Source organism: Manduca sexta, chromosome 20, assembly GCF_014839805.1.
Source record: "Manduca sexta isolate Smith_Timp_Sample1 chromosome 20, JHU_Msex_v1.0, whole genome shotgun sequence".
NCBI lineage: Eukaryota > Metazoa > Arthropoda > Insecta > Lepidoptera > Sphingidae > Manduca > Manduca sexta.
Genome location: NC_051134.1, coordinates 13,884,606 through 13,945,943, shown reverse-complemented (window position 1 = coordinate 13,945,943; position 61,338 = coordinate 13,884,606). Strand labels below are relative to the sequence as shown.

Sequence of the window (61,338 nt, the reverse complement as noted above, 5' to 3'; positions counted from 1 at the left end):
TAGAACCTACACGCTACAATCGGGCAAGAAATAAGAAAATGTTTCTGATGACTATGAAGCTTTATCATTACAATTTTAATAGAGATATCGATATTATAACATAGATTTTATGAAGTGAAAGCCGCTCGTCCTTTGTAAGAGAGCCTAAAGATTAGCATGTAGGCCCTTTCTCAGATCTTATTTATCGCTTGTTTAATGAATTGTACTGAATAATAAATTTGACAAATAAACGTCCTACTGTTGAATCTTCCAACGCTGTAAACTGTAAACAATTAAAACCTTTTTATAAAGAACCTCTTTATTACAATCGTCCCGTTAGGGTTTTGAAGTGAAACAAATTATAGTTACACTGTCTGTGCAGTTGTAGTTAATAAATTATTTTATTCGTTGACCTTTAGGATAAAATTATTTGTATCGGACATAAGAAAGCAAATTTTTTATTAAAAAAAATATTATACATCTTCTCGGACAGTCGGGTAGAAAAGGTCACAATACGTGAAATAATTGACATCATGAGAATTACAAAATACAACACACAAAATTTATTTCTAATTTATATCACTTAGGTACCTAATAATTAATTTGATTCCAAAATAGAACATAAATAAACATAATGTTAAATAAATTACCCTATTTAGTTACATACCAATAATAAAAATCTTATGATTATCTAAATCATCTTTTAAACTCTTTAACAAGTAAAAAGTTACGAAGAAACTTGTCAAGTAAGTGAAAAATGCTTACAGCGACGCACTCTAGTTCAATCCACCCGTATTATTTGAGAATATGGAGAACGTCGTTTAAAACAGAATAGAATCATTATACAAACTGAGTGCTGCCATCTGTCAGCAAAACACTGTACCATAAAGGTTTCTTCAGTTTGGGAAAACAACGAAAATTTTAGAATAAAGCGACACCTGGTGGTCCTATGTACATTCATTTTCCGACGAGGTAGGTAATTTCTGTTAGTGAATAGAGTTGTTGAAGAGAGTGGTTTTGCTTTGAATATAAAGATAGCGCTGGAGTCGTTCCTTGGCTCTTTAGGCTTACTCTGGCGTGATACGTGGTACTACGGTTCTACTAAATCTATAATAAGGCATTTGTGTGAAGATTACCTATAGCAAAATATTCCATACATTTTATAGAAACATTGAATCAGGATTGAAGCCAGTTGAAATGCTTAGCAGCCTCTGTGTTTGTTTATCAGTTGTAATCGGCTTGAAGGTAATGCCTTCCGTTCCTAGTCAATTATGTTATCTCCCTCTCTGTTGTGGAAAAATTACAACTTATATCTTCTTTTCCCTCCATTTCAATTTGATAAGTGCGGCGCCAGGAAAGAACAGATTTTGATCCCGTTTAAATAACAATCCTTAACAAAATGCGCGTGTACGCACGGGTTCACATGAGAATGCCCCGACCAAAATATTAGTACAAAATAAGTGTATTAAAATAAAAATATTTTTCGTTGTTACTAATATATAATTTCTACCTGGCCAATTTATCAGTTGGCAGAAAATTATAATATAAAAAACCGCAATATAATCGGAAAATTATTGTTTTATTTCAATGTCTAACATTCATTATAAAATATGTTTAGGTAACGCGCGTCCGACGTTTGTCATCTGAACGGGGCCTTAGATTTAAATAGTCTTTAATGATTTAAATATTAACATTATTGTATGCGCGAAGAAGGCTAATGCAGGGTTTTTTCGTTATCCCGATGTAGGGCGTAAATGGTTTTAGGGACTGTGCCCAATTCTCATCCAACCGTCACTATAATCCTGAGCATCCACATTAGATTTTAAGAAATGTCAAAGCAGATGTTTTGAAGTGTAACTGGAGTGATCGCGCAATAAAATTGCTGTATGTTATTAATTGTTATGCTCAGTTTTTATTGATGTTACATAATGTATTTGTATAAGTAGTTATACGGTATAGTTGTATTTCTTATGCTATTGTTTATAATTCCGCCGATTCGAATTGGGTGTACCCTGTAATGGCTGTGTGTGTATTGTTATTTAATAAATAAATAAATAAAGACTGGCAAAACCAAAATAACCGTTCCACTCGTTCCTCCAGTAAGGTACCAAACAGGCGTTTTTTCCTTTTGACAGTGCCGATATATTGGTGGAGTAGCATATTATTTAATATATATAAATAAATAATAATATGTAAAAGTATCTATATATTGTACTACAATGTATTGGATTTATGGTTAGTTTTGCGTCACCTTCAGGTAGATGTCATTGTCCTGCATACTAAGCAATTACTCTAATTCCGTCGGTTGCTATGTATTTTTCTGTCGGTTATTCAGTCTTACTTAAATATTAAATATCTTTCAAGAATGAAGTTTTGTCGCAAATTGACCATGGTTGCAAATTCGTTTATATTGAATATGTCCGCAATTTGTATACGCAAAAAGTAGGCCACGTTGCAACTATTGCATGCACGATTTACTTTTCATGATGATCAAATTATACAAATGATCCAAAATATCTCTTAGTATTGCCCAAGCGACACCTACATGTCTTATGAAAATTTACTCTTTTGATTGATTTTAATGTTTAGTACTACCTATTACCTAATAGATTCTACCAAGTCGTTATTTGTTAACACCATATTACAGGAGAACAAAAACTTATTTGTTTTAAATAATGTTGTAAGTATTTAAGATTTATTTAGAATATCGGCGGCGGTAGCCTAGTTGGGTGTGGAACGGACTGCTAAGACGAATGTCCGCAGGTTCATATCCCAAGGGCACACACCTCTGACTTTTCTAAATCATGTGTGTATTCTTTATGAATTTATCATTCGCTTTAACGGTGAAGGAAAACATCGTGACAAACCTGCACATCTGAGAAGTTCTCTATAGGAATTTCGAAGGTATGTGAAGTCTACCAATCCGCACTAGGCCAGCGTGGTGGACTAAGGCCTAATCCCTCTCAGTAGTAGAGGAGGCCTGTGCTCAGCAGTGGGCAAGTATATAATACAGGGCTGATATTATATTATTAGAATATCTAGTGAGCGAGTATTTCTGAAATCAGCAATAAAATTGGTTAAATATTGAGGTAGGAATTCATATTGCGACGTCCGCGTAGTAGGGATAGCGCGCTAACCCTTTCTTTCGCGCAGACCGCAATTCCTGATGACGTCACTGGACACTATTGCGTCTCTTTTTCGTTTTTAGACATTCAGCTCTTTCATAAAACTTCAAATGAATAAATCTTGACGGTTAGTTACTGAAGTTTAATCGTGCTATCTGTGTTAGATTTTAAATGACATACATTTTTGATAAACTTATTAGAAACATGAGTAAAATAGCCTACTGTCATATCACTGATTCTACTTAATCCTTACCAAGTTTTTCTTTGTTTTTTTATGGCATAATAATCAAAGTAAAGATACTGGTTATATAAATAAACAAAAGGTAGACAGAATAAATTATTATAAAAGAAAACAAATGGGTAAGGACCCGACTAGAGCATCGTATAAAGATTATTTAGTGAAAAAATCTGAAATAAATAAACACAATTAAAAAGCTTCTAAAATATAAACTCAACAACCCAAATACCAAGTAGAGCTACAACTAGACAACTGTTTATAAATATAGTAATATACATGTAAGTAAAGATCCGTAAGAGCTATACTTGCTCAAAAGCAAAACCGCCCAAATTATTAAATCTATAAATATTTCATCGCATTACAATGCATATTTGTACTGTCACCTCATTTTTAACAAGTGAAATATGTTTAAAGACTCTTGATAACCAATGGCACATAAGACTGGGATATGTTGAGCGCATAGTTATACAGTTCTATCAATCAAAATTCATATATCTAACTTTTGTCTAGTGATTGTTGCTGCTCCATGTCTTTGACGCATTCGCAGTGGAAACATCCTTGTGTCGTCAAAAGCGATACAGTTGGCTACTGAAACTCTGGTAACCGTTATCTTTGTCCTAAATGATACTGTGGACTCTCTGAAGGCATTCGGTTCTTAGTAGATGAAAGGTTTTTATTGCCTAAACTATATGCAGTGCCTCTTCGTGTTGCGTCAGTTTACTATCATTATCTTTACTTTTATAGGTAGAATGAAATCTTGTCAGAAACAATGTAATACAAGCATAAAATACATATTATATTGTCTTGAGGATTCAAAACTGAAAGTAATTAATGTGCTCTTTTAAATTAAGACGGGTGAAGAGCTAGATCAAATATATATTTATAAATCTCTAGAATGTTATTTTCGTGAGCCTGTTAGGTTCTAATTTGGGTTTCGTTTAGAATATAATATTTTATGTTATTCTTTGTTACAAACAGGCTTACATTATACTTACAAGTAAATTAAATCGATAATTATTTAATTTATAATCGGAACCTTAAGACGAATACAAACATTTTCATAAAACGTCATATAACATAAAAAAGAGTATATTTGTTTTTCTCACAGTTATTAGGAAACGATTTAAAATATTTCTAGACAAAAGCGAAGGGGTGGTAATTTAAAGCATTAGGATAAAATATTCATAACAACACGCCCTTTGGAAGTGGAATCACTTACAATAAATCACTTAAATCAGCGACATTAATCAAACAATAACAAACGGAAATTGGATCCTGTGCTCATCATAAGCTTTTAGAGATCCTTTGTGAGTTAAAGAGCCCTGACATAACGTATTATCAAATAAAAGAAAGGTGTGAATTTTCGCAGGCGGTCGTGGAAGCCCCACCTACATAAGATGGCGTTATCCCCTCCACTAGATTATTAGCCAGTAGCGTAACAGCATCTCATCTCGACCATACCTACAGCCACCGTAGCCGATCAAGTGGCACCACCTATTTTCGGAAGCAATTATCAGTTTCCGTCATCTCGCGGTTAAGAAATTTTGTCTTCGCACATAGCTTTCTCGTCCAGTGTGGTGCCTCTTTAAAGTTAAAGTGACGTGTTTAATGTGTAATTCCGGGCGTACGTAATATAACCAATAATGGACGCAATAGATGACATATCGAGCACTTGTGAGAATGATGCGATCAATTTAAGAAACAATAGGGTGCTGTGCGGTGATAGAGATTCAACGTATTATGGCTGTGAATCAGAAACGGAACATGATAGCGAAAATGAAACAATTGATATTTGTGAAAATAGTGACCATTATGTTAGTAAAAATTCTATAATAAATTCTTTTGGTAATGCTGAGAAAATACTTTATTTCGAACATAACCGATTGATACTACCAGGAAAAAGTGCAACAAATACAATAAGTGACAAGAGTGAATCATCCCGAAGTGTTAAAGATAAAAGTAAAACTTTCCTTATAGACAATATTTTAGGTAATAATAAATATAGTGAATCCAAAAACTTGAGCAATTTGTGTCAAGATGAACATGACGAAGTTGAAGAAAACACTGATGAGCATAATGGTAATTATAAACTTTGTTTTATTAATATTGTAGATTCAAAAGTTTGTAAAGTAGATGCAAATGTTAGGATGTTTTTAGGAAGTTAATGCAAAAACTGTTAAAAGGATTTGAATGAAATTAGGCACGTATACATATTCTTGATTATGATATTAGTCACTTTTACCCTGGATACTACAAAAAAATCGACACAAGAGACCTTAATTCCGGAAAAGCCTATTCACGCAAGCGAAGCCGCTAACAAGACCTATGTAACTATAAACGAAAGTCTACAAGCAATACAAATTGATGCAGCTCCACCTGATAATAGGTGGAACGATAAAGGATCCTATAGCATCCCTACGTGCAATCGCATAGTATCGAATACCAATGGTGTGCATGTATGACAAAGTATCTCAACAGAGAGTCCAGGCCTATTTTTTGCAGCCGCAAGTCGCAATTTAAAGTAATTTATTATTGTTTTAAATGTGATTTCCTAAAATTACCGAGCCTTCATGTCACTGACCGTCGCGCCGGACAAAGGAGATTAGGTCTACATGACTTAAAAATTTGAAAGTATAATATAATATGCAGAGGCTTGAAGATAAGTGCATCCACTTTTCGCAATTATAAATGGTTATTTATTGCATTTAATGTTGAGCAATTTTTACGAAATGTAATGTCAGATTTCTGTGTGGAACGATCTACCAATACTTAACAGGCCTATTGATATAAAAGTAAAATAAATATTGTAGTTAGAAAAAGCAGCATTAGAACTAATAATTATAATGATTTTTTAATTCAGTAAAGTATTCGAATCGAATCAGTAATTAATGGATTCTGGTTGTCGCCCAGTAATCGAAATTCAACTGCTATTCAATGTTTTTAAAGTTTGAATGTTATTGAGTTTTTTCTGCACTCCGTTTCTATATGTAACTCATACTTCTCCGTACGCACAATTTATTTAAAAAGGGGTACAAAGTTTGAGAGCTGTTTCATGTTCATTGATAACTATGATTATATTGTCTAGAACTCAACAGCGCTAGTACAATCAACCACAAAATTAATTGAACACATTTAAAACTTCATAACGTTTCTACACTAACTTCAACCAAAATATTAATTTCTCTTTATCTAAAATAAAGTACCTAAATTATGAAGTTTATTTTTGTGAAAAAAAAAGACTGTTGATACGGAAACAAAAGTTTAAAGGCGGTTTGATTTTTTCATTGGTTTAGCTGCTGTGGCTGACTGCACCTATGTGCAGTTAGCAGCTATCTGTTTAGCTGTAGAAATACACAGAGCGATATTCTCTAACCAGATAGATTGTACCAAATGGCCTTGTCACTTACGCCTAACAGAAGTAGTAGTAGTACCAAGTTACTCGTTAGATTCGGTCATTCCAGGTCACTTTACTGGTACACTAGATGAGGTCCCATTCCCTCAAAAGGTAAATTACCTTTACCTTTACAATTGTAAGCCCTCTACTGTATATCAAAACCCTACAGGCTTTCATAATTCCTTAAATCGAGCTTAGTTTTATAAGTCAATGTAGATACAACCTTATCTGTATCTTAAAATACTTATTTTATATTCTATACTATCTAAAAGTCATTATAAATCGAAACAAAAAGGAAAAACGAAGTAAGGATAAGTTGATGTTCATTTTTGAGTTCTCAAATCTCTTTGACTAATCATATACAATTATAATAATCGTATAATTAATGCGTTATAATATGTATACTTAAAAATTCATTTAATAGTACAATCAAAAAATTATGGAGGCGTGCACTTGGAACTGATTTTAATCCAGTTATAATTTTCAATCTGGGTAACCTATCACTCTTTTGTCCTTTTTTTAAAAAAGTGTATGTTTGTCATTATAAACTAAATTTAGAAATAATTGAGGCAACAATATTTTTTTTAATATAAAGTGTAAAGTGGAGCAGGCAAATTGGTTTACTTATAAACTGACAGGTAGCATCCAGCCTAAGAGACTAGCACAAGAAGCATACGATTTTGGCTTAAAATTTTGAATATGACTTTTTTGCAAAGCAAATGCACGAAGCAAGTAAGCACTGAGAACGTATGTTTTTTTTTTCTTTTAAAACACACAACATCACGCATTTTATCCCCGAAGGGGTATGCAGAGGCGCAACCATGGCACCCACTTTTCGCCAAGTGTGTTCCGTCCCATGATGTGATAGGGGGCGAGCCTATCGCCATATCGGGCACAAATTCCAGACTCCGGGCTGATACTGAGCAGAAAAACCCAAATATCACTTTTGCTCGACCCGGGATTCGAACCCAGGACCTCAGAGTGCTGCCGTACCGCGCATGCAGTACAACTACGCCCCGAGGCAGCCTTTTTTTTTCTTTTGAGGGGTTAAATTCTGCCAATAACACGGCTAATTAAAATTTTCTTTCTCAATCCTTCCCATCCCATGCCTTTATATCCAACAAAATAAATATACTTATTAGGTAAATTATTCAATAACTTTCTAATCAATCCCTGATAGTATATGTATAATATTAAACAGTAGAAAGTAGATTTTTTTTCGCAAAATTCAATATATTTATATAGATGTTGAATATAAAGTCAATAATATATATAGCTTCATCTTATAAATAAAAAAATCTGTTAAAAATACAATATTATGTTCCGCGTTTTGCTAGTATTTTATTATTTCATTAAATCAATATCCACATCCAATGGCGCCTACAATCGATAATAAATAAATATTTTGACTTGATAATCGTGACCAAGTTTTTACATTCCAATTCACATAAAATATTTTATGATCATTATTTAAAATTTAAACTCTAAAGATTTGCGTCAACAAATAGATTAGAAACATCCGCATTGACACAGATCAGCGCATTGGTTTGCACTTTGTATCACGAAAATTTGAAAAAATAAATATTACATGATAATTATATTATTAAGAGATTATATTAGGTACTACATCTCTCGTACATGACAGTCTAAATAGGTTAGTAACAGCGCAATGCTCATTTCTGCACCGAGCAACGTTGTGCAAGTTTGGTTATTTAAATTTTGTAGAAAAACATAAAAAGACTATGGAGAAAAGAAAAAAATATTTTATGATTGTGAGAGTAATTACTAGACATTATAAAATTAAAGCTGGTGACAGAACAAGAACTTAGCTGGGTTGGTGAGCTAAGGTATTATTCACACTTACAGACTGTAAACTAAGAGCCGTAATAACTGCATCTCAGTTTTGCTCTCAAGTGCGATTTTAGCAGAGCCGCTGTCGAATTAAAAGTATCTTAAAGTCGTCGCTATTTTTAAGAACTTGTCCGCAGTTGAGTCAGCAATGACGACTTAAGCTTTGTTTAATTAATTAATTTTAGAATACATTTATTGCCTACTTGAGATACATTCCAAGGGCGAGATTGATTTATTATTATTAATACGACCCTAAGTTATGTAGGTACTTTGTTAATTTTTTTTACCTGTGCTAGCTAAGCTAAACTATTTTAGCTTAGTTCTTGTTCTGTAACTGGTGATAACATTATATGTCTCACAGTGAGAAACCGTTCACAATTTCATGTAGGACTTTATAATTTAAAGAGGCATGGTATTGTTAAGGGAGTCATGTCGTGGTTTTAAAATATTATAATCGTTTTGGTTGTATAAGGTAGTTTTGATATTACGTTAAGAAATAAAGCCATATATTTGTCTTCTTGAAAACAACACGTTACCACAAGTTATTCTAACCATAGTTGCAAAATAAAAAAGTGTATAGTTTAATGTTCGCATTAAACTATAGAATAACTAAAAAATCTGAAAACTAAAACCGTGTTTTTTGCCTAAATATTTGTTATTCATTGATGGTTTTTTTGCACAATGTTAACAGGGACAGACGTTTATGTTCATTTAGTAACGCAATAGAAAATTATCCTAGTTTATACGTACAAAAAGCAGTCTACGTGCCTGCCTGCGTCAAAAGCATAGGATTGCAATATTCTCGACCTAATAACCATTTGTACAAGTAGGAATTATGATTTAAAATTTGTTTATTTTTGCAGTGTCGTCGACGTCATCAGCATGCCCTGAAGTGGGAGCGCTGAACGAAGCGGGGCTGCTCGCAGGACAAGCGTACGCGCACTGGCTCGCGACACATCAACCCTCCAACACCTTCTACGGTATTTTTACACGATAACATCTAAACATAACATTTTATATTATATGATCGTCTCATACAGGCATCCGAATACGTGAAGTTAACGGTACGCTTCTACTACGGCTCGTGAGTGCGGCTGCGGTGAGATGTTCAGATATATTTAAGTAAAAATATTTAATTGCAGCATCTAGTTATTAAATTTATCTATGCAAGATTGCCAACTAAAACTTATTTCTTAATTAATTTAATTAATTGAATTATTATTTAGTGGCACGATACAAACATTTCAGAGTATTAAATTGTATCATTGCAATTTCTCCCTAGAGGCATATACACACGTAATAATAACATACATTTACATTAATAAAAAAGCAATTAATGATGGAATCATAGCATGAGCGGGACACGAGAATATTGTGTATTGTAGCACGCGTGTTATAATCGCGTGACACCGCCCGGGTGTGACTCTTCACACGCGCGGTTCACACGCGATCCGCCCTTACATATTAAATACTTAACAACCATAACGCACGGGGTTAATCATTTACACATTCGTATCTTATATTTCTCATGCTATTTATCAATTAGTTGATGTTCTTCAAAATAATCCGAGACAAGTATTTTATTTATTTTAACATTGCATATTGCGTAAGTAAATATTTTAGTAATTGCATTAATTATTATGGTCAACTTTCAAGTCATCCTTGCTTTAGAGATCTAACACACTGGCGGATTGAGAACGATTTTATTGCTGAGCGAAGGCGCAGCAGATGCACCGCGGATTCGCTGCGAACACGCTACGGGCTCGCAACACATTTTGGACAGTCAATAATAGAATGTATTTCAACTAGAAAACATTGCTATTAGCTATACATTAGCAAAGCAAAGAATGTAAAGAATTAGAAGACGCAGAAAAATAACCCAAAAGCAGGTACAGAACATGAAGAATTTGGAGAATCCATAACATCTGAATCGAGTGAAGGGAAAACGAATACATTGTGCTGTTTTGCAAAAGAATAAAAAATGACTACTATGTGTTACTTAAAAAATCGTTTCTACCTGCACATATCAAGACCTACACTTAGTTACTAGCTATGATGAAAGTATACAAAATGACGTCGGTGAAACGAAGAGATTCGTCCCCGCTACATGTTCGTTGCGCGTACGCGCCGAGTTCCCGCGCTTCTGCTCCGCTATGAATTCTCTCGCAATTCGCCAGTATGATAAGATCATTAGTACGCAATGTGTTAATGTAGCTCATGCTTTTCACTATTCTATTCCCAGGCATTAAAAGCATTTAGATTAAAACCGGAAAACAGAAATATTTTTTAATTACAAATACGCATACCTACACAATTTTTCAGAGCTTCCGTAATGTACATAAATACAGTGTAGCTATACAACGATAGGTACAAGTTCTTTTATTAAAAAGGCGCTAATTTATAATTCATGGGCTGCAGGATTTTTTAGTGTGACAATATTTTTGTCACATTTGTAGACTCGACGGCAGGAATTTCGGTGGCTATAAAATTAGTGTGAGCGTGCCACGTCCGGGAATAGTCAGGGGGTCTCCAGTTCAAACTTTCTATGTCAACTGCGAGGGACAAGCCGAGTTGACATTTGACATTCTTTCATCGTTGATAGCTGACTGTGATTCCTTATACCTATTCTTTATTAATTTTTTTTTTCCTAGTAGAAGAAATATACGAACTTGTACTAATGTTGCTTTTACTTTGGTTTAATTTGTTAATATCATATCCAGCATAAAATACAATAGAGGCATAAAAAATTAAATCTATTTATCTTAGTGAGATTATTTTATTTTATAACTACTTATCTACTAAAAAAACTACCTTATTTATAAAATTCATATTTTCATTTTTCACCCTAACTCTATGAGTCTTAGGCAATGCAGCTTATTCATTTTACATCACCCATCCAATAAAAATAGTTAAACACGAAAAAAATATTCACAGCCCTAATAAGTAGATCCAATACAGTGCACCAAACGTTCAGTCGCAGTGACAAACAAACGCATTCGACGAAATGTCGACTCAGCCGACGGACGGTGGTCGCGACTTCGCACCGACGTGCGGGCAAACAGCTGCTGCCGCGATAATTACCAACAAAGCACCACTGTTTGTCCACCGCCTTAACGCATACCCTGTACTGATCCGCTCCAGAGACTCAGACAGACCTCTATGAAACGTACCGAGAAATAGTTAAATATTTCGTACCACACCACAACTTTTTAAATAAATAATCTGTACGTAGTTTTTTTTAGAGTGGTAGTGATAAAGAGGAGATACAGTATTGCATGTTTATATTTTAACTTTGTCGAATTATAGAGCAGTGTGTAATACTAAAAAATCTTCTCAGAAATGCCAGCTTAACAAAATTATGATAGCTTAATTTTAGAATATAATTTTCTTTACAACAGCAGCAGAAAAGATGCTCTCTCCTTCTTATTGATCATGAACTCACGTATCAAGCTAATAAATCTAATAAAACAAAAGCCCATTAAAAATAAACACCTATAGGGTACTAATAGCTAAATCTAATCGAGAAGTAAATACTGTTTTGAAATTTCTTTTGAACATAGGCAAATAAAACTGGCATTTTACAGTGGCTATCTCCAAGCCGACGAACTCAAACTGATCAAACTGTACTCTAAGGATAAAATTTTCATAGTCAGTTTATGATGCTGTGCTACTTACTAATAACATAATAAAGCGCCTCGTAAACTGATTAGTACGCAGATGTAGAGTTTTTGCGATAACTCCACATTGTAGTCAGTAAAACCCTTTAATGTATCTATAATACGACAAATGTGGATTTTATTGATTATAATTCTTGTATTTTAGATATCAGGATATCTTATCACGTGACGCGAATCCTCATTCGTGAATACTTATAAAATTTAAGCACAAATAATAAAATATATTAGGATTATCATTGCACGCTATTTTTGCAGATAAATAATGTCTTAGGTAAGATATTATAAAAAAAGAATCCACATTTCTTAGCAAATTTGTTTTAAGATGCAAAAGCTGAAGGGTCTTTGAGCCCTTTAAAGTTTAACACATTATTACACATAAGATTGATCATCATGAAGCGCTTACGTAAACAGTTAGCGGTCGGTTAGCAAGGCGTAGCACACACCGGCCACAATGCCGTATTGACACGAGAGATGTCAAACTGCGCAGGCGCAATGCAAACACACAGATTGTGTTTATTGCCACTTAACGAGACTCTGCGATATTTCCGATTAGTACTGGAAAAAAACTTAACCGTTGTTTATCTTTAGCAAGAACAGCTACTTTGTAGTATTACTTTACATGAAATTCCACGTTATATATCTTAACTATACAAAATTGGAATGTTTAGTTTAAAAAGTTAATAGCATCTGCAGAGTATGTTAATGTTATGTTCTAGTTATAACATTCGCTTTCAATTTTATACAGTTACTCAGATACCTTTTATTCAAAAGATTGATATAAGGTATTGGAAAAAAACATGGAACAAAATCATTTTAAAGTAATTACTTATCATTATTTTTAACCAATATTTGTCCTCAAACAGATGACAAGAACCATCGAAGACCCCGGCGTGCAGGACCCGAACGCAAGCCAAGACAAGCTTACAGCGCAAAACAATTAGAAAGATTAGAAGCTGAATTCAAACTAGATAAATATCTTAGCGTTTCTAAGAGAATGGAGTTATCCAAAGCATTGGGTCTGACTGAAGTACAGATAAAAACATGGTTTCAAAACAGAAGAACGAAATGGAAGAAGCAACTGACATCGCGTTTGAAAATAGCACAGCGGCAAGGACTGTTTTCTGGACAGATTTTTTGGACATGCCCCTCAAGGATATTCTTTACTGAATCCATATGCGTATGCGCCGCTTAGTTGTGTTTTTACACCAGTAACGCTGCCGTCTTCTCCACCATAAGACATTTAAATGCAGATGCTGTAAGGCACTTATGTTATAAATTACACATTTAGTTTGCGGGTAAATTTCGAGGCCCTACTCAAGGTATCAAAATTAACCGCAAATATGTATATAAAAATTCCTGTAGTAAGAATTTATTGAAACAAATGATCGTTATATCTATAACAGTGATCAGTAATTCGATAAATAATCTTTGAACATATCACGAGTATAAGGTTTATAAAAATATAATTGAGAGCAGCTATTTATTTATTACTATAATATTTAGGTAATGTAATATTTCATCATCCAATCGGCGGGTTCGTTCTATTTTAGTCAAGTTTATAGTGTGTTAACAACTTTAATTGAAGTGCGAAATGTACATAATTACTTAACTCGCTACTTTTGTCACTTGGACACCGTCCACTGTCTCTACAAAGGTGTCAACTTTGGGTATATGTAAAATGTACATAATCCTGTGACGTATAAAATCAATTAGGTATATAATAATCAGATTATAGTATAAGCGGCACAATAATACTCTAATATACTCAAAATGTAAATAAATTTAATAAATAACTGACTAATATAACCTTATCTTCTTATTTAAATACCTATATGTTGTTCTTTATATCATCACATAAAGTCATTTGGGGACCGGGTTAACAGAGCGCATCGCGTATATCTAAAGATGAAGGGAACAGGAAGACTTTTTTTTCGTGAAACCAGTACACCAGACTGAGAACTAGCATCGATATGACGCTAAATTGTTTGACGTTACGTTTACTTTTTATTCTCAATTAATAAATGCTACTTTCATTAATAATTTTGGCACATACTATCATGCTCAAGTTTCGGATCCGATATTGATAAGTCATGTTTTCTTTGATCGTGAGCACATTTTTGTTAGATAGTTGAAAAAAAATTAAGGTTATGTTTGTCACCCAAATCAGTGCCTATTAATAAGGAATTTGTATTTTGATTTCCTAGGGGATAGTGTGCGCGGGTAAGTGTACGCATTCGTTTACTTACCCCCATGAGCGATGTTCAATAAAATACATAATGACTTAGTTGATTCCCTATTACCTCTTCCCACACGTCTTGTGTGCATTATATTTTTATATTACAGTGTTATTATGCCGCGAAAATGTATCAGAAAAATATCCCAACTACCAGTGGCAGAACAACAAATTACAAGGGCTATAGAACTTATCCGAAAGAAGAAAACTACAGCAAATACCAATGGTACAAGTAAATCCTGTTTGCGCAAAAACTTTAAATATAAATATTACCATGATAAGGTCTAATATGTCTGAAGGAAAAAAAACTATTATATTAAGATAGATCTGACTCTAATAAACCAAAATTATGTTTGTGATTATAAATAAGACTCAAGAACATTTCGAAGAAATGCTCTTTTTAAGAAAATTAAGTTGTGTTTTAATTGTTTGTTTGTACTTTACTAAAGAATGCGTTTATTTACTTCATATGCGTTTATATACTTACCCCGTAGGTGTGCGCGCGTTACCCGCAATACACATCAAGTGAACGCATTTTAAATTTCTCTCTATAATAATTGTGTATCCTAAAAATAAATACTTTTGATTTCTTTTATTTTCTAATTTAATTTATAGACAAATAAATGCTTCATCTAAAGAATATGCTTTAGTTTTATCTTAGTTTTAATATTTAACACATAGTACCTATGATTTGAAAGGCCAAAATGCGCGCAGTTGCCCCGATTGACTACATGAATAGAAAGCACCTAAGTCTCTTATATGAATTTCAAAATTATACAATATAAGATATTTTACTTCGTTTGTGAATATTATATGACATCAGTGAGGACATAAATCAGAGAGGTTGTGTCATATTATTGTTTGATTTTTTAAATAAATATGCTCGAGCATATTTATTTATGGCTCTAAATGCCAATATTATTTATCTTATCATAAAAACAGCAAACAGTATTAAAGTTGTATGTTAATTAACTAAAGCTTGTCTCTAATGTTCTATGGGTATAATAATGTGTGATGAATAATTAAAATAAGATATTTATTAATTTTAAAACTTGGCGTTTAATGAAATATTGACGTGTAAAATAATGAATAGAACATGAGTTCATAATAAATGTTTGACAAGCAATTAATGAACCTGAGAAAAGATTGACCTTCCAGATTGATATAATATTATTATATGGGTCCGATAAATTATTAAACATTAATATTTTATAACTTAAGTATATTATCTTATTAAATTTTATAAATGTGAATTGGGATTTTCGATGAAACTAAATCCGCTGTCACGTTTTTGTATATAATGCTAGTATGGGTCGGTCGCAAGTCGCAACCCTTGTGTTGTGCAATGAGCGGGAGGGTAGAAGAGATCGCAGTCGGCGCCGCCCAGCCCCAGCGCGGCGGCCTTCAACGCGCCGAGTGCCCCGCCACGGGACCACGCTACACCGCCACTGGTAAAAAAGGATGTATAAGCCAAAATAGAAGCATGATCACATAAAAAAAAACTTGAATGTATTTTTTTAAACAATGTTTACTATTTATAAGACCATTTCAATAAACGAACTCAATCTAAGTCTTCGATCAGATTCCGTCAAAGTTAAATAAATCATTAGTAAGCATGTCAAATAAAATATTTTGATTGGTAATTTTTTGCGATGCATCGAAAAAAAAAAATGTTATCGTTTATTGAAATCGGTAGTTAATTTTTAAATTATTAAAAATAGGTAGAGTTAATAAAGGAAAAAATATCTAAAACTTATCTCTATTGTTCTTCAAAAATACTAATACCTTTTCCGCCATAAACCAAAAGAAAAAAACAATATTTAGAAGTAAACGTATTTAAGTCATTATTCTTATAGGTATTACGCAGCTGAAATACAGCTACAGTATGTAAACATTATAGCGGGGAGTTTCCATTGATGACGCTTACAAACCATGTACGGAAATAGGCGTGGCCTCCGTAATATTACAGGTTGTAGGTATACATTTTGCATGACATTATTTAGTTACTAGAAGTAGGAGATAGGTAAGATTAGCTGGTGGTAGGATATTGTATACGCTCGGATAGCGTGCACAAATTGTAAAATCCGTCGGCCCACGAAAATCTGTCGCGTCCCGGAAATAGCCTATCTATATACGATTTCAAACAGCGACATAATCGATTCGACTGACGAGTGATACTCATCTCTTGCCGGTCGATACTACTTGGACCCCATTCCGCTTACCATCAGGAGTAGTGCACTTTGCCGTGACTGTTCAAAAAGGTAATAAATACACTAAACTTTATCTATAATATAGGAAAGTACATTCATGTGACAAAATAGAGCGTAAAAAGATAATGAATATCCAAAACTATAAAAAAATACTTACTGCCATACAGGTAACCAGTAACGATTAGCATCTTTCAAATGTCTTGCATGTTTGTTACCCAAACACAAAGCTCGGTATAAGCAAGGTGTAGATCGAGGCTTCAAAGCTATTAGGGCATAACGAGCAAGCGTGTTAATCGCTGATATTGAACTGGCAGAATTTGAACTAGATTTTTTTTTCTGAAAATAGTCCTCTGACGATTGGGCATCGCGTTTTATACGAAATACGTCCTCAACGTTGACAGTATCGCTGTTATCTACCATTTGCATTACTTGTGGTTGTTGGTGGTTCTGCAAAAAAATGTAACAGCGATAAAACTTTTTCCCAGTTTGAACATCAGTTAATTTGCTTTGCGTTTAATAAAGCATTTATTTACAAGGAGTTCGTGAGGACCCAGGCTAGACCACAACTACGAGCTGAAATCTCTCATCGTGACCATATAATATTATGGCTATTAAAAACAGTAATCCCTCCATATCCTTGACCCGCCACGTAAAAAGTATGTACATACATAAAGGTTCCTTGATATTTTACCAAGAATTGCTGCATTATTACATTTTATTAAATATTATTTATCCAAAAACAAAAACTTAGAAACAATGATATTTTTACATATCTCCAAAACCTATATTATAATTATATGTATTAATAACATAAAGATGACATTATACAAGAGGTTACGGCAAAACATAAGATATTCCCTACATTTTTATCACACCCTCATAAAGCGCAAATCGACGGTACTTCTTTCGTTAATAAAAAAAACTAACCATAGTTATACACATGAGCACTTGTAACACGAACATGCCAAAAGAAAGGAAGGCAATTCCAGTAAGCGATATGTCGAAGAGGTCGGCCAGGCCGAGTCCATGGGAGTCTCGTTCCACATACTCTTCTTCCACAGCGTGCTCTCGAGGCGCTAAGCGATGGGGATATACAGGCGGTGGTGGAGGCGGCATCGAGTATTCATAGCCACCACCTGGAAGATTAATAGGTCATTCGTGAAGTGACCACCAAAATTCACAAGACTCGTTTCGAATATGATGTGGTCAGGACCAACACAATGTTGTATTTCGAAATTACATTAAAATTGGCTACGTACTGATTTTAATATGGCGGCCCATGCTCCACGATTAGACTGTTTATTTGCTACTCACGTACTCTTGTACTGTTGTACTTCTCATCTATAGATGTTGAACAGTGAATACGTACCGACTATGGAGCTTATTTAGATACGGTGGTATTTATATTTAAAAATTGGAAACGATAAATTGTTTTGCATAAGACTTGCGCGTTATGTAAAACTATATAGTAATCCAACGTTTTACAATTCGCAATTAATGTATGTCATAATGAAAACTTGTTAGTGGCTAATATTTACCCACAGTAGCTTATTTTATTGTGTCAGTAAATACCTAGATGGCATTAGAACAACAAAATTTTAAAATTTAAGTTATTTTGCCGGTAATGACACAACATTACCATAACACACATCGTGTCATCAGAGAATATCCAAACTTCCATACCAAAAATATTTTCATAGCAATGTGTGGTTAGTAAACAAAGTAGACAATTTTACAGAGTCAGAATCAACAGGTCTAAGCAATACTTATGGAAGTAGGTAAATATTATTAGATTGATTCATGACCGTATCATTTTAATTAAACATCAATAAATAAGATTTTTTTTATGCTCTAAGGAAACAAAAGCAGTGAATACATACTCTACATTTGCTTACATTCTAGTTACACCTAGAATCAGAGTAAAATTTTTATAAGTTGGACTTTTTCTTACAAAGTTTTTCAGTCCAATAAACACTAACAATCTACGAATAAATATAAATAGTTTATTTAGACGCCATACATTTAGAAGCATCGCAAATACATATAATATAACGAAATCCACTTATTAAATAACAATTACTGTCTATTACTTATGTCTCTCGATATTTTATTTAGGTACTTACTATATTTAGAAATATCGTGAACATGTTCCTCAGGTTCAGCATAGCCAGATGTCTCAGTGCCTTCGTATACTTCGTATCCTTCTCTAGTTTGCAAATTCGGAGTTGATATAGATGCATTATTGATCGTATCACCGTTTACTATATTATTGTATTGCTTAAATAATTCATTTTGAGCCGCCACTCTATAATATTTAATGATTTAATTATTTTCGCAGCTGTGTAACGAGATATTTAATAACTGTTAGTCCATGAATAAACGTATTTATGGCACATACATGGATAGATATTAATAAGGACTATAAGTTTTATAGGAACTCATTTCCCGAATCCATGCAAGATGCTGGATTTACACATATTTAAACATTTTTAGTGCCTTTATCTATATTAAACTCCAGTCGACAAGCAGAGTAACGCTTGAATAAAATATTTTAAACGGAAATTTGTACTCTCATTTCAAAAATTAGAATTAATAAATGTTGTACTTAGCCAGCCATTCCTGATAATTTGCGGAACCAACATCATACAAGTTATTTCTGAGATCTTGGGTGCGTTTCTTGAATAAAGTATAATTGTCTTTCCCAACGGCGGTAAAGGGTTGTCCAATCCTGTTTTGCGGAACACTTTTACCCATTTCTTCTAATATTTGTTCAGCCACGTAATTACGGCATTGGTACTCGTTCATCATTTTCCTTCGTAATTAAACAATCCAATAAATTTATGATAGCATGATAGGATAATTCTATAGCATAACATCATGGGTCGCGGGGTAACAGGTTGATTTAAGCTGTTTCCCCGATGCTATCTATCGTAGTGTACGTGTGCACTCATGCTACTCACGTACTCTGTAAGCAATTAGGAAAAGTAGTAGGGCACGTCTTCGTGGATGAAATTATCTATGTATTAGAGACAAAGCTAAGTCATTCACAAATATATTATTGGAGTGTTAATACCTGCGCTTTGTCAACTTTGTGAAGCAGCTATACGCAAGAGCGGTTTCGGTCCGGTTTTAAAGACATTGTAATTAAGAGTCTTCACAATTAGTCTATTGTCTCAGTATGTCGGGCGTACTGGCGCAGTTATACAATGCTTTGGAATACGTAGTTTACGGGTTTGGTTTTAGCGCGGCGTCAACTAAAACGTCAGTGACTTGGCCATCGCATGCAATTTGTTTTTAATTTGGGCCGTAATCTACCATTCTATTTCAGTGCAAGTAGAGATGTTTTTTTTATAAAAAAAGCAAAAAATCGAGTAAGTGTTCGTTTCAAACTCCATAAAATGCAACAACTTTTAATTAATTAGGGATGAATATCCCATCATTAGAATGGCTATATCGGTTATCTCTGCGACCACCTGACATGTGCTCAAGACAGCGGATACAGCGTGACTCTACGATATACTATAAAATCCAGTATAAATATTAATTATAGGTTGTATTGAGATGGATTTTAGATGAATCCCCTATATCGCGACATACCAACGTGTTGTAGTGTTCATCATATTCCTCTTATATATTAGTATACAATGAGCTCTATCACAACTTGATTATTAAACTGGAAATTATAGACACAAGCTTATATTTAACAAAAATAAGTTCCGTAACAAACTAATCATAATTTTACAACATTCAAAATGTCTTCAAATTTTAAAAATTATAATAAACGTTTATGTTAACAATATCTTTACGTACCTGTGAAAATTTAGAGTGGATAAAGCTGCATCCATCGATCCATTGCCATGTGACATTATATTCTTAGGGAACGCATCGCTTAGAGTAGAATTTTCCACTATGAAAGAAGTAGGCATTAAATCCAACCGAAGTATATCATTCACATTTAAATCATTTTCAAACATTTTTGATGTCACGCAAAATTCGAACATAAAAATGAAAATAACGACGACAATTTTACAGTACATCATAACAGGGATTTTGTTCTGTGTTCATAAGCAAAATGAATGTTGTAAAAAGGCGCACATTTGTACCTGAGTCGAGATATTACATGGATTATAAAGCGGAAAATTTTCGCGCAACGAACGTAAACGCTGCGATTTTATCGACAGCACAAATAACTGTTTATAACATTGTTTAGATGTTGGAATTTTATGAAGTTGTGTTTCTAACCGCCTTTACTGATTTTGATAATTATTAATAAACAATCATATTGCCGGTTATAATATAATGTCTTTCAGAAAATAAACAATAAATGGAGAGTTGAAACCAAATTTGTCGACATGGGTATTTTACTTTATTTTTAAAGCCCTTTTTTAATTTTTTATACATATCTTTTATAAAATAATGCATAAAAAATAATTTTAACAAAAAATTAAACCACCTTCAAAAACCACTCAAAACCAAAAAATAATTTCACATAACAGTTATATATTGGATACCAATTTTTAAGTCGGTGCCTAATTAAAATTGCTAGTTAAGCTATATTTGTTGCATAGTCCGCCTATGAGCTAAATTTCTTTCAAATCAATTAAAAGGAGTAGGTTTGCGTTTACTACTAACAAACATACACAGTGAAAGGTGTAATACCAAGCACATGTGTGATGTTTCATCTTTTTCTTTCCTCTTTTCGGGGTAGGGAGTGTAATCTCCCCACATTTGACCAGCTATAGATATGTAACAGGGGAAGAATTTGGGTAGTGTACAGTTCACAAATTTAAATATTTCCTTAATAGATTCCATTTGCTGTGCTGCGGCGGTGCGTTCATCTCCGGTGACGATCTGACTTCCTGACTTTGTACGTTGGCAGCACATTGTTTTCGTATATTTGTTAATGTATTTATCTAGCTTAACTAGCAATTTAAATTAGGCACCAACTCCAAAATTGGTATCCAATATATACTTGTTATGTGAAATTATTTTTTGGTTTTGAGTGGTTTTCGAAGGCGATTTAATTTTTTGTTAAAATTATTTTTATTTTTGCTTTTTTGTGTTAGTAAAAAATAGACCGTCTCGATGGCGTATGGCGTAATTGTGTTTCACTCACGATATGACTATCGCGCTGAGGAGTTACACCTGTGAGTACCATTGAAAAGGGGAAAAGGTGTGATGCTATATATATTCATGTATGTAAGAAGTAGAGTCTACTAAACCCAACACAAAAACACAACTAATGTGTTTCGCACGCAGTAAGACTATCGCGCTGAAATGTTACACCTCTGCCTACCCCTGAAAAGGGGAAAAGGTGTGATGCTATATATATATTAGTGGAGTGTCTGGAGCATTCAAAACCGTAAAACCTCGGATTAGAGTTATAGTGAATGAATTAATACGATCGATGTGGGATATTGTTTTTAAACTATAAATTGCAATGTTTACCCAAATTTTTTTGTGCACTCCATTTTTCATTGTTAAAAAAAATATTATAAAAAAATAATGTTTGACCAAATATTTTCACTTTAAACAGTATTTTTTTTAATTATATGTTAAATCTTACCCGAGTAGACATGTAGGAACATTTTTCAAAGATACCTGTGAATAAAAATAGCAGTAGGGTCTCGAACTGTAGAAAAACGTGGAAGGGAGAGCGGAGCGAAAGCTGCTATGTACAATGGAATTTCTCGGCCAGTTTAATTATAAATGAAACGTACTCTGTTGTGTACATTTAAAAAAATAAGGTAATTAATTACGACTAATGAAAAGAAAAAAAAAATGTACAAAATCTGTTTACTTAAATATATTACACTGTTGTCTACATCAAATATTTTCTTCTACTTCATCTATCTGTATAATAGGTGAAGTATTGGAACAACTATTTCCGCTGCACTGTAAACATGCTACACTGCAGTATAAACAACTTTTTCTGCATCCACACGGAGCTCCACATCCCTTTTTGCAATTACAAAATAACATTTGCAATAAATTATCCAGAGCAGGTAATTGATTCATTGTTATTGGGATGTACATGTTATTGGAATACTTCCATCCCCAATTTTCAATAACTACGTCATTTCCTAGCCATATCTGAATTTGTAGGTACACTCTTTTAAGGTGCTCAAACGCTGCATCAGTTGTTGTGATGACAAAAGAACACTCGTATTTTTGGATGTTGCTTTTATGAAAGAATTAAACCTTAATGTATTTAAATTATGAGTTTTAGACGGAGCGCCATATAAACTCAAAATACATGCTACACCTGCTTGCAATATATTATTGGGGTCTTCATTGATATTTTTAAATACTTTTACTGAGTAGTGTGTCTTTGAAAAATGTTCCTACATGTCTACTCGGGTAAGATTTAACATATAATTAAAAAAAATACTGTTTAAAGTGAAAATATTTGGTCAAACATTAATTTTTTATAATATTTTTTTTAACAATGAAAAAATGGAGTGCACAATAAAATTTTGTGTAAACATTGCAATTTATAGTTTAAAAAACAATATCCCACATCGATCGTATTAATTCATTCACTATAACTCTAATCCGAGGTGAAAACCTCCAGGCGCTCCACTATATATATATATATATATATATATATATATATATATATATATATATATATATGTAAGAAGTAGATTCAAGCCATCCTAACGCAAAAACACAACTGATATATTTCGATCATACTACAACTATCGCGCTGTGGTGTTACATCTCTGCCTACCCTAAAAGGGGAAAAGGTGTTATGCTATATGTATAAGTATGTGAGAAGTACAGTCAACAATACTCAATGCAAAAACATGACTAAATACGTCACTGGAAAGCTAAATTCACGATTTCGTTTTCTTGGACGACATAATTATTCTTGTTTTTTTAATTTTAAAACCAAACTACCGAAGCAATGTTGAAATAAAAATTTATGGGACCGATCTGGAGAGAAATTCTTTCAAAAACAAGTCGAATTGATAACCTCCTCCTTTTTTTGAAGTCGGTTAAAAATATAAAAAAATGCATCACCCTCCGATGGCAAAGCTACCCAAGCCACCGTCGGTCAGAGATTTAAAGTGAAGAATCTTCTCACAATGCGCGCTGTGTCCAGCAATGCTGCCTTCTACATCGGGCCTCTGACCAGAATTTTAAGAACCAATGATTATTTGGCTATTTTCGTAAGATACTGGGAATTTACTAGTACTAATTACGCGATATGTATTTTTTTTATTATCTAGATATTTTTTGTATTTAGCGCAGAACTTCTCAATGCCATTATTTTATTCCCAAATGGCTTAATCTTTCAGTAAATAAATTGACTGTAATGCACTTTTAAATAATTGCGAACTTTGTACACAAATAGTCGATTTTCAGTTATCTTCTAACTTTTTAATGACTTTTCTTTAATGTACGAGTATAATACCATTACTTATGGACTGTACCTTATAAAGTTTGGAACTCTTATTTACCGATCGAAGAGATTTATTTGATTAATTTATTGCCAAAATAAGTAGTACGTGGTAAGTATGAGGTATCCACAATAATTGCTAAAATTAACCCTGCTGGTTCATAACATAATAAAGAAACCCCATTTGCTCCCCGGAGCTCTTTAACGGTCTTCTCGGGGGCGTTAAAAGGGTCTATTGTTGTATTATAAATGTTTGGATGTCATCCCGGCGACGTGTGACATGAGAAAAACCATATTGCCCGCAAAATAATAAAATGTTTTACGAAAGATTTTATACATTAATACGTCAAAGGCGCAATCTAAGTAGGTAATTAAATAAAATATTAAAATAAAGCACGTAAGCATTTATATAGTGTTTTTCACCACAGATTCACCGTTGATCAATTAGCTAAAGTAGGTACTAAATTAACAAAAACAGATATTTCGCAACTTCAAAACGTAATAATTCTGTACTCAACTAGGGTACCTGTCTTACTACTAATTTGAACCGTTAGTATTACAAATCCATGGAAAGATTATTTTGATAAGATATTATAGTTACAATATCTAGTTCTATCTAATAGAGGGTACGGCTAGTTAGCCGTATAGCTGCTATGCTATAGCTGCCTACTATGTTACTACATAGTATTAGCTGTCCTCGACTTCGTCTCTTTAAAGTTAGATTTAATCATTTATATCTATGTATTCGGCACAATGGCCTGTTCTATAACCGGAAGTATACTGATAGTGCGCTAGAAGAAACTATTTAAAGTAATAGAAGTATATAAGACGCCGGAAGTCCATAATTCGCTGGAAGTATGTAATGCGCCGAAAGCACAGAAGACGATTGAAATATATAGTGCATTTGAAGTATATGAGGTGCTATGAGCAAGTACAAAAGAAGCCGGAAGTAGGAGACAGATCAAAATTATAAAAATTAGAAGACTACCCGTGTAGTGACAAAAGTTATTCGCTCTAAGAACATAGGGCTCTCACCTCTCGGCCTATTGTTCATTTACGTGTTTATGTTTAGAGGCTAGCTATTAACATAAACAGAAAACTGAGGCGAGCGGTGCATGCTTATCATATAGGGGGGCAATATATGGGCCTAAACTGATTTGTATACATATTGTTTTTTTTACCCCGCATCCTTATTCTTTTTTCGTAATTCATTCATTCTGTACTTATAGGCCGTTTTTTTTTCCACGTACAAACCCCGCAGTCAACCCCGAGGGAAACCTGCGAACGGTTTACTGGTTCCCCCCGGTTTAGCGGCTGCGGGGCCCTGGAGGAAGAGAGGAAGAGGAGAAATAGGGGAGGAAAGAAGGGGAAAGAAGAGGAAGTATTAGGATGGGCGGAGTGAAAAGGAGAGGAAATGTTCACGAGTCCCTCATAGGCCCCTATATGTAATTACAACCACGGAGTATACACACTTAACTGTGTGCCTAGAGACGCAATAAATGTCCCCCGTGCATGGGCGTGCATTCGGTGTGGAGACCGAGCGCACAAGTGCCAACTCCCTCGGGGGTGGGGGGGGGGCTTCAAGGTCCTTTGTCTAGGCCTCACCGCGCTACTATGAATAGCAGGAACTTCATATTTAGCATGGGTACCTAACGCCCGGGACGGACTTTATGGGTGCATAGATTATCCAGATATTGTATCATAAATATTCAGCGATGCAAAATCATGTCAAAATCAAGTTTCTTAGGAACGAAATAAATTCCGGTACATCGGTGCTACATGGTGAACTTGAATCTACAAAAGTTATTGACTGTATTTATATAATTTTTTTTCTAAATTACTTATCCAGGAATTATCGTATCTCTATTATTAATTGTGTATATTGTGCGTGAATGCGTGCGTGTGCGCACCAGGGCCGTAGCTAGATTTGAATTTAAGGTAGGGCAGCTAGTCATTACAAGCAGGGCGGAAATGATACTAGATCTGATCTGCTCAATCGATTTTTGGTTTCCTTGACTTGTGAAAGTGAGTAAAAAAAAACAAAAGCTTAATACTTACGTAATTGTTAAGGTAATATACAGATTGTAACAAAATTCCCATAAATCTCAAAAAGGGTTATTTCACCCATCAATACGAATAACTTACTATGGGACCAACTTCCAAATCGTAAAATAAAAAACCCGCTGCTCCATATATTTTCCTTTAGTAGTAATGTACAATTTAGTTGATTATTAAGGTAGGGCATTAGTATTTTAAGGTAGGGCATTGCCCCAAAATGCCCCCTTTTTTGGTTTCGCGGAGAAAGTGCTCTTATTACTACCGCCCAGCCTTCGTGGGGGCGACTGAGCGGTTATGTTGGGGTAACCGTGCCTTACGGCCCGGTGTTGAGCCGGATTTGATGGTGACCTTCGGGCGACCGCCGGGCCGAGTCCCTAACCCTATATACAACTTAACCTATGCACGGCCTACCAGCTAAAACTCCGCGGTGGCCCTCTTCGGCGCATTAGGGACGGCTGCGGGCTTCCTCTGACGTTGAAGTGTCAAGTCTGCGACCGCAGTCGCCCCTGCGCGGTGCCGCTTTGCGGCCCGTCTCCTATGGGAGGGGGAGGGTCTCAGAAGCCCCCGCGCACCGAAGGACGCCCACGGCGTTTACGGCAGCGTGAGGCCAACTACACACTGGCGTCCATCCCGGGGATCAACCGACAAATGTGCAAAGATGCACAGAAATGCACTAGGGTGGACAGCCCCCTGCTGCCCGCCGACGACCCCCTTCGTGGCCCCTATTAGTCGCCTCTTACGACAGGCAGGGGATACCGTGGTGGAATTCTCCAAACGCCCCCATTCCACAGGGCAGAAAATGCCCCTCTAGCTACGGCCCTGGTGCGCATGGGTCTGTGTGTGCTACTAATGGATGGCTAGATACTGTATATTGTAGATATATATAAAGAGTGAGCTAGGTAATATATATATATATTTTTTTTAATATCTTATGACATTTTCCTGGTGGTACGATACATTATATATCCGCCCGGATAGCGACCACCGTACACAAGGTGACACCCGCCATAGTGGCACACGTAAGTGTGCCGCGTTGCGAGATCAGCCTGTGTATATCCGGTTCCAACTGGCCAGCATAGTAGTACGTAATTGTGTGGACTGCTGAAGGGTAATCATCTCTCCGTAGTCGACATTCTATTAGATCCGCTCTACTTACCATCAGATGCAGTGGGGTTCCTTTGCCGTGGACGTATAAAGAAAGGATAAGTAACTCCTCAGATTGAAAATAATTTTAACGTATCAAGCGGTGCTACCAAAAAAACTTGCGACAGTTCTAACAAAATTATTATAAAATGCCGGTAGCACAAGCATTAAATGAGTTGTAATTAATCCGACTTGATTTATAAGTAATTATTATTAACTTTTGCAGTTGGCTTAAAGGGCTACCGTACACTGCAGTGTTTATAATATATCTATTACCGTCAGTCGCTTGTACCAATGTGGCTAAGATAGTGAATATATCACTAAAAATTCTTGCGAGTTCGACAAAAACGTTGGCAATACTGGACTGTACTGTCTAATGTCAATGTCGAAACTCCAAAACGTCAAACCCGTCTGCCATTTGGAGTAGTACGAATCTTTTGGATATTTTTTTCTTCCGATGGACTTTTATACTTATTCCTTTGTGATACTATAATGTAAAATCAATATTTATGCGATATATTGAATAAACAAAAAGTAAAATGGGGACAAACGGGAACGGCCGCCGCGGAGGGGTGAAAATTCCCGATGTCCGTCGCCCAATGGATGAAGGGGATTGTGTAAACGACATGGAAAGCCCGGAGTTAGACTTTGTTTATGATGACTGCGACACTCAGGCGAATGAGATAGCCGAACTCTACAGCTACACGGAACACCCTGAATACCAGCTCAATGTGAAAGCTTTTGAAGATATAATGGAAGAATTTAATTATCCACCCAGTTGGCAGAGACTATCAAATAAACAACAAAGAACAGTTATAATGAAACTGTTGGAGCATCTTGACGTAGCCATCACAGAGATACGAATGCGTGCCACAAGATGTATTCTATACCTTGCCCAAGGTTGCTGGGCAGAAATGCAATCTGATGCAGAGCAAGCACACTGGGCTCGCATCAACATTATGACTCTCTATGACATGGGTACCTTCTCAGCATTCGTCGAATTACTGAATCTTGAAATAGTTCGAAGCAGTTCTGCAATATCTTCTAGAAAACTAGCTGAATCTTTGGCTGACTCTACAAATTTGCGGGTTATTTTATCAGTTTTATATTTAATCACTGAATACATGAGGACTGAAAAGGAAAATCCAGAATCAGAATATGTAAATTTAGTGGCAAATTTCAAAGAGGAGCTTGGGACACCATTTGGTGATGAGTTACTCCCTGTGAAGCTGTTGAGTATGGTGACACATCTTTGTGCTGGTACCACTCCACATTTTCCAATGAAAAAAGTCCTTTTGCTTCTGTGGAAAGTATTACTAGTATATTTAGGGGGCTCTAAAGAGTTGAAAGAAAGAAAAGCAAGACTTAGAGAAAAATATGGGCTGCCACCTCTGACTGAAGATACATTGGAAATAATCAAAGGCATGAGGGCAAGCTCCCCACCACCAGTGCTGCAGACATGTTGGAGAACCAGAATCCAGGACAGAGAAAGTTAAAAGAAAATGAAAGAGCATTGAGGAGACAAACTTTTATGAAACAAACATCATTGGATGAATCTGATGAGCAGATATTTGTTGACAAAGAAGAAACAGGAAATGGTTCAGAAGATTACTCGATGGAATTTCAATCAATGTCTAGTGATAGTGTGCAGGCAGAAAATAATCAGAACTGTCCATATTATATGTACATAAAACAGTTTGACAGTCCACCCCCACCTCCACCACTACCTCGCAGTTTGCCTTGGCAGTCTAAAGTGAGGCAGAAAGATATTGATATGTTTCTGGACAATGTACGGATCAAGTTTGTTGGATATTCACTACCAGGTGACAGACAAACTGTAGCAGGACTCCCACAACCAATTCACGAAGGTATAGACATACTGAAAAAGCATATGTATACCAGTCTGTCTGAAATTCAAGCTGAAAGGGAACTTGAAATAGCCCGCAGTCCTCTCACCAAGGGTGAAAAAGAAGTAGAAGAGACAGAAGCAGAAATTTTATACAGAGCTATGGTACCCAATTTGCCACAGTACATGATAGCTTTACTTAAAATACTCTTGGCTGCGGCTCCTACATCTACAGCAAAAACATATTCTATTAATATTATGGCAGATTTACTACCAGAAGAAATGCCAATGACAGTATTACAATCACTAAAACTTGGTATTGATGTCAATAGACACAAAGAAATTATTGTGAAAGCAGTCACAGCTATATTACTGCTTCTTTTGAAGCATTTCAAGTTAAATCATGTGTATCAGTTCGAATTTATGTCTCAGCATCTTGTTTATGCAAACTGTATGCCACTTGTTTTGAAATTCTTCAACCAAAATATTTTGTCTTATGTTGGAGCTAAAAATTCTATACCTATATTAGACTTTCCTGCTTGTGTTATTGGAGAACAACCAGAATTAACAAAAGAATGTTTGGATATTGGGGATTCATCAGTACCATATTCATGGAAAAATGTATTCTCCTGTATAAATCTACTCAGAATCTTAAATAAACTAACAAAATGGAAAAATGCAAGGATAATGATGCTTGTGGTGTTCAAGAGTGCACCCATATTAAAACGCACACTCAAGGTCAGACATGCATTAATGCAGTTTTATGTATTAAAACTGCTAAAAATGCAAACAAAATATTTGGGAAGGCAATGGCGAAAAACAAACATGAAAACTATAAGTGCAATATATTCTAAAGTTCGACACCGATTAAATGATGACTGGGCATTTGGCAATGATGTAGATGCAAGACCTTGGGACTTCCAGGATGAGGAGTGTTCTCTAAGGGTCAGTGTAGACCGTTTCAACCACAGGAGGTATGGCACTGGCACTGAACATGAAATAGATCTTACTCCTCTTGACACAGACATAAACAGTGTGCTCGAAACAAATGTTGAACTTGACGAAGAATTCAAAGAGAACTATGAAATATGGCTTGAACAAGAAGTATACAATAATGAGATAAACTGGGATGTATTGTTGACAGCATAAAATAAAGGTTTTATTGAACTTGTGACTGCATAAAATTAATCTAGACTTATATCAAGATAAAAATTCAGTTAAGTTTATTAATGAAAGCTTATCTATATTTATGTTCTTTGATAAATTAATTTCCATGAATTTTATAGTTCAAGTTCATTAAATACTCATGCATGTTATTTAAAACATTGTAATATGAATCTTGCATTAATATGGTTAATCTCTTCATTAATAAAATGTGATGGGACACTTCAAATGAGTTATTGTAGTAGTTCTCGTAAGTTAAGGAAATAAATTAATAATATTGCATGTCAGGTAATGTAGTGAGGATGAAAAACCATGTAGGTAACTTATAGAATATTTAAAATTGTTACTAAATCAATATATTTATATTGTATCTATGCCAACAATTTGACTCATGACTTATGTATGTAATGAAATTATGAGTATGTACCTTCAGTTTTTAACTATATATTTGTTTTTAGTGATAGGCTTATTGATTGTATAGATATCTACATACATAGTACCTAATAAAACTTAAAAATGAACAATATTCTTTAATTTAACAAAGCCAGATTGTTCATACAATTTTATATATGAGTACAGGTACACTGAATTACTGAATTTCTTGTAATTCACCATAAGCGAAATTGGTAACTTGAATATACCATATAAGGTGAATGGGTGGGTGAACAAAATCTGTGTTGATATAGTTCTCAGGTAGTGTATAATGCATATCTAATAAATTATTATCTTTTATTGATTCTGGACAACATGTAGAACTTTCCTTTATGTAAAATGGAGATTAATCTAGTACATAATTTCTAGTTCACATAAGAGTTGTGCAAATACAGCTATATAGGTGATTATCAGTCAAAAAATATCTGAAAGCCAGTATGTATTTAAATAAATAAAATGCCATTATATTATCTGCAATAATTTATTTAAATTGCAAAATAGAAAAATTTATATGAACATGTAGAAGTAGGTACATAAAACTTTCGTAGGAAATTCTTCAGCATTTCTGATGTACTAAATATTTTATTTATTTATTTCAATTAGAATGGATAAACCAATTATACTAATTAAGTTATTAATAACAGCATAGAACTAGTAAAATATTAAACAGATCAATAATGTACTTGATGACTACATGAAATATGCAGTATCATGAGTTCATTTCATAATAATGCAATCATTCATACTGCATCACATACCAATCAGCTGAAAAAAAAATGACAAAACCTGGTGCCCTATTAAGGATAATATTATATAGACCTATTAACTTCCTGCTATTTTTTTTTTTGCAAAATCTGTGAATACAATAATGTGAAAATATAATATTTAAAATAAATAAGCAGTTCCTAATAAATACTGTAGTGGTTAAGGTATCTTCACATTATAATGTTGATATTTGAACCAGTAGGTATATTATACATAGTACAACAAAGCATACCTAACAGGACCTAACATTACACATTTATATTAATAATGCCAGATCACATGCTTTGGAATGTTGAACAACTCAAAATAAAACAAATATTACAGAATAAATGTATTATGTATTAGTATATCTGAAAAAATATATCCCTTCTCCTTCAGTCATCTGTTTTACTGGCATTTTTAACTTATCATCACTTCATGAATACATGTTGCTTTTTGGCAATCATAGTGACTTAAAAAATTATGAAAGACATCTGCTATGAAAAAAGAAATCATACCCAGCCTTGTTTTTTCCCATAAGAATAACATGTCACCGATCATTATTTTCAAAAAATACATCTCAAATCTGTGGCTGGTGGGTTGAGTTTAGTGGAAGAAATATGAAGAAATTATTGGTATAGTACAAAAATGCTTTAGATTTTGCCCAAACATCATCAAACATATTGTACATAATATCAAATTATCTTGAGCTTTACAGTTAACAGGGCCAATTGTGTCCAGGCATTGTACTCTTGAGTTGGTTACTACACCATGAAGAATGGCACCAATGCATCATCAATAGACACAGCCATCAATAGCAACATTGACAACTAAGTATAATTCATAATCCTCTCAGGGCAAAATACCCAAATGTCAAGTATTTTAATCAAATCCTTTTTCTTTTTCTGAATCATCAGATGACTTTGATTCATTAGAATCTTCTGTGTCAGATAAAACTACAACCACTAAAGAATTATTCAGTGCTGAAAAATAATCTTCTATTATTTGTGCTGATACTGCCCTTTAGATCTTCTTTTTTTCATACTTATTTGATCTGAAATTTCATTACTGTGACGTCTTAAGAAACCTTTGATATAATCTATGCCAGGTAGGTTATCTCTAAATTTTTTAATTTCTATTCCGGCTCTATCTAGGTATCCCTTTATTAAACATCGTAAATCAAGTGTATTAAGTGGATATCCCAATGTAGAACAAATGTTTATATATTCAACTATAGATTTTTCCACTTCTTCGCTTATGGATTGTTGACCACCATGACTTTTCATGTTTCGTGTTGCATGTCTATGCAAAACAGACTTACTTATATTATACTCTTTAGATATTTCCGAGAGAGATTTATTTTCCTTTTCATAGGCTTCTATAGCAGTTTTTAGTGTTGTGGGATTATACCTCTTATAGGGCCTTGAGCTTTTGAAACATACACACGAGGCATATCTGAAAAACCAAAAATGAACAAGTTTATTTAAATAATTTTGGGCCTACAACATAACATTCAATAAAATAATACAATTAATATCAAGAATATTTATTTGTAACTAGATACTTTTAAACATAAAGATAGAAATAAAAATATAGTTCAAATAAAACTTAATCTGTCTTAATCAATTGTCTTGGGTGCATGGTGAACACTCTTGTTCTAAATTTTACGTCGGAACTGCAATTATCATTTATCACTACCAGTACCTACACTAGCCTCTGAGGCGACTAACCAGTGGCTCAGGCGTACAATACAGTAGTTAACTACCATTTATATATCATACGTTACTCGTTCACATTCCACTCTACGTGTTTATTCCTTTTTTATTGATATTCATAGAAACGTCCCAAATCCCCGAAAAACTAATGAATATATTGTGATATAACTGAGACTTACTTTTTTGGATGCGAGGTTTCGAACACTAATTTATTTACTGTGACATAAAAGTCATAGGATAAAGTATAGCAATATTTAATTATTGGAGACACGACTAATTTAATAAACTATTTAAGCTGAAAACATTTTAAAATGCAAATTGCAATATTTATTGGAGACTAGTTTATAATTTTGTTTATAATAGTCAAAATTTTGGTAATTTTTTTTTTATTATTCCAGATGATAGGCTATAGTCTTTCAACCATACTGCCTAGTCTTACGTATCCAAAAAAATACAACACGTTAGAAACTATTATATTGGCTAATAAAAATAGTAAAGTTACATTATTATTGGTACTTACCTCCACAACTTATGGATGGGAATTCTTTATTCTAAAAAAATGTAGTTATAAAATTATCAAGCTTGTAATGTATACGGTTTTCAGTCCTCACACTCTTTTTCTTTTAAGTATTTTCTCACCTGGCAATCGTAATATAGGTGGAGCCTAGAGTATATTATAATTCTCTTTGGCCTAGAGAATGAGTTGAGTTCGCATTAAAAGATAATATTTCTGTCTGTAAAGTGTACCCTGTATCTAAAACTTTCAGTAGTTTGCCTTCACATTATAATTCTCTTTGTTATTTATTCCATGAAGTGTGCCCGTAATTTCAGGAAAAGTTGAATTTGTTTTGTGTTTATGTAAAAATTTTTGTGTGATTCATTAACGTAAGTCAAATCTGTCGTTTTGGACAAATAAATTATCAATTTATGTTATGGCCCAGTTGAAACACACAGTATAAAGCCTGAATTTTAAATATCGATTTACGTAAACTACAATTTGTATCTGATTACAGCAGGAAACATGGCCGAATTGGCAGCATTACTGCAAACGGAAATCCCGGAGGGACGAAACCATCTCACAGACAGCCACACAAATTTGGAGCGTGTCGCCGATTACTGCGAAGCGAATTATTTCCAGTCCGAGAACAAGAGGCTCGCTCTCGAAAGTACTAAAAACTACACGACTCAATCTCTGGCCAGTGTAGCATATCAGATAAACACTTTGGCATACAATTTCCTTCAGCTGCTCGAACTGCAGACAATGCAGTTAGCAGAAATGGAAGGACAGATGAACCATATCGCGCAGACTGTTGCGATTCACAAAGAAAAAGTGGCGCGTCGTGAGATTGGTGTGCTTACGGCCAACAAAGTGACCAGCAGGCAGTACAAAATCATTGCACCGGCTAATCCAGAAAAACCAATTAAATATGTCAGAAAGAGTATTGATTACACAGGTGAGAAATCAATTGATCCAATATAGGTCAATTATTCAGTTAATTAATTGCTAACACAACCATGTTTTTTATAGCACTTGATGATATTGGCCATGGTGCACGGTGGAATGGTGGTGCTTGTGGCACTCCTCGTGGTAGACGATCTGGATCTGCATCAGGTGCTGCGCCCCTCCCAGCACCCACTACTAAACCACCAACACCACCAGCTGCAGTCCGAGCTGCCTCTGCAGCTAATACAGGCACTTTGGGGCGTGGAACTCTTGGTATGAGTTTATGAACTGATGTTTACAGTAAAGGATATTGTTATCTGTTATATAATTTAGTTACAGCATATATTATTTATAGACTGCTGTCCAGAGATGCCCATTCTCTTTGATTCTCTGGCAAAATGAAACTTTATTGTCTAAAGCTTCCTGAAATTGGATTATTTAATAAGGTTTATTAAACCAAGTTGATAAATAAAACTCAATAAAAATTTAAAGGTAAATCGTCTCGTGAGTACCGAACTCCGCCAGCGGTGGCGCCTCCACAGGTGCCATCGCATTATGCACCTAACTATCCGAGACGCCCACCAGGCTACTCAACGCTGCCTGTTGCTCAGCCACAGGTATGTTCAACAGCCTCTGAGATGGAATAGAAAAGTTACTAAATTTGTTTGTTGCTGAAAGAAGGTAACTATATATTCACTAATTGGTAGCTGTTTCTACTTTGGATGTTGAAAATGTGAAAATAAAAGTCCCTTAAGTTGATATGTATATATTTTTTAATATGTTCATCTGAAATTTTGTAAGCTTGATGTTTTATAATTATTGATAGTTACTATAATTACACATTTCATATTTTAGGTTGGCATGGTGCATCCAAATCAACATCAAACAACACCCTCTAATTATACTCAACAAGATCTCCATTCTAGTATGCCACGTGAGTTTTTTTTTTACTACATACAATTTTAATAAAATTTTAATAGATGCACATACAGTGAAGACAGCAATTACTTGCTTGTTTTATGTAAATTTGCGTAAAATTATAATTATCAGTCAAATACTTGGTATATTTGATTAACAATATAAAAATAATAATGCTATACATACAATGGAATATAAAATTGATAATTTATATTTTAGCTCCACCATCACCACTGATTGGGTCAGATGGTGAACACAGTCAGCATTCAATGAGTCTGCCAGGACAGGTTTGTAAAATCAGTTTATATTCAAGTAAATATTTTTATATTCTGATCTTGTAATTAGGTTATTATTGATACCATTATTTTGCAACACCTGTACAATTGATGGAGGTACTTAATTCATTACAAAATCAGCCTGATTTGCCAATATGGATCCATAGTTTTTGATAAATATTTTTTTTTGTTGCAGCGAGCATCGTCGTCATCAGCGGGTGGTGGTTCAATTCGAGGCGGTTCCGTTTCGCCTCCGCTGCCGCCGCCCCCCATGGACGATGAGCTCACACACGACGCCTTCGGTCGACCGCATCAACTCAACGTAAGCGTAAAAAAAAAAATTCTACCACTACACATAAAAAAAAACTAAAAATACTGAACTTATGAAAATATTACCTTGTAATTTTCTCTGTATTAAAATAAAGGTATGTCTTGGATAATTAATGTAAGTCAAATTAATCTGAAATTTATTTCCATATATGGTTGAAGCTATATACATAAAATTTCAGTGAAATAATACCAGAGGATTATATTGACAGCTGAACCTTTTTGGTTTTAGAACAAGATGGGTTCTCAATATACAAGTGCAGTTCCAGCCATTGTTCCCGATGAGGAGGATCTGCCTGGATGGGTACCAAAGAACTATATTGAGAAAGGTAATACCACTGAACATATAACAATACTTACCAAATATTTATCTCCATGTATCATTTCGCACAAATCCACATCGAAATGAGATAAGGGGAGGCGCGCTTTGATAAATAGGGGAATATTTGTTTTTGTATGAATTTGTCAATTAATATAGAGATTTTAATAATATGTCTGCTTTGCTATGGGAGGTAAATTATAACCTACGTTTTTATTCAGGTCGCTCTCAGTATTAGACGCCCATGCCCAGCAGTGTGACAGTATATAAGGCTAATATAATAATGTTTTTGACAAAATAGTACATGGAAATCAAAAAAAATATCACCATTGCTATAACTTATATGCACAATTGATTCGCTATTCAAAAAATATGCTATTGTTTCAGTTGTAGCAATCTATGATTACTATGCTGATAAGGAAGATGAGTTGTCATTCCAAGAGAGTGCAGTGATATACGTTCTGAAGAAAAATGATGATGGCTGGTGGGAAGGCGTCATGGATGGAGTCACTGGATTGTTCCCTGGGAATTATGTGGAGCCCTGTGTTTGAAATTGATGTGTTTGCCGCGTCACAATTGTATTGCCATGTATCCAATATATTATTAGTTACTTGCACATATTAGAATCAATTTAATTCTTGATTACTAATCAGTCTACAAAGGGAAGTACAATATTCTGTCTTAGTCTAGTACTAAAATGAATTAGAAACCTTGTTCCATAAAAAGAGATCCGATTTTGTCTGATGTATGTTTAAAATTAGGTGTTTTGATAAAAAAAGACAGATAATGATTTAAATTCTATTGTGAATAATTTATTGTACTACCTCTTTCCTATGAGGTAAGTTTATTTTTTTTTTATAATCCCTAATTCGATGAACCAAGAAGCTAGAGCTTTTATGTTTTTTTAATTCTGCACTGTGGGTTGGTCTTGTTAGGCATGTGTGGAATATAAGATTGTAAGTTAATATTGACATTCTATTTTTGCATTTTCTATACATTGTATAATTATTTACTAACAAATACTTTTTTATGTTAGTATATAAATATATATATATTAAAAATTGTTATGCTATAATAAATATATATATTTATATTTATTATAGCATAACAATTTTTGTTTAGATCGAACTGATTATTTTATTCCTTAAAATTCAAAGTGTAATGGAATATCCTAGCCTAAGTGAATGGTGAGAGTGACGTTGAAGGTCGAAGATCGGTGGCATTAGTTCTGACGTAGTGTATCTAGTAAGACAACTCCGTTTAAATAACGGTCAGACCTTATACTAAGAAAAAAATTACATCTTTCATATTACGGCTTTATGTTAATAGATTTTCCCCCTTATTTATAGACATTATATAAGGACGGAGCACTACTGTGATAAGTGGTTTTCAGCTTTATTTGACAGCTTGCTGTTTATTCAGCTTTTTTTATCTGACAGCCGACTAGATTCAAGTTGTATCTCAATATTAGCCAATCACTACGGCCCTATGTCTACGCACTGCGAAGGCTGCCATGCCGTCAGCACTGAGAAACAGACTAGTTATCACAACAAAGATAGAGCTTAAATAAATAACGTCTATGAACAAGGGGGTTTGTTTCCTAGTTTTATGAAGGTAAATAATAAGTGTAGTTTAATCATATCCAATTTATTAATGTTACATGGAACGTATCCTAGCATAGCAAAAAGTACATCTGCGTTTTCAATTTCTTGTTACAGAGAAGAAACTATTGAGTAACTAAGATGAACAATGTCCTTGTTTCGATATTTTTATCACATTAATTCAAAAATATTTCTACTGTAATTGAAGATAATTGTGAAGGTAAATTTAAGATGGCTTCCTAATTTATATATACATACTAATAGATCTTACTTGCTATTTTATATTTTGATTTGAAGAAACAATGTTACTTTATATAATCGCAATATTAAATCAATGCTTATGGGATCCGATTATATTGTTTTGTAAGGAATAAATCAATAAATTATGTAATTTATACATCTATAGTTTTATTGCTCGATTTACAACGTGAATTCATGAAGAGTATTGACGATTTGCAACGATATTGAGTTAATTGAAAAAAAAATTGTCTGCTTTTGCGAGATATTTCAAATAGCTTATCGGCCTACACACAAACACATGCGTGAATCGCATACAAAGTATTATCCCTATGATTAAGCGCTCGTTATAGAAATAACAATTACTTCCTTGTTATATTGTAAGCGCATGTCAATAAATTTGTTAAGAACTCATACGAGCTACAAAAACGCCCGTCTAACCGTCCGTAAAAGTAGCGCACAAATCTGGTCCAAAACATTCCTTAGCAAGTTAGAATACCGCAACTTACACTATAAAATCGCATAACATATTACACAAAGATTGTAAAATGGCGTATGGTTTTCTAATTCATAGTGTGATCCCGCCATTCATGTTCATGTATAAATACATATCAAAAAATGTACTTAGCGTACCAAAATTTACAAACACATGAATTACACACATTCGTATCATCTACGTGTGGAAAAACCTTATTTTTTCATTTCAACTAATGTATTGGTTGCTTACGATCACTGAAGATTTTATACTATGATGGTCTATCATGACTATACAACAAATGTCATTCTTTGTCGTCAATTTCCATATTTTCAGATGATATGATATCCTTGCCATCAGTCTGTTGTGGTTCTGCTTTAGTTTCCACTTCTGTTTCCGATTTGGACGCTTGTCCTTCCGGAACGCTATTTTCATTAGAAGTGCCATTTTCACTTTCCTTGTTGGTATCTTTATCATTGCTACAAATAGAGAACAGTGGATTAGCATGGGTAAAATATAAAAAAAAATGATCATTTGAAAAGTACCTTACCTTGATGGTCCATTGGGGACTTCTACGACATCATCATCGTCATATTTTATATTGATGACTGCTTCCATTATTGATTGTATGCTCTTCAAAGCGGAATGGAATATTTTGGAGCTCGCCTGTAAGACAATATATTAGTTTTAATTCAACAATGCGTAATTTAGGTTGTTGTTTTATGATACTGGCATTATTTGTCATATTTGCTCCCTTGAGTCACAACATTATAATCGACTTTATGTTCGTTGTCATAACGAAATTATTTGTTCAAACACACCGCACTTGTGAGGTGGTGGTATAAGATGTGTGTAGTATTACCGTGAGCGAGGATACACGCGCGTTGGCAGCGGCGAGGCTGGCGCTGAGGTCGCCGAGCTGCTTGTGCGCGCCGCGCTCGGCCTGCTGCGTGGTGCGCTGGTCACGCCTCGCCGCGGCCAGCGCAGCGCGTGCGCCCTCCAACGCCGTCTCCAGCCGCGCGCGCACCAGCCCGCCGCGCGCCTCCGCTGCCACCAACGCGCCCACATCCACCAGCCGCGACTTGTACATCACCATGCCTGCCGCACATACAGTCCATAATTAAGAATGGATCAAACATAAACCGAAGATAATACCGGCGATATTCTGAGCCATGTGCTACAGATACAAATCTCATTCAGATTACAAATATATATTTTCTTACCAGTTTCACTAACATCCTTAGTGCCTCCACTCGTACTGCCCTCGGTTTCATTTGGATCTTTAAATATGGGCAATAAGTTGCGATTGCCTGCTGCAATAGCTTCCCTCCAATTCCGTAATCTAATATGGAACATTAAATACTGATGTATGAACCATGTGTATAATTAAACATGAAAAAATATCAATAGTTATTTATTAAGTAAATAAATCTTTACAAAATGTTTGTAGATACTTACATGTGGAGGAACTTCATTTGAAGATACTGTTGAGTCCAGTGGTAAGTCTTGCATGGCTTCCGATGTGCCCGATGCCAGATCTTTAATGGTTTGCAGAAGTGACCTATGACCAATTAAATAGTTAACAAATAACAGCAAATAGCCTTTAATACTATATTCACAGTCGAATTAAGTATATTATGTATATTCTAACTGTTTAAAATTCTTTGAGTAATAATTTCAACCTTCTACCACAAAGATTAATTATAACTACAGTAAAAAAATTCAATGTCTGTAATAAGTCAACTAAATAATACTTATTCCATTAAAAAATAACTAACTTGTAGTTGAACACATCTTTCACACACACTTTGTCCAAAATAGTGCGTACTTGTGAGCGAGACAGTTGCAGGCCGAGACTCATGAACAAGTTCTGCAAGTCTTTCTTAGTCATGCTGCCGCCGCGTGAAGTGTCAAAGTATACCAACGATAATAACAAATAAGGATCAGGGGGCAGTTCCACGCCTCGGCTGCGTCTTCGAGGCGAATTACTCCTGTCATCATCACTATGGGAATCCTGAAAATTTTGAGTGCTATGGAATATTTGATTTTGGAAGATTATTATCTTTGCCTTTCACATTTTAGAAAAAGAACTGACTGTTATGTGTCATTTACTTAATATTTTACTTGAATTATGTAATGAAATTAATATCTGCTGCTGCACTAAAATCATAATTATAATATCTTACCTTCCTATCTCTTCTACGCGTGTCTCGCCTATCATCTCGCCTATCGTCTTTTTTATCTTTATCATCTTTTTTATCTTTGTCATCTTTCTTTTCCTTATCATCTTTCTTATCTTTATCATCTTTTTTATCTTTGTCATCTTTTTTATCTTTATCATCTTTCTTTTCATCCGTTTTTTTCTCATCTTTCTTTTCAGCCTTATCAGAATTTTTATCTGAGGTTTCGTCAATTTTTTCTGGTAATGTGTAAAGTGTTTTGTAGATGTAGAAACCGAAATCACGCATCAACATTTCATTGAACAGTTCAGCAAACACAAATAGCTAGTAAAAGAAACTAAAGTTAGAAATGTGTCAATTCGAAACAAAAGATACTATATGTAATACGAACAAAAAGTAATACCTCAAAGCTGTGTTCCTTATTGTCGATGATGCGATAGTCGAGTAAGAGTGAGAGTGTGGCCACATTACAGCTGAATTTACCGCCCTTGGCAGTCGCGGACGGATGCACTATAACATGTGGCGTACTTGGCAGCTCGTAACGAGATTTTAATTGTTGCTTCTCTTTTTCCAACTGAAAAAAAAAAAAAAAAAAACAATTACATTCAATACTACTTTTTTGGCATTGTAAAGATGAGGATTAGGACAGAAACATAAGGGCTGTTGTTTGTTTATTTACTGTTTATTATTTGCTCGAACCTGTTTATTGATAGCTTCGGCTACCTTTTTTTTTTTACGAAATATTGCATTCATACCTTCCTTTTTTCTTCTTCAATTTCCCTCTGTGATCTTTTATCTTCCTTTTCTTTGTCTTTTTGATCATTTTGGTCTAACTCTTCAGTTTTATTGTTCCCTTTATTCTCATTTTGGTCGGTTTTTGCCTCTAGAACTGCATTCTCGTTTTGATCTTCATATTTTTGCCCATTTTTATCATCCGCTTCGGCCTCTTCATCCTCCAGTTCCATGACGTCATCCACTTTACCATCCTTTTCTTCTTCAGTTTTTAATATTTTCGAGAGACGAGAAATAAGTTGAGGACGTGGCCCTGTGTAAAAGACAAAATCAGATTCAGATTTACAGATTAGGGCAATTATAAAGTAGTTTAAACAATGTTTTACAAGTACCTTTGCAGCTCACATTCCTAGCTCGCAACTCTTGTCTTAGTTCATCTGCTTTTATCGTTCTTATATCAATTTTAGAATAGTGTGTTGGTTTTGGTCTGTTTTCATCATCATCATTTTCATCTATTGTTATTGTGCTGTCATTGGGACTGGATTCATCCTAAAAATGTTCAAAGTTACTTAGACACCATTTTTAATTCATAAAATTTTTGTGTGGGCCAGTTAGACTCGTATTAGGTAGAATAAAAAAACAATTGATGTAATAGGCAGAAATCGATTGATGATATTTTTAAAACAAAAAACTACGAGAGAAAATTGATTAGGTATTCTAAATATTAATCCACATTGAGCGATGATTGCACGACCATGAGGATGAAATAAGATGTCGGCAGCGCAGGCGCGTCGATCTTCGTCATTTTAGTAGCACACGTTGCCGGAAACATAAGACAAACAAAACTGGGAACAAACAATTGAGGATTTGTCCGCAGTCCCGTCGCCCTCTGCCGGCGCCGCCGGCTGCTTCGCGCCACCGGTGCCGGGAGCCGCCGCGTCGCCGTCGAGTCTCCTGACAGCCGCCTCGTAGGCTGCTTTATACTGGTCCTGAACGTTGCTCCACTCGATATGCGAAGGTTGAGCAGACCACACGTCTGGCAGGTACAACACCACACACTCGAGCCGTGACTTGCCGCCGCTGCCCTCGCGCCAGTAGCAAAACTCCACCATTCGGTACCTGCGCGGGTAATACAGTTATAGTATACTCACAAGCGTAACGACTCTCAGCCACCCGACTGCTGGCATGGACACGACACATCCGCTACGAGAGTTATGATACTGCTGTATGGCGGGTTACATCGTCTGCATCCGATCAGTTGCGCCTCGCATGATGTACTAACGCCTGCATACTCTCACTTTAGGAATGTGTACTGTACCATGACCAATGAATAGAGCCAAAGCAGAAGTTTCCTCTATTACAATCTCTAAGGATAATGTATGATAGAAATGTCAATCAGTAATAAAAATGTATCAAGAAGAAACTTTTGTCTCCAGTTAGAGAAACACATCAATCCAGAAAGTCAGGTATCAAGACAGTACACCGGCCAATCATTAGAAAATGTACTCACCATTGAGTGCATGCTGATAAGTCTATTCCAGTTAATGCTTTGCATGTTCTGATAGCTGTTTTCACAAGAACCTTAGGGTCCGTCTGGGGATTTTCACCATCCAAAGAAGGGCTCCAGGGACCACCTATGGCAAAGTTTTCACCACCTTTTCCTTTTTGTCCTACAAGGAATTTTATCATGCGAGTAGGATGTAAAGGTGTTTTGTTGGTACTTGAGCGTTTGTCTCTCTCGTCTGGTTTCGTCAGACCACATTTTTGATACAATGTCTCCAATGTAGGCATACTAATAAGCATTACCTTGAAATAGAAAATATATATATATATATTAACAATTACATCATACTTATTAAAAAATAAAATTAATATAAATCACATTCTGAATACTTTCATCTTTTAATACTGACCTTTGCAGAAAATCTGTAATCTGCATCAGGGGGTTCCAAAACTGCATCATTTCCATTGGGACATTCAATTTCCTTGTTCATAATGTGATAGCTGCAGGGGTTGTTTAAAGAGAAGGGGGCCTGTGGTGGGAATGTGTCACCCCATTTCACAGAGGCACTGAAGAAGTCTGATGGGATATACAAGTTTGTATACCTGTGAGATAATGTGGGGACATCTACTTTTTGTCTGAAAATAATGAAAAATATGATCATTTAAAAGATATTATGATCACTATAGTCTTGCCATGTTATATTGTCACTACTGTAAAACCATATATAATTTTATTAAAAAAGTTAAATAATATGCTGTTTCTTTTTAACTTACATATCCAGTGGTATTCTCGGAACACGAACCACATATTTGACTGGTGATGGTTGACGGATGACTGACCGTTTTCTTGGTGGCGAATCTCGCCTATTCCTGCTATCACGCCTTTCCTTTGAACGTGATCGACTCCTTGAGCGGGATCGTTTCTATAATATTAAAATACGGATTTGAGCATTATGTTCAAGCAAAACTACAGTTGGGATTGCCCTAGCAATATAAACATGTATGAGAAATTGATGATGATGATGATTTATCTGATTTTTAAAATAATAATTCATTCATAATTTGTAATTAATATAATGGAATATTGAATAGATCTGAGGAAAAAATTAAAAGAACTTTGATCATATCCGCCTGTGATTTATTTTCAGTTACATGATACAACCTTATGAAGGCATTACTATTGTATAAACTGTTAGGTGGTTGATAACAACAATCACCATATTAATTAGGTTCAACAATATGTGACCTGAGAGTAATTCTTAACTCTAATAATACAAAGTATCTCCTAATAACTTACTCTGTCATCCCTGCGTGGTGGTCTATCATCTCGCCGCGGAGGCATTGATTTTTTCGATGATGGAGGAGGTACAGCATTGTATGAGTTTGATTTAGAAGGAGGTGGCTTAGTCCCTGGACCAGCTTTAGGCAGAACTTGCACCCGCGTCGCATTCCATTTCACGGGCATGTTAGGATTGTAAGAAGCTTCAACAAGAACCCTATCGTTCACTTTAGGAATAATACCTTTAGCGCACACGGATGTTTGATAAAATACATCATGGTCGACGAAGCCAAAATCATTGTGAGCTTTGGTGACAGTTCCAGTAAAAACTCGTTGCTCTGTATTAGTGGGGGGTTGGTTTGCTTGAGCATTGGAATACATGCTTTGGTTCATCGCACGAGGCGTTGGATACGCTACAACGTTGCCAGGATACATCTGACCTTGTGCCATCTGATTCATTGGCATTTGCCCTGGCATCGGCATTGTCATCCCGCCTTGAGCTTGCATCGGGTTAAACATTGCTTGAGTTTGTTGAAATGGTATCATTCCCTGTTGTGTCATCATCGCATTTGGATCCATGATTTGTGGATTCATGCCGGTCATATTTGTGTTCACATTTGACCGTGCCCACGGTGGATTTTTCGTGCCTCCAGCAGATTGCATGTTTGCATAAATAAAATAAGTACTGATATTTTGTTATGTCTACACACCAAACAAAGTATGTGAATAAAATCTACACTGTTTTATTACTTTACGAACGCCGCTAGCTTCATTACTTCAATAATCAACAGACAAAACAATGGCGTCCTGTCAGAGTTGCCAGTAATCGGAAATAAAACTATTTCCTGCCAATAACAATAATATCGATATTAATTATTTTTATTTTATTACAAATAATAAAAAATATTAGTAAACTTGTGCACTGAATACGCCTAGCAATATGAAATTATTGTCTACACTAGTTTTTTCAAAGCAAGTAAAATAAAATATAACAAAAAGAGAGAGTTTTAGTATAGTATGTTGATAAAAAATATTCAAGTAGCACAAGTTTTTAACATAATATATAAGTACTTTTTTACATATGATTTCGTTGATGACCTCTAGAATTATTTTTTCCTATTTCAACATTCTTGATTTATTTACTTAGTACTTGTAGGCATCGATATATATTAATATGTACTACGTATATACATATCAATGGTTGCAGGTCTAAAATAATACAATGTTGATTGTTCTGGATACCACTTATTGTCCTTTTGGATCACATAGATAAAAAAATAAGGATTTTTTTCTTATAACCAGCCGCTGATTACCATTACAGCATAACTACATAGATACAATCAGATACAAAAGTAGCTGAAGACATTCGAAATTTCATTTGCTTTTGTGTTTTTTATTTGTGATAACTAGTCTACCTTTAGAAATATATTATTACATGTAGACTTAAATTTAGAAAAAAAAATATTATGTCGAAAAGCATTTGAAAGTTTAGAAATTGTTCACCTACTATTGTGGCTGACTGAACACATAATACTTAATTGCATAGATACTTATAATTAAATATTTTATTTCTTTGTATTATGGAGATTCGCGGTAGCGTCAATATGGTTTTAATAAAAATAATTGGGTCACTATTTCAGGTCTATGTAAAGTTTGTTTTATTTATGTATAGTATTTTCATACCATTCCGTTACTAATAATATAAACCACGAAAAGAAACATACTTCTATCTTACTTATAGCCTAGCAACGTAGGTCGTTCCAAAGCAAGTTATTTTTATTACTTAATTATTTTCTTTTCATTAACAATTAATTTATTTTTTTTTCTGGATAACTTTTTAAAGTAATTTTAATTTAACTAATTACACATTACATTTAAAACTTTACAATTGTTTTCTAACAATAATTGAACTTAATAAATTGAATGTTCGATATGGTATACAGCTGATCTATGGCATTTGCATCCTTCGCTCTTACGCAACTATCCTCCATCAAGGCTGGGGCAACTATACTTTTAAAAACGAAGATGTGCTTTTTGTTTTTAAAAAATAATGCTACTTGTAAAGAAAGAAAGAATATTTACGTTTAACACATTACTATAAATGCTCTCTAATAAAATAACATTTATGATACTCAACTTATAACTTATAAAACCAAAAATTACGAGCTGGATAAAATTTTCGCGATTTGTAATGTAACAAGCCAAACATTGAAAGTCCGTTTTCATAATATAAAAAATCAAATGTATAAGATTCCGTTATAAAATGATAACCAGAATTGCCTTAGCAATTTGTAGGTGGCACGCAACAAAACAAAATTTTGAAAATTTTATAAACTAAAATCTTATAATCATGAAAGTTGGTACAGCTTTTGTATGCTATAGACTTGATAGGCGCTGTCGGTAAAAAAATGCGTAAACATTTTCTGTATCGACTTAAAAATATTGTAAACAACGTAAATCATTTGTATTAAGCGCCTCAATATTTTTTTCAGGGTGAGGAGTGCAGTGGGGTTTAGAGTAGGCCGGTACACAATAATTATCGGTAGGTCGCAGTTTCGTGGTAAAAAAATTACGTATTAACTTTTGATTTTTCCAGGCGACATCGCATGTGCACTCTTAATTCACCTCTTATTCGGTTTTTATAAAGAACGCCATTTAATGAGTTCGTCCAATAAGTAAGTACCTAATGTACTTAAGTTGTTCCAAAACGAAACCGTACACAATATATTTGCTACATTAGTAGGTAGATAGCAATGTACACATGCAAAATATGGATGAGACGTCGCTAGTGAGATTCATAATCATTGCTGCTGTAGTTCGGTAAAAAGGCCAGTAGATATACAGAATCTTTAAACAAAATACTATGAACCCTAATCACATTCACTTAAAGTTACACTATTTATCACATATCAATTGTAATATCTAGTTTTATATCTGTTTCATTCTCATATTTACCTACAAGTATCTAGGTTTAAACATTAGTAAATAGAAATCTCTGTGCAAAGATTTACTCATGATGCAGAGATTCTTATTTGAATTTTACTATTAAGTATTCAGTCTACTGTAGCACGCAGCCGAGAGAGCTCGCGTAAGCCGCATCATCTTGCGTTGATACTCCGCGACAGTGAAATTGTGAAAAATATTACATTAAAATTGTTTTAGTTCATAACTTTAAATATCAATTTACTCCTAATTTATGCTCACTAGAGACACATTAAAACAGAAAGACATGCGAGTAATGGAAATAAACAAATAAAGAAGTAAAAGCATTAAACATAAAGAAATAGGACGTAGTATTATCAAGGTGGAGTGATATTTTGGGTATCAGGGCAGTCTGCCAGATTAATGTATGCGGTTCGGTGGATTTTAGACGACACAATTGCAACGATTTGTAAACATTAATATATAGTATCAAACATAATATATACTGAATGTTGTGAACGTATAACGAGACCAATAATATACATTGTAAAGTACTAATAAATAAACTTCAAAATAATGTGTGCGCCAAAAAATGGATTTCCTAATAAATTAGACTAAAATGTAGAGTTTTAAGAATTTCATATAACTATATTCAAAAATGAGTGTGGAACTTGTAAAAGCAAATGTCGAGGCTGGCTTACAGCCCCAAAGGTCCAGTCGAGGTCCAGTGCGGAGAGGACCTGGTCCCCCCAAAAAGTCAATAGCCAGTCGACTTTGGGACCTATTGCAACCACTAGCGAGATTATGGGGTCTCGTCACTGCTGTTGGTAAGTTCTAATACGTGGAAGAATAGCTCGTATCCGCTCCTTGTCAAATATTTTTGTTTATTTCATAAATCATCATTTCTCGAGTTCTATTGACAACAATAGTTCTTTGGAGCCAAAATAAGATATATAGACAAAGGTGAAATAAAGCTCTATGGCTTTATTAAATGCCGTTAGTAAGAGTTCTCTGAGTACACCTGTAGGTTAAGATCTAACATTTACGTTATTATTGAAATATTTATTTATTACAAAACAACTTTCCGATCTAAATTAAATCCGCCATTTAAAGTTTAACGAGTACCTGCATTGATTTTATTTATTTACAATAACAGAATTCATTTCGAATACATTTTCTACCAGTCAACTTTTATCTAGACAGGATTTTTATAATTTTATTCTTGAGAGCACCCCTTCCTTATATGCTTGCTTATATTCCTGAAGGGGTAGAGAGGTGCATCTTGCTTACACAGTTCATTGAACTTATATTTTATGTCCCTTGACGATACAAGGAGCTAACACGTCCGACATATAGGGCATAATTAATCTAATCTAGAGTAACTACTCGTGTTTAGGATAAAATATTCATAAAAATATGGGATATGTTGGTAAATACAATACAATATAAATACTCTTTATTGTAACCGTTGTTAAAAAGAAACATACTTATAAACAAAATTAATACATTTTCTTAAAATACTAACTTAAGTATTGAATATTATTTACAGATTTTTTATTCAAGGATGTTAAGTATATCCTTGAATAAAAAAGTAAGTAAGTTGTTCATCGAACGAATTAATATCTTACAACGCATACTTTCAAAAGAATCAATAAGCCAAAGACAATAAGCTGTACTAACTAAAATATTCGCAGCTTCATAGCAAGACACAAGACATCCCGGCCAAGTGATAGTAAATCAAATATTTGTAATTCTTATTCATATTATGACGCTCTTTAGCAACAGTACCTAGTACGTTAAATAAGTATGTATTGTACTTACTTATAGTATAGTACTTATGTACAATTGAAAACAATATAGACACTTAAATATCAAAGATCTGACACATTTTATTAACCTTATTATATTATGTAAGCTCGTAATTAGGGTTTATTTATGTCTGGTTGTATATCCAAATTTTTTTCAAACCAAAGAATAATAATCGGCTATTGTATTTTAGCCCATATCATTGGTCTAAAATAAGCTAGTGGCAGTGTATATGATGGGCATTTGTGAATAGAGAATGGATTCACTTCCCAGTTAAAGCGATATTTTTTTTCTAACACGATTTGAATGGTAGAGGGTTCTTCCAGAGGAAGTTGGACGTTGGACAGACTCAGCTCAATTATTTTGGAATATGATTGAAAAATGTGATGTATCGTCCCCATATTATTTAATATTCCATGATAATATTTCAAGATGGAAATGGAACAGTCATAGACACTTTAAATATCTATGCACTTTTAGTAGCTGCGACATAGTAAACACTCACTACGCAATATTTCCAACAAAAATGAAAAACAGAGTAATAGTTTTAACCCTGTGGTAGAAACAATTATTTTAAGTGGCTTTGTACTTTAATTTTCGGACGAGGGCTACACTGTACGGGTAATAATTAAAAAATACCTCGCAATCCTTTTAGCTTGTAGAAAACATGCAAATCTCAGGGTACCGCGTGGGAAAACATGCTCCAACTGAATATTTTTTGTGGAATGCAGATTAAAATAGACTTTACCTTTTTTATTGCAACCCTTTTACTTCAACGTTTTGCATATGCAATGTATTACGCTTTGATCGACGTTTTAACGGTACAACTAAAAATAGACATTAGATATTCTTTACCACAGGCAGTTTGCCGCCATGCGTTGAATAATGCGCTATGGTAATATTATAACGCCTTTATATAGCGGCACCGTTCGCGTCAATATCTCTTCTGGGAATAAAATGCCATTAGTTCGGAATAAATGTAGCTTGTATTGTAATCCTGGATTTGATCTATCGGTAGGCGAATAGTTAATTGATTCTCCAGTTAACGAATTTATACTAACATCGTAGTATTTTCCCAAACTTTTGCATTTGTAAAATTGCTTTACGACAATAATGTTATATGTTATATGAATGTATATATTGGTACATATTATAAAAACGGCTGTTCCATAATTCTACACTTAAAAGAATATTCTATGTTGGCTTACAAATTTAACCTACTTATTTATTTATTAATGAACTTAAAAGTTCACCGGACGCCAACCTCAGCGTGAAGTATTCGCACAGAAAATTTGATTAAAACACTTGAGGAGCTCAAACTTTTTTTTAGTTTATTTTTGTCTATTCTACACTCTCACAGTCTACACATCAAAAACATCTCATTATGTAGATCATAAGCTTATATTGTAAGAGCAGCCGACTCTTGAAATGTGCAAAAGATTTTTTTCTTATTCCGTATACAAGGGTTCTTTTCAGTAGACATTTTGCGCTCTACATAAATGCTTTGCCTTAGCTAAAAACCTACTTCAGCCCATTTTTTCGAATAAAAAAACAATAGCAGATACTTGATGAAATACTGGCTTACGGCACTAAAATCTCATTTCTGAGTACACCTATCATAAAAAAAAATAGTTTGAGTGATTATATTTCACGGAACCTGTAGAATGTATAATTAAATTAGTTAAAATTGCTTATAAGAAATAGAGCTCTTTGTTTAATATACTTGAGATAACTATTAACCTTATATGTTACAAAGTCAATGTTACTTACGAAGGTTAATGTGCTTAATGTCGTATACTATTCAAGTTGTACTGTTACATAATAAGGTGTTTATGTAGAGTGTTTTTTATTAAGAATTTTTTGTATCATTTGCAGTAATGAGCGGCGCTGGAACGGAACTTTGGGTCCTGGGATATGAAGTAGCACCTGCTTTACTGTGAGTATAGTTTTAGGGAAAGTCACTATTACTAAAAGAAAATTAAACATTTATACCGTAGCATTTTTTTGAACAAAGTTCCCAAGTATTAATGAGAAACTCAAAATTACAAAAAATGATTATTATTAACCATACCGTTGATCAGTAATTTTTGATTACTAGAATAAAATTGAGTCATGTGTCCAGCGTGGAATAATAGTTACTTGAAGATAGTTTTTTTTTAAATGATTCGATTTTACAGTAGTATTAATCTGAATATTGCAAGTTTTGATAAGATGGCTCTGTTGGGCTTTGAATTCTTAGTTACGCGAATATTTTTGACTAAATACCACATAAACATTGAATACCTACCATTTAAATTAACTCTATGTATAAAGTTCGTAGTAGGTACCTAGTCAATAAATGTGCTTTATTATCTTGACCTTGAATAAGGTATTGCAATATTGAGTTGTTGATTAGTTATATGACGTTTATAATACATACACAATTGATGGGGAATTTATTTTCTCTACCAATAGCTGCATATTTAAACTGAAGTTCTTCGCGTCACCGTTACGTGTTTTGCCATTTCATTGTTAACAAGTTTTTTGTATTTGTAGGTATTGTATTTAAATATCAGGTAACATGAAGGCTCATAGTTCACGTACAACTGGAAATTAGTAATAAAAATACATTGTTATTATACTTTTGTTATGAGTTTTTTATGATTTAAGTTACCTATTTTTTTGTTATTTTCTATTTAATAAACTATTATAATTTTCACTCAATTTGTATTTTATACGAATAAGTCAAAAAAGGTTTCATAACAAAAATCCATAACGTTTGATTTTAAATCTAATATAACTCTTCTACATTCGTTTTGTACCATTTTTCGTGGATTATCAATCACAATTGAACATACAAAGAAAGTAGGTTAACATGCAAATTGTACTTACATGCGAGCATACAATCGTCACATTTGCGACTGTTCATTACCGACAGACTTAAGTATTTGAACACAATTAAAATTGCATGCGCTCGCCACTGCTATTTATGGCACAAACGTGCCCATTCGCTATAAAAGGGTTATAACGTTATAATAACGATATTGTTATTGTTCTATAGTAATTAGTTCCAGAGTTCCCAAGGAACGTGAATTTAATAACGAGCCTAAACTTGCCTGTACTATAATAACTGTACTTTTAAACTTGTTGGTTATGTTTCATCGATAATTGTAATATAGAATAGAAATAGAACAGAGCTCCTTATATGAAAATTCTATTAATAAAATATTTTACCGTATATTAAAATTGTCTGGTGTTCTACAATATCCTGCACGAGAAGACCAAAAAAAGAGGGCTAACTCGGAAAAATATACGTATTTCCAAATTTTATAATGCATATCGACAATGTGAACTCTACATGTCGTAGTACATCTGCCATTTTGAACCTTCATAATAAAATCAATTTATATTTTTGCATAAGCTATAACGTATGTATAAATTTGTATATAGCGAAATACGATGTTAGTTCAAAAAGGAAAAAAAGTGTGATGCAATTGAAATGTATAAATTTTCTATTTCATTAGTATTTGTTTTTCAGAGTGGGCGCAGCTCTAGTACTAATACTAGAGACGATGTGGGTGGCCGCGTTGTTCGTGGACCTTTTATGTCGCCGTGGGGAGTACACACTGTCCTTGCGGTGCTGGGACTTCATGCGGTGGTCGTGCGGTCGAGCGCGCGCTCCGTTCTACGCATGCGCCGCCACAGCACTGCTGTTTGCCAATCTCAGGCTATTGTCCACAATAGCAGGTATTATATTAAATATTAATTAAATTTGGCTTGCTAATATTTTTGCGAGGAACACGTTTCTGGAATAAAATTCATATTGTGTTCTTTTTTTAGCCTATGTCCTAAAACATGATCTATTCATCTTAATCTGTTCAGCAGTTTGTCTATTTACATTACCAAACATCTAAAAATATTAACAAAATAATTTATTATATTACTTTGATTTACCAGGATAACTTTCTTAGTAATGCTTAAGCCAATTGTAAATTCCTAGTTCATCTGACATATTTCCTTCAGGTGGAATGTTACTAGTACTAGCGGCACTCCGAGCGGCTGTGCCTTTCTCTCCTTACGCGACCCACGGTCCACATTCGCCAAGAGCCGGCAGCTCCTTGCTAAGCCAGCACGACTCGCCGCTTCCCGACGTGTTTTATAACGCGGCACATACAGAGGAAGATAGGTTTGTATTGCAAACAATTAATAGTAGATTGATATGAAACGAATTTAATTTTTTGAATAATTAATGATGTTTTGGAGCTTTCGATAAGAATGTGGAAAACCAAGAGTACCTATTTAATTAATAGAGTGTTTAATTGTGCTGGCACCGATATGCAATTTTTAAATTTCAATTTCTATTACAATTTTAATTTGTAACTACGCTCATACATCATATCGCTTAAATTAATTAACGTAAGTAGATCAATTATGTTAATTGGTCAGTGAGATCCAGAATTCGATCTTTACCGTGTTTTAGTAATTAACATTTTATAGAGGTTTTTCGACGGGAAAATACATATTTTTGGTCATTTGGGTGTTTCTTCAGTCGGCACTCTATGCAAGCCCAAGTCCGCTTATTAAAAGGTGTAGTAGGGTCACTAGCGTGGTCGTATAAAACATATACTTTTAGCTTTCTAAAGAATTTAAAATACAGTAAAATAATTTTATCATAATAACAATAAAAATTATAGTTTCTTTATAATCAAGGTTTATTTACTACAATAAGTAAAGGAATAAATCGATTGTGTAGACCGATTTATTCATTGCTATAAAAGATTCCATTAGCACATCGAAAGTAATTTTCTCAAATGTCATTTCACGCTTGAAATCAATCGACAATATTTTTTACAAACGAATTTTGATGAAAAATCCTTTTTTATAGACGTTATACGAGTTTCAATATAACTTTGATCATTACAGGAGTGAAGAGATGACCGTTCTCAGCATCAAAACTCCAGAGAGGTCTCGTTCCGTCACACCGAAGCCAGCTCTTGTCGAGTTTTAAACTGAATGGATGAAAGTGCAACAAAAAGAAAAACTTTGTTATGTAGTGATATATTTATAATTACGCTTTATTCTAAGTCTAAAATTTGGAGTGCAATAATATTAAATTCGCACTTTTCAGCTCAAGCTAAATTATTTCGTATGTAGTGTTAATTTAGGTACCTATTTAATAATTGTATAATTTTTATATGAATCATCTGTGATAGATTAGAGTGTAGTTATTACTACATGGTACGATGGAAAATACCTAAATATAGTAATGATAAACTTTGACGTTTTTTTATTTTTAGACTTGGACCTCCTTTTGGCTCAGCACGGCATAGTAAGAGTAAGCAGCTTTCAATATCTGAAAAAAAAATTCAAAACATATAATTTAGCTATCTAATGTAAACTTTATAATTAATAATTAAAAATCAGTCTACCTAAATACGTCTAACGGTTTTTTTTATATAAAAATGTGTAATTAACCTCAATTAGAAAGTTTAGAAAAACTGTAAAGGCGGGAATGTATAAAGCCTCTTTTGGTTCAATGCGGAATACTTAATTTAATTTAGATTCAGTTACAATTAATGAAGGTGCAAGTTGGGAATCCAAATTCCCGTCGCTATTACAGCAAAGATGTTTTATTAGCCCCTATGGGCTTTCGTGTTTGATACAAAAGTACCAAAATTTTCTTTGACCTATCGGTGAAAGTAGTTAATTAAAAATCATTCGTTTCTATTACATTTTTAATGGAATATGATTAAAACGTGCTGGGATGTCATATTAGGCTTCTAAAACAATGTAGATTGTAGGTACCTATGCTATTTTAGATTAGTATGTAGGTGGCACACTAAATTATAACAACTTAAAATCTTGTTTCACGTATCATCATAATATTATAACTATGATTACCATATTACTAATATAAATATAACAACCATAGTGAATATATTATAAAAAAGGCAAAGAGAAAATAAATATTCAAGCAATAATACTGTACTACTTTTTGTTTTTTTTTTTAGTTCGCTCAAAGCAAGGAAGTTTCCCAGCAACTATGCAGGGACGCTTTATTTTGAGATATTGCGTTCTGTCGGAAAAAAATCGTAAGTCGGGCAGAATACCGACAAATATCTAATTGCCTTGGGGAGGGATTTTCGAAAATCCATTGATAACGCTCACTTCGTGTGCAAAATGAAAAAAAAAGTGAAAACTTTTTTGCTGTCAGTCAGTTTTTAGGTCAAAGTTTAAAAGTTATTATGCCGAGTAAATGACAAATAGGCTTTTATCTAATAAAACTGAAGGAATAGGAATTTAATAGGCACCACCTCTGCCTAACACTAAAAAGGTAAAAAGCGTGATGCTATGTATGTCGATCTTACTGAAAGAAAGCATGCATTGTCCATATTGGCAAATCCGGCGGCTGTCAGCCGAAGTGGTCTCTGCGCGCGCATCATCATTATAATCAGCAAGCGACGCAGACGTGGCGGCATTCGTTCCCATTTACTTTGCATCACGGCGTCTGATATACGTTCTGCCTACGAAATATAAGTATTGTATGCAAATACATAAAACTATGTGCTGTTATGAAGGTAGATCATTGACTATTTAAATTTACAGAAACTCATGAAAAAGACAATTAAATAATAGTTCGTAATATGTAACTTTGTAAGTTATATGAAAAGGTAAAATTTATTATATTCGTTCGGTAATTTTTGATGGAGTAGTTGTAATAATATACATTTAAACAAATAATGTTCTCACAAAGTAATAAAATTGTTAAATATAAGACAACAATCCTACGATATATATGTAAGTTCTTGACACAAGAGCGGCCATTACTGGCGGCCCACTCCGCGTAACAGCGCCTCCCGTGCCATGTGCTTAAGGGTTTAACGTTATTTACAGCAGTTTCACTAACATTTCATACCTGAAGTGTAAGTTCATTGCCCGTAAAGCATTGTATGGCTAACTGTATTATCATAGCAAAGAAGAACGCCAAAGAAGTCACCAGCCTTACTGATTTGAAACTTGACGCATCTTGCTGAAAATTTTATTTAAATTGTAAAGCAGTATGAAAAAACTATGATAGATTTATTTATTTTTAGTTTACAGCATTTCATATGAATTAGGTATGGTATAAATAATTTCTGCGTTATTATTGTAATATTTAAAAAAAACTTAGTTAACCGGATAACTATGAGGATATTGTAACTGTCAAATGTCTTCAAAAACTGACTTGATATTAATACAAGTATATATTAGACATATTGTAACCCGAGTCCTTAGTCAACTACATTTCAATTATATTTGATGAAAAAACGTGTCAAGAATTTGGTGAAAATATATCTAGAAAAAAGTGAAAATCTTACCGAAACTTGTACCATTACCACGCAAATAGCCGCCATACTAGACAGAAGTTGAGTCATGAAGCCGTATGAATAAGTTCTCGAGAATTTCTCCACACATCTTAAACACAAAAACGTATTTTCTTCAACGATATTTTATTATATTTTCTATTAAATAACATTTTTGAGACGCAACATGGTAACTTTATAGCCTATTGTGCTTTTATTACTGAAAATATAACTCTATTTTATTTAAATCTGTTATAACGATGGTTCTAAAAGTATCCTTAACATACATTAAACATGACAAATTTTACTACATAGGTAGAACAAGAAAAAAAACACAAAAAAGTAAGCGATGATTTCTCATCTTAAAAGCGGGCGAAGATGAATATGAGGGCCATAATACTGTTGATCGAAAGTAGAAAAAATCAAACTGACAGACAACATTGGAGGCGTAATCCTGAGATATTGCAGCTTGTCATAACCACACAACTCACCCTCTTATTGCCATCTTATTGGCTGTGAATTGAGTTTTTTCGGCGCGTCGGGGCACCTATCATCCGACAGAGCTATCTGTTGACCCCTGGAATCTCTATTTGTAATATCAGGCACGTTTTCAATACCCGCGTCATATGTTTTTTTCGGTAATTTGGTCAATAAATTTTACATATTAACTGCATTTCGGGCGAGCAAGGATTACAAATAGTATGATATCTATTATAATAAGTTTCATAGTTCATTTAACACATTTTTCATAAATTTGTTAAAAGATCTGGCGACGTGCGCCGCGTCGCCTTATAGAAAAATATATTCTCTTTGCACTTTTCATAACCATGAAACTTTGCAGTTATTCTGGCATAGGGCCCTCATAGTTGCAGCAAAGCTTTGTGGTATTACTCTTTTCTATATTATGATCGCTTTATTTTTAATATTCTCTACATGGTCAATGGAACTTTAGGAATAAAGGAACATATTAACTAATAATTAATGTCTTTATTTTTACTACCTTTGCTTTTCACTTTATTCTTACTAAATCTACATGTTTCAATTAATATCTTTTTAATTTATTTTGTTAAGTTTTTGTAATTTTGAAATCATAGTTCTTAGCTTCTGTTAATAAAAAAGAAAAACGTCTTTGATGTTTAAATATACAATATAACCGGGTATTCTCTTTATGACTACTCGTTAACATTGCATAAATTAATTTAAAGTATAATGCATACAGTCAATAATCTGATCTGGATCTGCGATAGCGAACCATAATAAATTTACGAGTTATTATTACCGTCGAAAACCCTCGGCTCTCAGTTAATTGAAACTACATACTGCACCTGATTGATTTTACACAAACAGATTTGTGAAAGCCTGGTGGATTACGTGATCGTATTACGTATTCATTTGATTTATTCTACGACTTACCCTATGAGCATTTGATGTTGACGCAAACAATTGAGTAAAGAATTTTCTAATGCTTTTTCTATTTCAGGACCAGTGTAAAACCTTTTTACGATTTTCTCATTTGCTTCCGTGTCGATCTCTTCGTAATTGGTGTCGGCATTTATAGACAAATTGCCATCTGAGTCATTGGTAGCAAGTTGGGCCATAGTGCGGTCATAAGCAGTTACTAATGCTTCACGAAGTATCGCAAACTGAGAGCTCATGTGAAGTATTACAGATGCGATGAAGGTATCAATGGTCATCACGATATGCCCAGTCCAGAGTAACCCCACCGTTTCAAGAGCGAAGGTGGGTATATAAGATTTATCGCTTTGGTGCGGCCAAGGAATGAAGATGGGCTGGGGCATTGTTCGAACAGGTTTTATTGCCGTGTCATTTAAATTTTTTATAATACTTTTCCAACGAAGATCCTGAATAATTCCATAAACATTCGCATTTCCTATCGTCATCCAGCCAAAGAAAAGAAAAGCGCCGGTGAATATTCGTGATAGTTTGATCGTCTTTCGATTCTTGTTATCGTTTTGATAGTATTGATACAAGTCAATCTCGAGGGTGTGAACTATATCCTGTAGTTCGGCGTTACGGAAATAGAATATGCAAAGTTTTATCAATGTGAGATCGTGGGTTATGACGAAGGAGAGACTGAACATAAAACGGTCTAGATCTTTTTCTCCGACGAAAGGGTCTATGGTTTCGAGGCCGACAAAACCAACAACCCACACCATTTGGGTTACAATAGAATAATATAAGTACCAGCCGGGGAAATTACTCTTATTATCTTCATCAGGATGATGCCACCAGCCTAGGCCGAGGACTCGTAAGAGTAGATAATGTACCGCGAAATAACGCGTTGGCCGCATGATTATTGAGACGTCCGAACAAAAGCGCTATGATTGTTAAATAACACCTCACGATTCCCCCGTACAGCTTATTTAAACTATATAATTAGTTGGCTGTGATTGACACTATACTAAAGCCTTTAATTTTGTTATACAGGTTGATTTTATAATGATGTTGGTTTAACACGAATTTATGTTAGGCATGTTGTAGATAAGGCAAATGTTCTAAGCTTATCGTGACGTTTGAAAATACGTGACATAACAGATTCGAAATAAAAAAATCTATTGAAATTTCAAAAATTGATTTCATTTAAATCGTATTGATATAAATAGTTAATCGTAAGTCGTGGTACGAGAATATTTCCAAATTATTTATTTAATAAGAAATGTAGAAAATCCAAGTAGTTTTTCGTTTTGCATATTATAGAGGATCCTTAGCTTTGGCAGTTGCAAAATATGGGTATAATACGATAATTATACAGTAATTTTAATGGAAACTGATTTGATGGCCATAAATCTTTAGAGTATTATTTGCACGACTCGAGCATCCTTTTCCCGTAAGTAAACTATATCATTTTGTATGTTTAATTTATGGTATTTAATATTTTATATATCTACTCAGAGTTTAAATTAACTTCTTTTATATAAATAATACAAATTCTCGGAATAGTAAATTCCTATGAGTCACGAATCTGCAAGAGGCACTTACTGAAATTGTCCTTCCACGTTTTGCGAAATCAAAAGACGCGAGGCGGTAACAAACATGCACTCTAAAATAACTCGCTGTTTTCGCCTCGTGTAGAACCATTGATAATAACGAGAAACTTTTTTATTTGAAGTGTTTTACGAACAAATAGAACCATGGAAATCAAACAGGGCTGGCTTTCTGTTTGGGTTTTATTGCTTTATTCGTAAACTAGGAATATCTAAGTCAAGCCTTAGTTTTAATCATGTGTGTATAATTATTGGCTTTTATTATATTATACCTACTATCCTATAAAAGGGCATAGGTCGGAAAATAAGCAAGTAAGTCTTGTTAAGTGAACTCCTAGAAGCTATTACTTTTAGACCTCCAGAAATATTAGTCAATTTATACCTCCAGTATACAGCAAGGAATCTCTTCACCTTCGTTTTATGTGAAGCAAATTATATAAGCAATGTGACTACGATTAGAAATTCTTTGTCCACCATGTTGGCGTAATGCGGATCGGAAGACTTCCTATATCTATTTACATTGTTCTTATGCCAATCTTTTTAAATAGCAGGATGTTTAATTTCAAAGTTCATTGCAAAGTTAGCAGTGCGTTTCTTGGAAACTATAACCAAAACTTTTCAGGTTTAGCCATATTAGCTACCTTTGATTATGAATTGTACCATACATTCCACTTCTACATGGAATATCGTCTCATTATTCATGCGTGTATACAAATATTGCTCTGTATTACAATTTCTAGACTCTAGATTTAAATTTTATTTGATATGGAAGTTTAGTTCAAAAATTCCGCCCCTCAAATAAATGACACCCTTGGGAACATTCTTCTCATCGTAATATACTTTTTGATTCATTGTTCATAGTGATAAAAAGTTTTCGTCCATTTTATGAATAAGTATTTAGGTAACCGAAAATATATATTTTATTAAAAGACTGCTAAAGTAATAGAAAAAGCGGGTAAATAAATATAACATAGATGCCGCGTCGCATTGCAAAAAAAAATGTTATATTTTTGTCACTGTATCTGTAAATTTATTTTATTAATCACACTGTGGATAGAAAATGATCGTGGCGTAAACACTTAAATATTAACAACTTTAATCAATGGTAGTTATAACATTGTAATTTGGATTTAAATGTAATTATACGAATACTCGAAATTGGTTTGAAAGGTGTTAAAATCGACACAATGAATTATATTAAATCTGTTTTATAATTGATAACTAAATTTTTATCCTGACTCATAGCATAAAACTACAATGTTTAAATAACTTATTTTTTTCAATATTAGCTCAGTATTAAATAGTTAATTACCAGTTATATTGACAGGACATAAACGTAAAAAAAATCCTGTAGACCTTACCTGTAACGATTTTTAGGAATACTTTACACGTATCCAGCGAACCAATATTAGTCTATAATAATAATATACTTGCCCACTGCTGAGCACGGGCCTCCTCTACTACTGAGAGGGATTAGGCCTTAGTCCGCCACGCTGGCCTAGTGTGGATTGGTAGACTTCACACACCTTCGAAATTCCTATAGAGAACTTAGTTAGGCTATTACATATATGTAAAATATTCATGCATATGGTAATAAACTTGTTTCTTCGCTATTTTAATTAATATACTATTACCGTCATATGATTAGCGGTAATTTAATATTTAATGAAACACCATTTCTTTTCACATACCTATATTATGCACAGAATTGATATTCCCAGGTGATTGGTACCTTCTCCTGGCAGTCTTTCTAGTCATCACTTGCGAGGTCCCAGGACA

The 61,338-nt window shown here is 34.0% G+C and overlaps 7 protein-coding genes and 1 long non-coding RNA gene across 11 annotated transcripts; 4 read left to right on the top strand and 4 right to left on the bottom strand.

Annotated features, from left to right (window-relative positions):
• The first annotated feature begins 4,827 nt into the window (after positions 1 to 4,827).
• Positions 4,828 to 13,456, top strand: LOC115456399 (barH-like 2 homeobox protein). The gene is made up of 3 exons (XM_030185442.2): positions 4,828 to 5,421; positions 9,451 to 9,567; positions 13,128 to 13,456. The coding sequence occupies exons 1-3, from the start codon at positions 4,986 to 4,988 to the stop codon at positions 13,454 to 13,456; spliced, it is 882 nt and encodes a 293-aa protein (XP_030041302.2). The 5' UTR covers positions 4,828 to 4,985.
• A 2,246-nt stretch (positions 13,457 to 15,702) lies between these two features.
• LOC115456425 lies at positions 15,703 to 27,411 on the bottom strand. 2 transcript variants are annotated; one of them, XM_037440705.1, is made up of 7 exons: positions 27,327 to 27,411; positions 20,518 to 20,614; positions 19,313 to 19,519; positions 18,831 to 19,012; positions 17,635 to 17,843; positions 16,865 to 17,154; positions 15,703 to 15,945 (listed from the first exon to the last, which is right to left on the bottom strand). In XM_037440705.1, the coding sequence occupies exons 2-7, from the start codon at positions 20,571 to 20,573 to the stop codon at positions 15,801 to 15,803; spliced, it is 1,089 nt and encodes a 362-aa protein (XP_037296602.1). In that variant the 5' UTR covers positions 20,574 to 20,614; positions 27,327 to 27,411; the 3' UTR covers positions 15,703 to 15,800. The 2 variants fall into 2 exon arrangements, with proteins under 2 accessions (XP_037296602.1, XP_030041342.2); XM_030185482.2 differs by lacking the exon at positions 27,327 to 27,411 and having other exon boundaries at positions 20,518 to 20,787.
• A 276-nt stretch (positions 27,412 to 27,687) lies between these two features.
• Positions 27,688 to 30,847, top strand: LOC115456406 (striatin-interacting protein 1). Its single transcript, XM_030185453.2, is given in 2 exon segments — positions 27,688 to 28,759; positions 28,762 to 30,847. Coding segments are annotated over 2 exon segments (2,454 nt in total). The 5' UTR covers positions 27,688 to 27,852; the 3' UTR covers positions 30,309 to 30,847.
• Positions 30,848 to 31,220: 373 nt separating this feature from the next.
• Positions 31,221 to 33,607, bottom strand: LOC115456407. The gene is made up of 2 exons (XR_003939875.2): positions 33,394 to 33,607; positions 31,221 to 32,954 (listed from the first exon to the last, which is right to left on the bottom strand). It is a non-coding gene; the product is annotated as an uncharacterized LOC115456407 (long non-coding RNA).
• Positions 33,608 to 33,855: 248 nt separating this feature from the next.
• Positions 33,856 to 37,115, top strand: LOC115456395 (abl interactor 2). Of its 3 annotated transcripts, none has more exons than XM_030185438.2 (9): positions 33,856 to 34,099; positions 34,228 to 34,668; positions 34,743 to 34,931; positions 35,151 to 35,275; positions 35,514 to 35,592; positions 35,796 to 35,863; positions 36,048 to 36,173; positions 36,411 to 36,507; positions 36,885 to 37,115. In XM_030185438.2, the coding sequence occupies exons 2-9, from the start codon at positions 34,236 to 34,238 to the stop codon at positions 37,046 to 37,048; spliced, it is 1,281 nt and encodes a 426-aa protein (XP_030041298.2). In that variant the 5' UTR covers positions 33,856 to 34,099; positions 34,228 to 34,235; the 3' UTR covers positions 37,049 to 37,115. The 3 variants fall into 3 exon arrangements, with proteins under 3 accessions (XP_030041298.2, XP_030041299.2, XP_030041296.2); XM_030185439.2 differs by having other exon boundaries at positions 33,864 to 34,099; positions 34,231 to 34,668; XM_030185436.2 differs by having other exon boundaries at positions 33,876 to 33,916.
• Positions 37,116 to 38,125: 1,010 nt separating this feature from the next.
• Positions 38,126 to 45,313, bottom strand: LOC115456394 (cell division cycle and apoptosis regulator protein 1). The gene is given in 16 exon segments (XM_030185435.2): positions 38,126 to 39,289; positions 39,361 to 39,476; positions 39,673 to 39,908; positions 40,034 to 40,136; positions 40,138 to 40,152; positions 40,269 to 40,371; positions 40,589 to 40,824; positions 40,997 to 41,314; positions 41,394 to 41,564; positions 41,746 to 42,035; positions 42,115 to 42,271; positions 42,580 to 42,841; positions 43,233 to 43,528; positions 43,636 to 43,861; positions 44,000 to 44,148; positions 44,523 to 45,313. Coding segments are annotated over 16 exon segments (3,498 nt in total). The 5' UTR covers positions 45,168 to 45,313; the 3' UTR covers positions 38,126 to 39,114.
• A 2,262-nt stretch (positions 45,314 to 47,575) lies between these two features.
• Positions 47,576 to 54,488, top strand: LOC115456385. Its single transcript, XM_030185414.2, has 5 exons — positions 47,576 to 48,253; positions 51,108 to 51,168; positions 52,750 to 52,958; positions 53,235 to 53,397; positions 54,135 to 54,488. The coding sequence occupies exons 1-5, from the start codon at positions 48,085 to 48,087 to the stop codon at positions 54,217 to 54,219; spliced, it is 687 nt and encodes a 228-aa protein (XP_030041274.2). The 5' UTR covers positions 47,576 to 48,084; the 3' UTR covers positions 54,220 to 54,488.
• Positions 54,452 to 58,878, bottom strand: LOC115456384 (odorant receptor Or1). The gene is made up of 5 exons (XM_030185413.2): positions 57,968 to 58,878; positions 56,570 to 56,666; positions 56,128 to 56,241; positions 55,580 to 55,735; positions 54,452 to 54,564 (listed from the first exon to the last, which is right to left on the bottom strand). Exons 1-5 carry the CDS (start codon positions 58,864 to 58,866, stop codon positions 54,505 to 54,507), a joined length of 1,326 nt encoding a protein of 441 aa, XP_030041273.1. The 5' UTR covers positions 58,867 to 58,878; the 3' UTR covers positions 54,452 to 54,504.
• Positions 58,879 to 61,338: the final 2,460 nt, after the last annotated feature.

What these genes read in the sequence shown, in the direction of transcription:
- LOC115456384 (XM_030185413.2), bottom strand. Translation starts at nt 58,866, where the DNA reads ATGCGGCCAACGCGTTATTTCGCGGTACATTATCTACTCTTACGAGTC. An exon ending in CAACATCAAATGCTCATAGG is followed by an intron (nt 56,667 to 57,967) that starts GTAAGTCGTAGA and finishes TTTGTGTTTAAG; the next exon opens with ATGTGTGGAGAAATTCTCGA. An exon ending in GCAATGAACTTACACTTCAG is followed by an intron (nt 55,736 to 56,127) that starts GTATGAAATGTT and finishes TATATTTCGTAG; the next exon opens with GCAGAACGTATATCAGACGC.
- LOC115456399 (XM_030185442.2), top strand. Translation starts at nt 4,986, where the DNA reads ATGGACGCAATAGATGACATATCGAGCACTTGTGAGAATGATGCGATC. An exon ending in AAACACTGATGAGCATAATG is followed by an intron (nt 5,422 to 9,450) that starts GTAATTATAAAC and finishes TTATTTTTGCAG; the next exon opens with TGTCGTCGACGTCATCAGCA. An exon ending in ACCCTCCAACACCTTCTACG is followed by an intron (nt 9,568 to 13,127) that starts GTATTTTTACAC and finishes GTCCTCAAACAG; the next exon opens with ATGACAAGAACCATCGAAGA.
- LOC115456395 (XM_030185436.2), top strand. An exon ending in AAAGAGTATTGATTACACAG is followed by an intron (nt 34,669 to 34,742) that starts GTGAGAAATCAA and finishes TGTTTTTTATAG; the next exon opens with CACTTGATGATATTGGCCAT. An exon ending in TGCCTGTTGCTCAGCCACAG is followed by an intron (nt 35,276 to 35,513) that starts GTATGTTCAACA and finishes TTCATATTTTAG; the next exon opens with GTTGGCATGGTGCATCCAAA.
- LOC115456425 (XM_030185482.2), bottom strand. Translation starts at nt 20,747, where the DNA reads ATGATGTACTGTAAAATTGTCGTCGTTATTTTCATTTTTATGTTCGAA. An exon ending in TCCACTCTAAATTTTCACAG is followed by an intron (nt 19,520 to 20,517) that starts GTACGTAAAGAT and finishes TTAATTACGAAG; the next exon opens with GAAAATGATGAACGAGTACC. An exon ending in TACTGGTTACCTGTATGGCA is followed by an intron (nt 15,946 to 16,864) that starts GTAAGTATTTTT and finishes CTTTTTTACCAG; the next exon opens with TGGCGGTGTAGCGTGGTCCC.
- LOC115456385 (XM_030185414.2), top strand. Translation starts at nt 48,085, where the DNA reads ATGAGTGTGGAACTTGTAAAAGCAAATGTCGAGGCTGGCTTACAGCCC. An exon ending in GGGTCTCGTCACTGCTGTTG is followed by an intron (nt 48,254 to 51,107) that starts GTAAGTTCTAAT and finishes TATCATTTGCAG; the next exon opens with TAATGAGCGGCGCTGGAACG. An exon ending in GAAGTAGCACCTGCTTTACT is followed by an intron (nt 51,169 to 52,749) that starts GTGAGTATAGTT and finishes TTTGTTTTTCAG; the next exon opens with AGTGGGCGCAGCTCTAGTAC.